General features: G+C 53.2%; 2 long non-coding RNA genes and 1 other non-coding gene across 3 annotated transcripts; 2 read left to right on the forward strand and 1 right to left on the reverse strand.

Annotated features, from left to right (window-relative positions):
• Window positions 1-1,198: 1,198 nt before the first annotated feature.
• LOC123589170 lies at window positions 1,199-5,547 on the forward strand. The gene is made up of 3 exons (XR_006708204.1): window positions 1,199-1,349; window positions 1,831-1,952; window positions 5,415-5,547. It is a non-coding gene; the product is annotated as an uncharacterized LOC123589170 (long non-coding RNA).
• Window positions 5,548-21,283: 15,736 nt separating this feature from the next.
• On the forward strand, window positions 21,284-37,120 carry LOC123589171. Its single transcript, XR_006708205.1, has 4 exons — window positions 21,284-22,231; window positions 29,049-29,339; window positions 30,189-30,251; window positions 35,399-37,120. It is a non-coding gene; the product is annotated as an uncharacterized LOC123589171 (long non-coding RNA).
• TRNAQ-UUG lies at window positions 31,255-31,339 on the reverse strand. The gene has a single exon. It is a non-coding gene; the product is annotated as a tRNA-Gln (tRNA).
• Window positions 37,121-70,825: the final 33,705 nt, after the last annotated feature.

Below are 70,825 nucleotides of genomic sequence, written 5' to 3' on the forward strand. Positions count from 1 at the left end.
TTCAGTCCGTCCGGCTGCCATCAGAGGCAACTAGAATTTGATCCAGGGGTTCCTGCTAACCCCAGGGAAGAGACCAAGTGTTAGATGCCAGTGCAGAAAGGACACCCGGGTGACTCAGTCGGTTGAGCATCCGACTCTTGATTTCGACTCAGGTCATGATCTCACTGTTGTGGGATTGAGCCCCGCGTCAGGCTCTGCGCTGAATGTGGAAACTGCCTGAGATTCTCTCTTTCTGCCCCTCCCCCACTTGCACTCCCTCCCTCCCTCCCTCCCTCTCTCTCTCAAAAAAAAGAAAAAAAAAAAAAATCCAGCGCAGAAGGGCAAATGTGAGCACCACCCCCTTGAAGGCCAGCCTGCCCCAGGCCATGGAACTCACAGAATTCACAGCTGCCCTGTTCCCTAGACCCACAGCCAGATCTGCCAAAGGCTCGGAGGCAGGGAGTACCCCTCCCCACTTATTATGCCAGGCGGGGCCTCTAGGCTCTGACGTTGACCCCAACAAAGGCTGAGGCCCCAGTGGTGTCCTGCCAGCTCCTGGGGTAACAGGTAGACCAGGGTCCACGTGGTTGTTCAGGAGTCATAATGAGAATGCTCCAAGCCCCTAACCACCAGGTTGCTGGGGATCCAGAGCCTGGAGATACCATGACTCATTAGCTATTATTTTTAGTTTTATGCCACAGAAGATGTGCAGGAACGAGATCAGCTTAAATGTCTTGCTATAAAAAGGATGATGGATGGGGGGCGGTGGGAAAAGACAGAAAGCCAGACAGACATGGACAGACAGAGACCGAGGGGAAGAAACTAAGAAATACACCAAGATGTTAGCAAGAGTTTCCCCTAAGCGGCAAGATTAGGAATAATCTTAAAATATTTCTATAAAGAATTCATATTTATTTTTATAATAAAAAAATACATGTTAGATAAATGCACAAGGCATGAGAAGTCCTGAGAAGCTATTCTAGAATCAGCATTACGCAGGCCTTCTACCTAGTTACTGGCCTTGCTGGTAGAGAAGACCACTTCTCTCCCAGGGATTTCAAAGAAAGTTCTGGAACCAACATGAGCTACACATGCACTCCTGAAACAAAAACGGCTTTCTCACCTCCTGGAGTTCACACTGTGTAGTCCTCTCTCCGTGGACAGGACTGGTCTGTGTAACTAAGAGAATGTTGCTGAAATGAGGGAGTGTGACTTCAGAGTCCAGGTCATAAAGGACATTGTAGCCTCACCTTGTACATCTTAGCTCTCTCACTGTAGCCAAAGCCAGCCGCCATGTCAGCAGAATACTCCAACAGCCCTGTGGAGAACTGAGGCCTCCCTCCAACAGCCAGCACCAACATGGCAGCCATGTGAGTGAACTTCATGGAAGGGGCTCCTCCAGCCCCAGTCAAGCCTTCAGATGACAGCAGGCTGGGCTGGTCACCTGACTGCAATGTCATGAGAGACCGGGAGCCAGAATCACCCAGCTTAGCTCCTCCGGAATCCCTGAGCTACAGAGACCGTGTAGAACCTTTGTTCTTTTAAGTTTGAGGTAATAGATAATTAACACAAATGGTGACCTTATTTTTTGTAATGTTTATTTTTGAGAAAGAGAAAGAGAGAGAGAACGTGTGAACAGGGGAGGGGCAGACAGAGAGGGAGACACAGAATCTGAAGCAGGCCCGATGTGGGGCTCAAACTCATGAACCGTGAGATCATGACCTGAGCCCAAGTCAGACGTGTAACCAGCTGAGCCACCCAGACGCCCCTATTCTTTATTTTTAATGTGGCCCATATTCTATTTCTATTTGGGTGGCACTCTTCTGGAATCTTCTCTGCTTCTTTCGCCAGGACTGTTTCCTGAGTACCCTTCAGCTGAAGAGGAACTCCTCTTAGAAACTCAGCCTCGACCATCCTAGTTCATCTTGGGGCTGTATGAACGCCCTTGACTTCCAGAAAAGAAAAGCACAGAGGTAAAAATTGTAAAATATTGTCTCATTTTTGGCTTATCTCCCCATCACTCCCTTCTGTGGGAATGGAGACGCCCATGTGCTCTAGCACTTTCTCTCCTATCTGTCTCTCTCTCCCCTCTTGCTCTGCCCTTCAGTGACATCTCTTCTCTTCCACCTCTAGCGGCCCACATGTGTGTCCTCAGACACCCGGAGGGCGTTGGGAAGGGGGGAGACCTGGAAGGTGCAGCCAGGACCCTAGGGTAGAAGCCGCAGAAGGTGGGTTTCAGCTCCAAGAGAAAGAAATGCATGGCCTGTCACGGCCACAGCATGTGAGACAGGCCCCCTTGGGAGTCTGAGCAGAGGCCAAATGATCAGCACTGGGGTTACGGTGCAGCACAGGCTCTCAAACGCTCATCTGCACCAGAATCGCACAGGAAATACATTTAAAAGGTGGATTCCCAGGGATCCACGCCCCTAGAGGTTCTGAGTCATCAGCCCTGAGGTGGAGCCCCAAAGCCTGAGTTTTTACAAGGAGATCAAAGGAACACATTCTGAGAAGAGGAAATCCCTCCGCTGGCTGGGATCAACTCTAGTAGGCTATAGGGCTGGGTGCTAAATTGGTGTTTGTTGAATGGCTATATGCAACAACAAATAATGAATGACTTTGAAGACGTATTAATACTCCTCTGGCCTCCTCCCGTCTTGGGTGAGGCAGGCAGCAGCTCTCGGAAAGGAGACTTTACTTCAGCAACAACGCTCTGGAGTCCTCAGGGGCCTGAAAAACTTGCTATCTTCAACAATGTTATATTAAAAGTCTTGGCTAACTTGACCTTGAGACAGAATCCTTCCAGCCCAAGCATCCTTGACATTCTCAGACGAGCACTGGGTCTGAGTTAGTGAGAAGAAACAGGCTACTTTATCTCCATGGGTCATGTGAGAGTTATTCTGCTCAGGCCACCATAACAGAATACCACAGACCGGGCAGCTCGAACACCCAAAATTAGTTTTCTCACAGTGCTGGAGGCTGGAAGTCTGAGGTCAAGGTGTCGGCAGGTTGGTGTCTCCTGAGGCCTCTCTCCTTGGCATGTGGATGACTCTCTTCTCCCGTGTCCTCAGTGGTCTTCTGTCCATGTGTGTCTGTGACCTAATATCTTTTTTTTTTTTTTTTTTTAATTAAAAATATTTTTAATGTTATTTATTTTTGAGAGAGAGAGAGAGAGGCAGAGCATGAGCAGGGGAGGGGCAGACAGCTAGGGAGACACAGAATCCGAAGCAGGCTCCAGGCTCTGAGCTGTCAGCACAGAGCCCGACACAGGACTCGAACTCATGAACTGAGAGATCGTGACCTGAGCCAAAGTCAGACGCTCAACCAACTGAGCCACTCAGGTGCCCCTCTTCTTTTTTTTTTTTTTTTAAGTTTATTTATTTATTTTGAGAGAGAGAGCCCGAGCAGGGGGAGGGGCAGAGAGGGAGAGAGAGAGTAAGGGAGGGGCAGAGAGAAAGAGGGAGAGAAAGAATCCCAAGCAGGCTCTGTGCTGTTAGCGCACCATCTCACAACCGTGAGATTGTGACCTGAGCTGAAATCAAGAGCCCAATGCTCAACCAACTGAGCTACCCAGGCACCCGTCCTAATCTCTTCTTATAAGGACACTGACATATTGGTGAGGGTCAACCCTACTGACCTCATTTTAACTTAATTCCGTCTTTAAAGACCTCATCACCAACTACAGCCACATTCTGGGGGCCCAGAGGTTAGGACATCAACATACGAATTGGGAAGGGGGCCCAGTTCAGCCTGTGACCATTTGCAATCAGAAATTTCTGATTTCCAAAGAGTGGTGGGTCCCCATTTATTGGAATGGAGCCTATACCCCAAAACCCATGGAGGTCAGGGCTCCTGTGGACGCCCAGATCTCACAAAAAAAAAAAGTGAAGCAGAGTCATTTCTATATGTTCTGCATATGACATGGTCACAATGTTGGTGCCACTTCTGTGGCTAAGAGGTGGCACATAGGGTGGTTTCCTTAGTCACCACACAGAGAGGGCTCTGTCCTGCCTGCCCCATGGACACCCTTCCTGACATGACCCCCTGTCTGGGCACAGCCTCCCCCTCCCTGATCTTTCTCTTTTCTCACATTTGGGCTTGGGGGAGGTTGAGTCACTGAAGGAGCTTGAAAGAATGGCTCACAAAAGTGGTTTTATTTTAATAATTATCAGCCCCAGATGCTTCTCCCGTGAGGCTCCTCACTTGAGCTGTGATAAACACAGCAACCGGAAAGTCACTTTATTAAACCATAAACGTTTGCCACAAATCACAACTAAATTAGCCCTTGGTGGAAGATGCACAGAAGCCCAGCCTGCTGCTTTCATTCCGTGAGTTGGGGAAAGGTAAAAACACACTTGGAACACTGTCTCATTAGGCTATAAAAAATCCCCAATGCCTGCGGGTTTGGACGTGCGTGACATAAATGCACACGAGTGGGCACGTGTGTGTCGAGGATGTTGAGAGTGGAAGGGACAGGAGCAGAAGTTGCCCTTGCTGCCATCCCAGGCACACTGGTCCCCACCTCAGCCCACCTGTCTGTCAGTCCTGCTGCCGAGCAGAGGGCCACCAGCACTGGACTGGTCCCGCCCTGGGGGGGCCCCAGATCTCCCTCCACCTCAGTGATGCCCACATTGGAGCAACGACCATCCAGGGAGCCAACGCTGCAAAAACTAAGCCAGGAACCCCTCTCCCAACATGTTCTTGAGAATCCCTGCTTCTCTCTTGGACTCCTTTTTTTTAGCTGTAAAATGGAGGAAATGGGGTAAATCAGTGGTTTTCAAACCATACCCCATGGAACCCCAACAGAGACACATCAGAGACCCCGGTGATGATCCAGGGGCAGTCTGAGCAGGCAGGCTCCAAGTTCCCACTTCACTTCCACCCAAACAATTCTGTCTTTACCTGCTTTGTATGTGGTCCTGGAGGGGGTTTGTTTTAAAGGGGTCTGAAACCAAAAACTGTTCACAATACACTTGACTTAACGGCCTCTAGGGAGGTTTCTGGTTCTAGGCTTCGTGAGATTGTGATTCATTCATGTGATTCTGGGACCAGAACAGCCTCTTGGTGGGGAGGGTCTCTTCCCAAGCTGCTCATCAGTGGATGGTCACCTCCACAGCTGTCTGGTGGTGGGGTCTTGTGACTCTACCTGGTATCATAATTAACCCAGTGCTTGCTGCTTGTTACTATGACTGACTGCTCCTATGTCCCCCGGAGAGCCAATCAATCACCATGCTTTCCTGCTGAGCCCAGACTGGCGCTATTCATTCCATTGTTCCAGATAGCCCCACCAATTGATATGCAAAAGCATGCAAGATACAACCTGCTTGCCATGCTTTTCTCCTTCCCTTCCTGAAAGAAAAGCCCCTGAAAACATGGGGACGGGCTTTGTTGTGGCTTGTACGTGATGTTCTTCAAAGCATTTCCTTACCCATTCACAGGGAGCTTGGGGAAGATCTTCTGTATTTGTGGTGGCTCTTATCCAAGAAGGCCCCTCGCACACTGAACACAGCTGACCTGCGTAATCCCTGGGATGTTGTGGAAATGACAGCATGACTTCAGACACTAGATTAAGTAAGACCTTGTGGCTTCTGCCTTGTTTTTTTTTTTGGGTCACTCTCCCTGGAAGAAACCAGCCACCGTGTTGTGAGGTGGTACCCTGTGGGGAGGCCCGCATGCCACCAGCAGCCAACACTTGGCTTGCCAGCCACGCAAGCGAGCAGATCTTCCAGTCCCGGTCAAGCCTTCAGATGACGACAGCACCAAAAACCATCTTGACTGAACCTTGTTAGTGAGCACCCGGCTAAGCCGCGCTCCCATTCCTGACCCACAGAAATTGTGTGAGATGATAAATGTTTACTGTTTTATGCTGCCAAGACTCTGGGGGAATTTGTTATGCAGCCATGGGTGACTGTTACAGTATCTGAATCCACACGTGCCGGAGCAGAGTGGGGCACTCCAGTACAAAGAGAGGTACTATGGTGATGTCATAACTAATCACGGATTGTCACAGAGCTCTGTAAATAGAGGATAATTTGACCCCAAACAAGGTGGGATGTTAGTAAGGAAACGGAGTGGGAGTTTCTTTGACGTGGTTCTGACTCACCCAGTGATTCCTCACTCCGGTTTCCTTTTCCTGCCATCTCTGCTTGTGTAAGCACGTCTCGGACTGTATTTACAAATCAAAATCAGAAAGCCTCAGATCTCTCTCACCCTGAGAACTTATCATCTAAAATCACAACCAGGAGGCCTAAATAAAGAGAAAAGAAGGAACAAAAGGAAGAAAAAGGAACGTTTTGGTCTCCCACTGCCCTTTCTCTTTCTATTAAAATACTTGTCCATCACGGTTATGAATCTTGAACCCTAATGAGTCGCCAAGCACTGCTGGTGTTTATTGCTGTGATATGAGACCTTTTTGTGTTATTTGTTAGGACTGGAGCTAAGTCATAGATTTACTGCTTTCCTCGTGACCGGTCTTAAAACGCGTGATTTAAGCTGTCAGAATGCAAATAACTCCAGATATCCTTGTAAATGGAGACACCAAGGAGGGTTTTATTGTTGGAAAGAGAATAGTGGATGACAAGTAATGCTGATAACAGTACAATGGACTCTATCCATAAAAGAAAATAGAAAGAGAAAAGAGACACCAAAAGAAGGAGGAAAAGAGGGGAGGGAGAAGTGTTAACAGCTAAATCTCTGGCCAAACTTAATTTGAAAATCCAGACAACCAGCCTCCCTAACTCTTACACCATCAGTGGTCTGTGAAGTTAAAGGCCCACTTTCCTGGCCTGTCTCTGGAATGTCTCCCCCCACCAGCTGACCTACAAATACTTTATATATAGAGAGAGAGGACCCCATGACCTCACAATGGGTCCAATCGATGGATTCTTGGCTGCACATCGGCCACTCTCAATGCTGAACCACCAGCCCGGTGCCCCCTAAGCCAAGGCTGCTCAGCCAATGTTTGTCAAGTGACCAAGTGAATGAAAGATGTGTCCTGTGCAGTTAACTGGCACTTGTGACTACGATCACGCTGGAGTCTTGACTGAGCCTGGCAAGGGAGATAATATTCCCATTTTACAGATGAGGTTAAAAGGCAGGGCCAAAGTTCCAGGGGGTCGTGGTGAAGGGAAGTGGGCTCCATCAACCTGCAGCCGGTTTGTACACCCTGCAATCAGCAGACATCCCATAGTGATGCCTTCTCAGCAGTAGAATGCAGGTTACGGACATCGGCTGGAACTTCAGAATATTCTGTCCCCTTCCTCTGATAGCAGCATCTTTCATGTTTGGAGGCTGGGGAGGCAGGGAGAAGGCAGCGCGGTCTCGATCGTCTTCCAGAGGGTCAGCCTCCCCTCCTTCTTGTCTCTGCTCAGTGCCCCTCAGCAGAGCTGTTCTTAACCTGACTGCACACTGGACTTACCTGGGAGCTTTAAAAAATACCACTGCCCTGGCCCTGGCCCAGAAAGTCTATAATTCAAAAGCACACCAGGACCGAGAAGAGCTGCCGCAGGGAGAGATGGTCACCTTCTGGGAAGAATGTTCCAGCTTCATAACCCCTGGGAAATACCGCCGTCTTGATGTTGGAGCTCTTGGACTTCAGTTCTGGAATCCGGGCCTCACCCCGGCCACCTGGTGATCTGTTTGAAATGACAGATGTCGTCCCCAGCGTCTGATCCAGTAGCTTGGGTGGACCCATGAAGCGGTGGCTTTGTTGAGACACACGTGGCTGGAGAGATCCAGGAACTGGGCTGGGTTCGGATGGAGAGAAGTGGCTCTCTTCAACTCTCCCTTCGGCTGTGTCCTCTTAACCACGAAGGACAGGAGTGCTAACGGCTGCTATTGGGGAGTAGGTGGTGCCAAATCACCTGCAGGCAGCCATTACTCTCTGTTAATGGGGGAAGGGCCTCCGGGGAGCCGCTGAGCCCAGGGTTGTATAGATGTATGTATGTGTGTGTGTGTGTGTGTGTGTGTGTGTGTGTATATATATATATATATATATATATATATATATAGATGTATATAGATGTCACTTCTCAGAGTTGGTCTGCCATCACTGAGGTAATGGTGGCCCCAGTGCAGGGCTGACCGCCATTCTGGATCTGCCGGGAACGCCTCCACCCCCAGTAGGTGCATTCGGATATAATTAGGCCAATGGGCACTGAACCCCACTGTGCGCCAGGCACTGCGCTGAGCCAGGGGGACAAATATGAGGGACCCTACCCCCATGAAGTGACCAACCAGGAGTAAACAAATGATGAGGCCACATGAGGAACGGACACTAAGCAGTGGGGGAGTAGGACCATGGGGGCTTCGTGGGAAATGTAGCCTTGGGGGAGTGTCTGGAGGAGGGAAGTTTTCTTAGGTAGACACTCAAATGGGGCAGAGTGACAGGGGTTGAGGAGACAGCGCTAAAGCCGCAGAGGCCTGATTACCAGGGCCCATGAAGCCAGGGTAGGGGTGTAAGCCATGATCTTAAGAACAGCAGAAAGGCTTTGAAGGGTTTAGCGGGTGGTTCAGAAATGGGGCCAGCAGGAGGGGGCTTCATCTGCCACTGGTCTGGGCTGAGACCTAGGCTTTTGAGTCCAGAGGCCAGGTGTAGACCCTGGCTGTGTCACTTCCTGTGGGGACTCCCTGGGCAAAGTCTCTACTCTCCTTGGTTCCCATTCCCGCTATTGTAAAATGGGGGTGAGGGTACCTGCCACATGAGGAGGGGGAGGGAGCGTGAAGTCTCACAATGCCTGTGAAACATTCAGCACAATGTCTGCCCCATGACAAGCTGCCAATAACTGTCAGCTCTTACAATTATTCTCCTGCAGCTCCTAACATAGTCCCAAACATATCTGATGTTTAGACTATATGAATGAATGAATGAATGAATGAATGAATGAAGTCCAGCCTCATTTTTTAAAAAATTTATTTATTTAGGGGTGCCTGGGTGGCTCAATTAGTTAAGCATCCGACTTCGGCTCAGGTCATGATCTCACAACTCGTGGGTTCAAGCCCTGCATCAGGCGCTGGGCTGACAGTTCAGACCCTGGAGCCTGCTTTGGATTCTGTGTCTCCCTCTCTCTCTCTGCCCCTCCCCCACTTGTGATCTGTCTCTCTCTCTCTCAAAAATTTTTTTAAGAGAGAGAACATGAGCAGGGGAGGGGCAGAGAGAGAAGGAGAAAATCCCAAGCAGGCTTTCTGTTAGCACAGAGCCAGACGTGGGGCTTGAACCCATGAACCATATGATCACGACCTGAGCCAAAAGCAAGAGTCAGATGCTTAACTAACTGAGCCACCCAAGTGCCCCGCTCTAGCCATATTTTATAAACATAGGACCTGAGAAGGTCAGGTCAATCAAATCTATGGCCCAGGGCAACACAGGTATCAAGGAACAATTTAAGACAGATTTGTACACTGAGCATGAAGGGCCAAAATAATAATGCAAAGCCCTCCAAAATACTGCAGTGCCTTCATCAAAGCTCTCTCAGGAGAGACACAGTAAAGCGATGGTCCGAACTGGAGTTGTCACTGAGTCTTACCATATTTCTGTTATTTTAAAGTTCTTGTATTAGTCAGTATAGGAGAAGCTTTGTGCATTAACAAAATAAGCCTAACATCTCAACAACTCAACACAACACAGATTTCATTCTAGTTCACAGTCTATATCCAGCACATGTAGGCAGGACCAGTGGAGGGACTGGATATATTTTCTCCATGCAGTCACTCAGGGATCCAGGTTGATGGGGGGCCTTCTCAACCATCCAGACAGGGGAAGGAGAGGCTGGGGGATGGTGCCTCCTTTTCGGTGCCTCGGCTTGGAAGTGATACACGCCGCTTCTCGTACATCATCAGCCAGACGGGGGCTGACAGCAAGGATGCTGCTGCCAGGAGCTGGGAAGGAAAAGGAGAACAGAAGATGGGTGCACAGGAGTAATATCCACCCCAGTTCTTAATCCCCCTTTATTTTCTAATGAGAACTTTTCCTCAAGACTCTAGAGCAGCTAGGTGGGTCAGATTCACAGAAATCTGACTTGAAACTGTCTATGCCTCCTCTTTTCTCCAAGGCAGGACCGTGATTCGCCTGTGTGACCTCTCTCTGTAGCTTGTAGAGACACAGGCAGAGAGCATTACAGATCTATGGTGGCCTTTGCTATACGTTTTATGCTTTGATTTTGTCCATGCTCGTGTTCATTATAAGGCTGCTATTCCTTTATTTAGCCAATTTGACGGCGACAAATCCAAGCCTGGATGGAGAGTAGGGGGTTAAATTAATCTTACAACAGTATCCTTGCTATTACAGGGGAGCTTGTAACATCAGTTGGGCTGATTTAACAAAATTTATAATGTATTCCACAGTTGATGGCTTGAGCCTAATTGAACACAAATTTATAATACCATCCAGTGTTGTAATTAAAATGTGGTAAAATTAGCCCATCAAATATTGTATATACACACACTCTCACAGAGCCATCAACGGCTTTGTTTTGTATACGGTCAATTACGTTTTCAAAGTGGAATCCTCAGAAGAATCCATCAGACATTTCGAGATGAAAAGAAACCAATTGAGGACTTAAGCCTGCTCTAAATTGACCAGGAAACACCCGGAAAATTGTTTTCAAACAATGAGAGAAATTAATTTTCCAATGCAGTGATTTTGGGGTGCAATTAGTCTCCCACGTTATTTGAATGACCACAGGATTAAAGAGACCCCGGTGGTGGCTCAGATGCATGAAAAGGGAGTTGTCTGTGTATCTCGGTCTAGAGTCCAGGCCATGCAGGAAAGAGAAGAAAAGACATCCGTCCCTGCCCCCCAAAAACCACGATGACCCTTAGAAGGCTGATCTGCTTCAAGGTGGATCATTGTGCGGGCTTCCTTACCTACAATGACTCTTTTTTATGTGACGACTTATTCTACCACAAGGGCATCTTCAGATCAAAAATTACATTTGAGTCTAGACATACTCTTTCCTTAAATATTTTAAGAGGAGAATAAAAGGAATGTGGGGACACAGTGCTAGTGATGGGGAAACCGTTCTCACCACCAGGGACTCGTGTTTGCATTTTTATTAGCCTTCTGCTGAGGTAGAGCGGCTGGGGCTCTGTCTTCAACTTGGAAAAAGCAGAGGAAGGGGTGGCCTAATAATGAGATGTCTTGGTTGCTCCTCTTATTTGGGGCATACACACTGATCTGCTCTGGGCAGCAGGGTGGGGTCCTCCACCTGAGCCAGTCCCATTCTCCCCTCACTGCCCCCTGGCGGTGTTGGGTTGAACTTGGCGTTAGCAGAAGGCAAGGGTAAGACCCCAACTTCAAGCTCAGGGTCTTTCAGTTTGGATCATCCGCTAGAACAACTCATGGGACTTGGGAAAGCACTGTACTTACTGGTACAGTTTTATTAGAACAAAGGGAGACAAAGGGCAAAGTCGGGCAGGAGCCCAAATTTGAAGCTTCTGCGGTCCTCTCCCCATCGGGTCCCAGACGGTGTTTCCCCCTCCCAGCTGTGATGTGTGACAATCGCTCAAAGAATATATTGCCAGTCGGGGAAGCTCTTGTGAGCATCAGTGTCCTGAGTTTTTATTGGGGTTTCACTGTATAGGGATGACTGAATCCCCTGGCCACGCGGCTGAGTCTCCAGCCCCCTCCCCTACCACAGGTCAGGCTAATAATACATGCCTGAAAGCCCCCAGGGCTCTAATCATGTGGTTGGTCTTTCCACGGTGGCCAGACTCCACCCTGAGCCATCCCCTAGACCTAAGCTATCTAGGAGTCTACCAGAGTCACCTCATTAGCATAAATGATCAGCTGTGGCCTGAGGGTCCCATGAATAACAAAGACCCTTCCATTACTTGGGAGATTCCCAGTGCTTAAAGGTTACCTGGCAGGAGCTAGGATCAAGGCCAGACCTCTTTTTGGGAGAAGTCAAATTCCTTAGACACAAGGTGACATTCCTCCCTGGGAGGAAAAACTAACTGTGCCTCGTCAGGTTTTACCTGTGGGCAGACTGAGCCAGAGATGCCCAGAGAGGCCAGGCTCTTCTCCCGGGGACGCCCGTGTTACCCAAATCACACACATATCGGATCACGTCTCTCCACCCTCACCCCTGGAGGTGCACCGGCCTCTCACTGTGCCGTCTTCTTTGTTTTTTTTTTGTTTTTTTTTTTTTTTTATTTTGAGAGAGAGAGAGTGCGAGCAGGAGAGGTGCAGAGAGAGGAGAGAGAGAATCTTAAGCAGCCACGTGGAGCTCGATCCCACAAACTGTGAGATCATGACCTGAGCCAAAACCAAGAGTCAGATGCTTAGCCAACCAAGCCACCCAGTGGCCCCTCACTGTGCCCTCTTCTTATAAGGACACCAGTCATGCTGGATTAGCATTCATCCTAATGACCTCATCTTGATTACATTGGCAAAGATCCTATTTTCAAATAAGGTCACATTCACAGGTACTGAGGTTGGCACTTAAACACATCCTTTTGGGGGGATGCAATCCAACTTGGAAGACAAAGAAGATTCTGGACATTTCTGTCTTGCTTATATCCTGTCCTGGATCCCCCTGCCCACCATCCCCAGCCCCACAAAAGTCCCTACTGGAAGGAGAGACGATGTCATTACCGGGCCCCACCGACACCGGGTGCACATGCTTACCAGATAGAACTTGCCCTGTGCCGGGAGCAAAGGGGGGCCCCGGTGCCCTCAGGGTCTCCCTGCTGGGCTGGGGGACCAGAGCCTCACGTCTGCAGTGGGGCCAGGCCGGGCATCCGGGGTCAATGCCCAAGCAGGGAGCCCACTGAAACAGCAGTGGGTGTCAGCATGGTGTGGGGCCACCCTCTCTGTTGTGGTTGGTACAGGGTTCCAGCCTCCACGGAGACGGTAAACACTCCAACCAGGGAGCCCACTAGTGACTTGTGCAAGACGCAGCAGGGTTGGCTGGGGGCTTCTCCAGGGAGGGGACATCGTGTCCAGGCTGGGCCTGAGAAGGGCCCTGCTTTCACAGGGAGAACAACTACCCTCATCTCCGGAAGCTGGTTCTTAATTACTTTAATCTTTGGGGCGCCTGGGTGGCGCAGTCGGTTAAGCGTCCGACTTCAGCCAGGTCACGATCTCGCGGTCTGTGAGTTCGAGCCCCGCGTCGGGCTCTGGGCTGATGGCTCAGAGCCTGGAGCCTGTTTCTGATTCTGTGTCTCCCTCTCTCTCTGCCCCTCCCCCGTTCATGCTCTGTCTCTCTCTGTCCCAAAAATAAATAAACGTTGAAAAAAAAAAATTTTTTTTTTAAAAATTACTTTAATCTTTCCCTCAGCTCTTTGCAGCTTTTCTTTTATCCAAGCAAGTCAGCCCCCGCCCCCCACTGCATCCTGGGAGCAGGTGGGGCAGGAAGTCTGTGCCAGGAGACTGTCCCTAACCTCCGCTGCTTGAGGGGAGGGTGGGAGGGCGTCATCCTATCCCCACAGTTAATCCTGAGGTCTGCTGTGACACGCCCGCTCCCGGAGCATCCTGGGGTCCCCCCACTCCCCGTGCACCCCGCAGCCATGCATTGGCTCGAGCTACTGTAACAACGCACCCTCACCCTGTGCAGCTTTGACAAGACAAGTTCACGGTCTCACAGTTCCGGAGGCGAAAGTCCCCACTCAAGGTGTCTTAGGGCTGTGAGGGACAGTTGTGTTCCAAGGCTTTCTCTAAGCTTCTGGAAGTTCCTGGCTTGTGGCGACATAAGTCCTAACCTCATGCGGTGTTGTGCGTGTTCAGGCATGTGTGCATGCGTGTGCCTGTGTCCACATGTCCCCCTCCCCTTTTTTTATTTTTTTATTTTTTTATTTTTTATTTTTTTTCCCCTCCCCTTTTTTTAAATGTATCTTTTTAAAAATGTTTATTTATTTTGAGGGGGGCGGGGCAGAGAGAGAGAGTGAGAGAGAGAATCCCAAGCGAGCTCTATGCTGTCAGTGAGGCTCGAACTCAGGGATGGTGAGATCGTGACCTGAGCCGAAATCAAGAGCCAGACACTTAACCGGCTGAGCCACCCGGGCACCCCCTACGTCCTCCTTTTTTTTTTTTTTTTTTTTTTAATTTTTTTTTTTCAACGTTTATTTATTTTTGGGACAGAGAGAGACAGAGCATGAACGGGGGAGGGGCAGAGAGAGAGGGAGACACAGAATCGGAAACAGGCTCCAGGCTCTGAGCCATCAGCCCAGAGCCCGACGCGGGGCTCGAACTCGTGGACCGCGAGATCGTGACCTGGCTGAAGTCGGACGCTTAACCGACTGCGCCACCCAGGCGCCCTACGTCCTCCTTTTTAAGAGGACATTGGTCATATTGGATTAGGGTCTATCCTAATGATGTCATTTTAACTCTGTAAAGACCCGATCTCCAAAACGAGGTCACATTCTGGTGTCCTGGGCGGTTTAGGATTTCAACATACGGATTTGGTGGGAGACGCGATTGAAGCCCTAACACGGCGGTATCCAGCCTGCATCGCAGCCTCACCCGGAGGCAGTCAGAGCCCTGCTGCTGTGAAGCCACTCCCACAGGGACCCTGTGTCCCTCCAGAGCGGTTCCACAGGACCCTGGGACCAGGGCTTTTATCGGGATATTGTTACAGATGGCACCTCTAAAAGCTGTGTTTTAATACCCTCTCAGCGGCCAGCCCTGCTCCCCGCGACCTCCCAGCCACAGCCTCATGTCATCACGGGCCCCACTGGCTGTTAGCACTGGGCGGGGAGGCGGGTGTCTGTAATCATCTGAGCTGCTGGGAATGGGGGGCAGTTATTTGGGGGACACATTGCAGGGGGTAGGCGCCAGGCGGCCAGCCTGCAGCCGAGCCCGGACGTGCCTGGACGCACGGCGGCAAGGCTTGAGATTCAACCAGAAATCAGGTCCCCGCCCTCAGCTGCGTGGATCTTCTCTTTCCCAGCCTTTTCTGCTGGTGATTTGGAAGCTTCCAGTGGAGATACCCTGCGGGCACTCCGTCCCAGGGGTGTGTCCCACCCTTATTCCTGCTCAAAATGCAAAATACACACGCAGCCAACCCTCACTTCTGCAGACGGCAGCTTGGATTGCACACCTGTTCCCAACACAGCCTGGAAGAGCGTTTCATTGCGTTCCTTCGACGCCCCACATTCAGTTATCTCTTGACAAACGGTGGGCTCATATCTAAATTAAAATAAACTAGACGGGAGTGCCTGGGCGGCTCAGTCAGTTAAGCAACCGACTTCAGCTCAGGTCATGATCTCGAGGTCTGTGAGTTTGAGCCCCGCACCAGGCCCTGTGCTGACAGCTTGGGGCCTGGAGCCTGCTTTGGAATCTGTGACTCCCTCTCTCTCCACCCCTCCCCTGCTCATGCTCTGTCTCTCTCTGTTTCTCAAAAAAATAAATGTTAAAAAAATTTTTTTTTTAAATAAATAAACTAGACCCCTTGTTTTTCATCAGAGGCAGATGGGCTCGTGCCTTTGAGTCGGGCTTCTTGGGCGCATCCGAAGGGCTCGTCAAGGTCACAGGGCCTGAGGACTTGCTGTGACAAGGGAACAAGTCATGTGGCATATCCCCCAATCTGACAGGTATGCGGATTGAGCCGAAAAACTCGGTCACAGAAAAAGAAACAGTAATGCCGGTGCTGGGTCAAGGGCAGCCTTGGGTCCCAGGGGACCCCGCCCAGCAGCTGTTCTGTGTTTGGGTGGGGGACGGGGCAGGGGGGGGGGGGGCCGAGGATGAACAATCAGAGTGCAAGGGACCCTGGAGTTAATGTCATAATCACCACAACTGTTATTGGTGGGGAGTTAGCTCCAGACCAAGTGCTGCGTATCCGTTCTCCTCTGATCTCACCATCTCCTTCCTCCTCCAGGACCCCCAGCGCCCAGGGCCCAAAGTCGCAGGGTGCCGTGTGGAATCCACACCCCTGACCCCGTTTGTGGGCGTGTCTGTTGGTGAGGCCGGAGCGTAGTGCTTGAAATCAGACCTGGAATCTGAGCCCGGCTGTGCCATCACTCACCGTGTGGCCGGGACTGACTCCCCTCTCAACCCCGACCTTCCCCGACCTTCGGGCTCCTGATCTGTGAGTGATCACTCCTTACCCGCTCCACTGCGTTAGAGGAGAAGACAGGCAGATGGGGCATGAGTCAGGTAGGAGGCGGGTGGAGAGGAGGCTGGACAGGTGAGTGTGGTGATTACAGTGGGGAGTGTGAACTTCATGCCACAGGTAATGGAGAGCCAGGGGAGGCCTGTGAGTTGAGGAAAGAGTGTTCTAGGATCATCACTGGGGCCAGACCGTGAAGGGGGTGGTGATGAGAAGGGATGGAGGGGAGGACCCGCTCTCCCCGGTGGGCCCGAAGGACACCTGCGGGGCCACAAGGCAGCAGCCCAGGGCTGGCTCTGAGGGCGCACGGGGAAGGGACAGCCAGGCCCCGGGCCAGGTGTGCCCCAGGTAGAGCTGAAGCTGGAAATCCATTTTCCCATCCAGACCCCTGTCGGTTATCCTGAGAGAAGCCAGATTCTGCCTGGGGTCTGGGGCTGTGTCAGGCACTCTGGGAGACACATTAGCCAGTCGGGAGGACTCTGAACCATCCCCAAACCCAGCCCTTCCCAACACTTGGCGAGACCCTGACCTGCCAGGCCGGTGTGGTGGGGAGGGCCCAGGAGTTCAGGCTCGATCTCGAGGCTGGCTCTGTTGGCCTGGAGCTGTGGCTCATCAGAAGAGAGGATGTTCCTTACAAGGCCTGGTCACAGACAGGAGTGTGGATCCAGATGCCCCCAGCGTCACCCCCCAGCCCCCGTTCACAGCTGGGTCTTGAACCTGGGTCCTCAGGCCAGCGTGGCCCGAGTGCAGCCCTCAGCTGGGTAGAGGTAGCTCGGGGCCGATTCAGTTTGATTGAACCAACACCACCTGCAGGCCTCAAAGCCCTCGGCTTCCCAGGGCTTCAAGCTGCACCCCGCCTTGCCCGTGGGTCTCCTCCACCACGAGGCCCCTTCAGCCGGGCCCGGCTCTTCTCCTTTGCAGGACCCGCCGTGACCTCGGCAGGTGGATTCTGTGAGGTCGTGGGTTTCGTGTGCGTAGATACACAGCCCCCCAGATAGAAACTGCTTCACGTGAACAGGGCCACCACTGCCACAGCCTTCAGCTGTGTCTCACACTGGAGGTGCCCCGGGATCTTGTCCCGTCTCTCTGGATCGAGTGTCCCTGCTTTGGGCCTGCCCCACGGCCCAGAGGGAGGCGGGGACACAGCAGGACGGTCCTGCCCCTCACTCCACTTCGCACTGGGAACACGACCCTGCCCCTCACCGGTGGCCCTCCGTCTGGGTGCCTCATTTCCCATCTTCACGGAGAGACCCTGTGTCAACTTGCTCAGGCCGCTGTAACAGAGTACCACAGGCCGGGGCCTTAAAAGGGAACTTACCGTCTCGCAGCTCTAGAAGCCCAACATCAAGGTGTCGGCAGGACTGGTTCCTTCTGAGGCCTCTCTACATCCCTTGAAGATGGCCGTGTCCTCCCCATGTCCTCACGTGGTTATCTGCCTGTGCACGTCTGTGTCCTGACCTCCTCTTCTTACAAGGACACCAGCCACGTTGGGTCAGGGCCACCAAATGGCCTCGTGTAACCTTACTCGCCTCTTTATTTTTTTATTGATTTTTAATGTCTATTTTTGAGAGTCAAAGAGGGACAGAGTACAAACGGGCGAGGGGCAGAGAGAGGGGGAGACACAGACTCCGAAGCAGGCTCCAGGCTCCGAGCTGTCAGCACAGAGCCCCACACGTGGCTTGAACTCACAGACCTCGAGATCATGACCTGAGCTGAAGTCAGACGCTTAACCGATTGAGCCACCGGGTACCCCAAACCTTACTCACGTCTTTAAAGGCCCTGTCTCTACTGGGGACCTCAATATATAAATTTTCAGGAGACGTGATTCAGCCCATAAAAGCCATCTCCTCAGAAGGGCCTTCTCTGACCAGCCCTGACCCCAGTCTCCCTCTCTGTCACATCCCCCAGGAGCACCCAGCGCTCCTGACAGACCCTGTGCCCCCCACTCTACCCAGCCCCCCACCAACCACGAGGACGGAGGCCTCTCAGGAGCAAGGGCTGTCTGGCAGGGGGTGGCCACTGTGCAGGGTGTCTCTGCCCCATGCAGGCTGTTGAAACAGGCCCTCCCGGTCCAGGGAAGGGCACTGGCATTCTCTAGAAGCTTCTGCATCTCGTGCCTGTGGTTTGGGAGGAGGAGGGGCTGCCCCATCATTTCTGGAAACAGAATTCGGTGGGGCGGGTGAGAAATAGCCTGTGGGCTCCAGCTCGCCTGCCTGCAGCCTGGCGGGCACGGGCAGCTCTTGCCCCCTCCGTCCCAAACCCACAAGGGGTGGGCGTCCCAGGGAGCCCGTGCTCCCCATGCCCCCTGCCTGCACCCGGGGCCCCCGCGTGCCAAGCCCTCTGCTCCAAGGGGCTACGCTTCCCAAACCCACTGCCTAATTAGTTTGCTCCCACCAACCCCTGACAGGCAGTGACGACAGGGCAGGAGACCTATTTGGTGGCAGATGTCACACGGCTCCCCAGCACGTCCCGGGCAGGAGCCCTGCACCTGCACACCTTCATTAAGCAAGTTAACTACTTGCCAACTTAAGGGCCTGATCAGGCCTTGTGCATGGAAAGCTTCGCACCCTCGCAGCCTTGGGGCATCCCTGACTCCCACATAGGACCCCGCTTGGGGCTCTTCTGAACATTCCAGAATCCCTGCTCATCATTTAGCGAAGAAACCTGGCCGCAGACTCACGGGCAGAATGAGCGAGGATATTCATAAAGCCCAAGGCACGAGGGAGGAAACAAGTATGTTATGAAAATGCTTTCAGCGACAAGCATACGTCGTTTGCCCCGGGGAAATAGTTCTTCTCATTTGCTTTGTACCTACTGTGTGCAGGTGGGGGTGGGATGCAGGGGACCCTGCGGTGTTTGCACTACGGCACAGGCACTTGCTGACCTGGCTTTGGCTCAGGACCCCAGACAACCCTCTGTCCATTCTTTAATCCCCCCTCTCCACAGCAGGCTCCTTCTATAATAAGGAAGTGTGAGGTCCCCACCCACAAAGCCACTCAATATTTCACAATTAACAAACTCTTTTGTGATGCCTGGGTGGCTCAGCCGGTAAAGTGTCTGGCTCTTGATTTCGGCTCAGATCATGATCCCATGGTTCGTGAGATCGAGCCCCACATTGGGTTCTGTGCTGACAGCATGGAGCCTGCCTGAGATTCTCTCTCTCTCTCTCTCTCTCTCTCTCTCTTTCTCTCTCTCTCTCTCTGCCCCTCCCCTGCTTGCTTGCTCTCTCTGCCTCTCAAAAAGTCAATTACAAATTCTTTTATATACTAGGTTATTGGAATCCTCTCTGAGAGATCCTGTGTCCACTTTACAGGTGAATAAACTCATGTGTAGAAGAGGTAAGTGTATTAGAACTCTTCCAGTGGCAAGTAACAGAAAGTATTCAGCTCAATTTGATTATGAAGTGCGGGGGTGGGGGGAAGAGTAATCTCTTGGGTCATACAAGTGAAGATTTAGGAATAGGGGTAATATTGGCTTCAGGTATAGTTGGATCCAGGTGTCAAAATGGGTCTTCAGTCATCTATCTATCCTCAGTTCTTGACTCCAGGCCCTCTGAGCTGGCCATATTCTCAGACAGACTCTGTCCTTACAGTGCAAAAGGACCAGCAGCTACTCCAGGCTTCTGTCCCACCAAGTGCATCACCATGCTGAGCAGGTCAAAGCGAGACAGGTACTGGGACCTACCTCCTGCCCTTGACACCTTGCTCAAGGATTCACAGAGACCATCCAAACCCCCTTCCTGGCCTGGGCTGGCTAAGCTTGCTGGCCCGGGCTCCCTTGGACCACCTTGCCCAATGGGGCAAGACATCAGACTCTGCTTCTCCAGAGTCCCTCCATCCTGCTGCCTGCTCTGTCTATACCAACACCTTTTCTCCGTGGCCCAGCCACTGTGCTCTGCTCTAAGTCATGCGCAGTTACCAGAGGGTCCCGGCCAGCTGGTGGTCTACAGGGGCCCATCTGAGGTGGAGGACCCTCCAGCTCACGGGTTATGTTCAACGGGCACCTCCATCTACAATAGCTCCCCAAACCCACCAGCTAGAAACCCTACGGTGCGTGGTGAGTGTTGGTCCACAGAACGGCCACCCAGAATGGAGCTCCATCCACGGTGGAGGGTGAACCAGCAGCCTCAGCAAGGGGCCACAGGAGTCATTAGGAGATGCTGCGGCCTGCAGTCAGGGACAGGGGACAGTCCCGCCTGCAGACCAACCACAACTTTAATGAGCTGGGCCCAGCTTCAGGGCCCCCCATTCCCAAGGCTACAAGATCTGGAAGACAGCAGCTGACACCACAGCTTCTGGAACTTCATTGCATTTTTCCGTCCCCTGAATCACCCAGAATTTGAAGACTCCAAGCTAGGCATGCACCAGAAACTCAACAGATGTTTGTGGAAGCTAAAACGTTTCTCATCCGTCTGCCTTGGCCCCATCTGTAACACTCACCCCTTCCTCCCTATTGCAATTTCCTGAGGGATCACCCCTCACCATCACGAGGCCAGTGGCTATAGCATAGGGAGGTTTGGCTGCTGTGGCTTGGGTAGAAGAATCTGCTTGGATTGCTCACCTAATTTCAGTTTTTTGTCAATAATATGGAAATATTAGTAGCCCTCTTTCCATTGCAAGTAAAAGAAACCCAAGCTCAAACATTACTTAAGCAGAAGGAAAAATGTGAGGATTCAAGTTACTAAAACATCCAGAGTGAGGACTTCAGGCACAGTCGGATCAAGGGGCACAAGCCTGGTGCTCAAGGCTCATTCTCTGGGCCACACTAGCCTCTGAGTTGGTTTTGTGTGGATGGGCTCCTTCTTCTGTGCCTGTGTTTGAATCTGCACTCCCCTAACACAGATCCCGAGACAGATATTTGAGTGAAAATCTTTTATTTGGGAGTTTTGGGAGGTAGGAAGTGAGACAGGGAAGGGAAACACTCAGCATAGTACATTGCTAAGCAAATTGCCCCTACGGGCACCTGGAGGTTAAGCCCACTGAGGAAGCCAGGGAGACTGTTCAGCACGTGCCCCAGGGTCGTTCTGCCTGAGGGGCGAGGGAGCTGGGCTGTTTGCCCACCATTGCGCATCCGGCCATCCAGTTAACTCCTGGCACCTGGTGAGCTCACTCCCCAGCCGGGGAAAGCTCTGAGGCACGGACCCGTAGGAAGCAATGCCTGGGGTTTGCTCCGTTTGGACCAACCGATTCTTGTTCCGGCCTCTGGGCCAATCACTCTGGCTAGCACTGATTGGCCGAGAGGGTCACGTGTCCCGGCCGCCGCGGAATCTGCTCAACGTCCTGTTGGGTCACGTGCTCACGCCAGAACTTGGCACACGCGGGCTGAGCCTGTATCGCGTGTTCGCCAGGCCTCCTGCTGGTCCGCCCCAAACCATACGGCCGAAGACGAGGGGAGGAAAAGGGGGTGTTATAACCAGGAAAAAAGGGACCGGTAGCTGAGTAGGGGGAGACCACAGACCTCACCCCCAGAGACCCATTGGGTCGTTTGAGAATCAAGGACAGTCAGTTGCAGAGTGTGGAGGGCAAAGCTCGGCACCTGACGCGCACCTGGGGCTCGTCTAAGCCAGCGACCCCCACGCCCCCACGGGGTCCGCGGATGTGCCGCCCTAAGCCTGCCGCTTCGGTTCCCCTTTTTCGGGGCTTTCTTTTTTCTTCCGCTAGATTTTTGCATTTTTCTGAAGTCTCGGACTTTGTTTTTTTATATATATACAGAAAATAAAATGGGGAAAAAATTTTTTTTAAGCTGCAAGTCGGAGCTCCCAGTGCCTGCTGCCTTCCCCGACCCTCGCATCAGCTTTGCGAGAGTGCTCGCTCCCCAGACGGCAGAGGCAGCCATCGGGTCGGGGGCCAGGCCTCGGCAGCGGCAGGCGACGGTGATGGGGGGGCAGCCGGCCCCATTAAGTCAGCACAACCCGCCCGGGCGTGGGCGAGCAGAGTCCTCGGACTTGGCCCTCGTCAAGGGAACCGTGCAAGCAGCCGGCTAAATTCTACGGCCTCGTGGCTCAAACACAGGCTCATCACAGGCTCTCCTAAGGTCTAGCTGGGGCTTCCTGGCATTATGTTTTCATCCGGGACACGCTTATTGAGTACCTGCTACCTGCCAGGCACCGTCCTAGGCACGGGGGACACAGCAGTGAACGGAGAAGCCCAAACCCCTGGCTTGGTGGAGCGGACATTCTAGCAGGGATAACTAATTGTAAAGGTAACGATTAGGTGAGTTGGATGGTGTGTTAGGAGATAGTAAATGCTATTTAAAACTAGATGAAGGTAATAGGGACCTGGAGAATGGGAGCGGGGTGGGGGTGGGGTCTTAAGGGGGTGGGCCAGAGTGGACCTCCTTGAAAAGGTGAAGCGCCATCAGAGATTTGAAGGAGAAGGGAAACGAGCCGCTGGATGTCCCAGAGACCAGGGTCCACCAGTGAGGACAGCCAGCGCAAAGGGCCTGGGGTCACGCATGCCTCGTGTGTTCCAGCAGCAAGGAGACTAGTCGCAGATGGGGCTTAGGCAAAGAGGACAGAGGTTGGAAGTGGGGTCCTGCCCGCCCTTGTAAGAACTTCCCTCTGTGAGGTGAGCCTTCAGAGGGTTTGGACAGAAAAGGGAGGGGAAGAGGCAGGGCCCCACCTGGTGCTTTCCCTCTGGCTGCCTGCTGAGTTTAGATTGCGGGGACAGAGGTGGACTTGGGAAATGCAAATGCAGCTGAGGAGGACGGCTGGGAACCGGGTGGGAGCAGAGCAGGGTGGATTCTGGATACATTTGGAAGGACAGATTAGGCAGGGGGTGTGAACAAGGAAAGGAAGTCAGGCAGGTCTCCAGGGATGGGGCCTGAGTGTGGAGTGGCTGGAGAGGCTGTTACCTAGGTGGAGACATCCTTCAGCAGGGCTCGGGCTGGTGCAGGGAGGTGCTGGGAACTCAGTTTGGGGCTGGAAAATTTCAGACACCCAAGTGAAAATGTCAAAAAGGCGATTGTGCGTGTGGGTCTGCAGGTGTCAGAGGGATGCGTTCGGGGGCCATTGAGGGAGTGCAGCGGAGGGAGAGGTCCAAAGCCCAAACCCTGGGGCCTGGTTAGGACTTAGGGAGTGATAGAGAAACCTGCCTGCAGGGTAGGAAGGCAGTCCAGGAAGCCAGGGGGAGAAATTCTCCCAGGGGCTTGGACTGAGCTCACAGAGCTCCAGCGGCGTCTGGAGGGGCCGAGTTTTGAGTTTTCGAGAGGAAGGGAGCCCAGGAAGGTCGTGCCGCACAGCCGAGCAGGCAGATGGGCCACTGGAGCAGGGGGTGGGGTGGGGAGAGCTTTCTCGGCCGCAGCAATGCCGGCACCTCCCTGCGTCTACACCACCGCGGGAGTAGAAAGAAAGGGCGCATTCCTGATGCAAGTCGTGCCTTCCCCGCTCACATCCCCGGGGGCTTTTACCAAATTCAGAAGGAATCCAGGCGGCCCACAAGCTACCAACGGCCACCCCCAGACAGATGTCACCACTTTCCCGCCCGTGACTCCTTCAGGCTGATGCAGGGCCTGGCAACCCGTTCCTGCCCCCTCCCTCCCCCTCCCTGGCTGAATAAGTTAGGCACTATTCTAAGTTCAAACTAAATAAAGCAGTTTAGAGTGACTAATTCTTTGTGAAATGTATGCTCCCCAACGTCTTTGCTGCTACCAATGCCGGGCACCATTTATCACCCTGATTTCAGCTGTGTGGATTCTGGAAGGAGCTCCCAGGCTGAGGTGGCCTCATTTCCAGCAGCAGGGCAACCTCACCTGAGTCCCCCACCCCTTCGTCTTCCTCCCCACCCGGGGCAGGGCTGTAGGAGCGACTCGGGTCTGCAGTAAATAGGGGCGGGTTTGTAAGAGATGCCATCACCCATGTGGCCATTCGCAAGGCCACCTCAGGACTTCACAGTTGGAGAGGATGGAAGGAAGGTGCTGGGCTAGGCTGGGCCAGAGACCGTTTCTTAGAGAAGATGTGACACAAACAGGACCCCGAGGGCCAGGGGCTTCGGAAAGGTGACCGGAAGCTCTGGGGGCGCCTGCTGAAGGGCTTGGAGTGAGCAAACACGTGGAGGAGGGTCTAGAAGAACATGAGTGGAGCATGGAGGGGAGGGAAGGCCCTTCCTCCCCCAGGCCCCATCCTTGCCTGTTCAAACCTGCCCCTGATCCTCAGGCAGAGCCCTCTCTCCCCGCTCTGGACTCCCAGCCCCTCAACCTTCCCTGACCCCAGCCCAGTGGGGTCATCTGTGTCCAGACTGGCCTTCCCCTAGACTGGACACTCCTTGCTGTGTTGAAGTCCAGGAGGAGGGGCATCCAAGAGAGAGAGAGGGAGCAGCCAGTGCAAAGGCCCCGAGGTCCAGCATGCCTCCATGTGTGCAAACAGCAAGGAGACCAGTAGCCAGAGAAGTAGCATCCCAGGTCTGGTCCATAGGCTGGTGCAGGGTAGGAGCCTTCAGGATGACAGGTGAATGAATGGAGGGAGGGGAGGATAGAGAGATACGCGCGTGTCCGGTGGACAGCCTCCATCCGGGTTTTACCGCAGTTATGTTATGGTCTGGTCCTGAAACGTGCCTGTTTCGGTGTGCCGTGAGCGTGGGGGTGGTTGCGGAGTCCCGTCTTCGTCTTGCTGGGACCATGCAAAGCCGTCGGGAGCTGGATATCAGGACCCCGATGATGAACCCAGGCTGGTGGCACCTGTCTGCCTGGAACACAGGCACGCCTCATGCCCATTGTGGGAGCCTCCCTCTTCTGTGTAAGATGCGGGGCTGGCTGAGGTGTCTGGAGTGGAGACAGGAAGAGAGGCCTCGGACAACCTAGCTCTTGTAAACAGCGCTGTGGGCTGGAGTGGGTTTCCTTCTAGATGCAACTGGGGATGACAGGAACCTCCCTGGAGACCCCAGAAAATTCTGAGTCACCTTAGGGAAGGCACTAGAAGCAGGGACAGGGGCCTGGGAGCCCTGAAATCCTCGGCATCTGGCTCCGAGTTGGAGCAAAAAGCCGAACGTGGACCCTCCTCCACCCTGTCGGAGGAGTGAGGGCTGCAGGTGTGGACCCTGGAGGCTTCCACTCAACTGATGTTTGGTGCTGCTTTTTTTTTCCTCCAGGAGTCAAGTCCAGGGGCCAACTCAGAGGGGAGGCCTTGACTCCTGAGGGATCATCTTAGTAAACAAACATGTATGTACTAGGTACACCCCACGGGTCTGATTGTTACTTCTCATAACCTTGGAGGCAGCAACCCATTTCCATCTTAAAAGTGGGAAAGAGGCCCAGAGAGGTTGTGTGACTAGCCAAAGGTCACAGAGCACATGAGTGACTGAGTTGGGATCCAAACCAAGATTATCTGGCTCCCAGGGGACTCTACCGACCCACTGCTTGATATCAGTCTGAATCCTGGTCTCAAGGAATGGAGGTTTTGAGGTTGGAGAAAGCATTCGATTTTCACCTTGAAGGAATGATTCTCCCATCCCCAGAGTTCAAAGGGGCCTCGGTTATTCTTTCTACTGTCAGATTTCCCAGAAAATCAAAGGCACTAAATTTATTGTGTTTAACACGACTTCTCAAGCATCCCAATAATGGCTCTGATTTATAGCCAACGCGTTGTTTTAACCACATTACAAATGATAAAAATCAGTCCTGCAAATACACCTCAAGAGAAACCGTATTAAAGGAAGAAAAGAAGCAGTGAGATTAGATGTTGCATTAAAAGATAGAGTGATGGATTAAGGCCCAAAGTGTAAATTTAGTGAGACTCGCCAGAAAAAGTTGGAGGGGCAGTAAATCCAAAGTGACAATCTCTGTGCGGTGTACCAATATTTGTCACTTTTATTATAGTTTGTTCAGAAGTTGTAGATGGGTCATTATTTTTTTTTAAAAAAAAAAGCACAACAAAGTTCAATAAAGCTTAGAAATGAAAGCTGCTTTTGCTTCAGATACAACCTAAAACCTCAAATCCAACCCACTGTGTCTGATCACAGAATATTACATAATGGAAGTTTCTTCCTGTGATGTCCAGAAAACATTCCAACCCCAGAAAATGTGGGGAAGGCTCTTGGAGGATCCCAGGTCATAGCCGGAAGGCAGGGAAAGACAGTGCCCACATCTAGAAAGTGGCAGAACCCCACCCCCACCCATGCCCTCATTAACGGCAATAACAATGACAATATCAGAGGGTCTGACATTTCTCCCTGTCGCTCACTCAAGGGGCTTCTGAGAGCCATCTCTTTGTCCTTTCTGGTCCAAGCTGACCCATCCATCAACCAAAGTGGGTGTGATCAGTCCTTGGAGCGCCAGGTGGCTTTGTAGGCACCTCTATTCTAGCCGCTCCCTCTGCCTGTTGTGACTTGTTTCACCTACTTCGCTTCTTTCCTTACCCCCTCCTTTTTAGAAGCCCCCACTGTCTCGGGGCACCTGGGCGGCTCGGTGGGATAAGCGTCCGACTCTTGGTTTCGGCTCAGGTCATGATCGCATGGGTGGTGGGTTCAAGCCCCACATTGGGCTCTGTGCTCATGGCGTAGAGCCTGATTGGGCTTCTGTCTCTCTGCCCCTCCCCACTTGCGCTGTCTCTGTCTCTCTCAAAGTAACATAAATAAACTTTAAAAAAAGAAACCCCACTGTCTCAACGAGGTCTACTCTGAGCACTGTCTTTTAAATGCTCTGTTTATTGAGGTGTGATCTGCAGGCAGTGAGAGGCATAGAGCTTAAGTGTGTAATTCAATGAGTTTTGACAAATACATCCAGGTAAACACCACCCAAGCCTAGATATGGAACAATGACCATCATCCTTCTTTAAAACTTCAAATTGTTTCCCCTTCTCCATCCCCCGCTGCTTGATATTTTTCTTTTCCCATGATACCCATCACCTTCTAATTCACTTACTGATTTTTATGTGTACTTATTTATTTACCCATTCTATTTTTTACCCATTTACAATATTACTGCGTATGGTCTTTTTCACCAAAATAATGTAAGCACCACAAGGGCGGAAATGGTTCTCCCTCTTGTTCACAGATCCCAAGAGCCTAGAATAGGCCTGGGACATAGTAGGTGCTCAGTAAATATATTTGGAATAAATGAATGAATCCCCACTTCATAGATGAGGACAGTGAGTAAATTGCTGAAGAGAACACCATGAGTTGGTAAAGGAGTAAGAAAGTGAACTCAGGTGGTCTGGCTCCAGGGTACCAAGGGTGGTCAGTGTCTCATGATGCCTCTCAAGAATGAGAAGATCCACCAGGTTAGGCTCACCCAATAGTCCACCCAATAGGCCCAATAGTCCTGCCTTTCCCAAGGCTTCCAGTCACCATCTTGCTTCAGCCTGCACTCATGAGTCTCCTGTTCTTTGTGACCAGCTCATCGGGCAAAACAGAACATCCACTGATGGTAGAGACTGGCCTGTGTGCACTCGTGCTCTGGACTGTGAGCTCATCAACAGTGGGGGCCATGTTTGGGTCACACTGAGGTCCATGTGCCCACATAGTGACCTCCCAAGGTATAGACCAAAAACGCCTATTGAAAATAGGTGGATAGATAAATGGATGGGTAGATGGATGGGTGGATGGATGGACAATTGAATAAGCAACAACATAAATACATAACTGTACTTCCCAGAAAATCTTCTGGAATCACAGAGTATATCACCAAGGATGGAGACATATTAAGACAGTGAAGGTTAGGTGGAGACAGACTTGAAAAGCAGCTGGCATTTGTTTTGGGGAGATCTGCTGCCCAGATTCCAAGGCCCTCATTCCACCCAAAGGCTGATTTGCTTGGATGGAGTGAAGTGAAAATACACAAGCAATTGGATAGGACAAATGCACACTACAGTGTGGACAACCTCCAGACCTCATGGCTTTCCCACTCAATTTAAAGATGAGTTTATAATCTGGAGGAATCTCAAGCATGATTAGGAAAAGGATTATTTGGGGATAAGAGACAACCTCCTAGTCCCAGCCCCAATGCCTTACTCATACATGTCATGTAGGTAGCTTCCCACTCTGCCTTCTATTTTAGGGGAACTCTGATCACCTCCAAATCCTTCCCCCGAGCCCTGTCCTCCCAGTAGACTCAGAGGAAACTGTTTCCCCTAAGGGTGTAACTTTGAGTATGTTTCTGTTCCCCAGAATTCAAGCTTCTGTCAGTTCTGTCGAAAGAGGTTCTTTGTTGTCATATTTTTAAAGAACTCTAGAATTGCTCCACCAAAGTTTCAAGAGCCCAAGACCCAGACCTGCTTATCAGATGTTATTAGGACCTAGCAGAATCCTGTGGACATGGGAGGGGAGAGGAGACAGACTTGGAGATCTAGCCAAAAAGCCATTCCTTCTCTTTCTTTCCTTCCCCTATAGATTGGCACATGGCCAGCGTGAGGACAGTCACGTGGGGGTTCCCCCATGGACCATACCTCCAGCATTCATACTTTTGTACGGTTTTCTCCCACTCTGGGCTTGGCCATGTGACCTGCTATGGCCAACGGATGTAAGGGAGCTTGACACAAGCAGATTCCTGAAAGGGCATATGCAGATTAGGGCTTGTGCTCTTGAAAGATTCCCTCTTAAAACTCTAACACCTTGCTGGGGAGACCATGCTGGGGTGAGAGGTGTGCTCAGCCAACCTTCAGCTGTTCCAGCCATCCCAGCCGAAGTGCCAGGCATATGGGTGAAGCCATCTGGAAATTCTCAACCCCAACTGAGCCCCCAAGTGACCGCAGCTACACAAGGAACACCAGATGAGACCAGCAGAAGAAACTTCCAGCTGAGCCCAGTCCAGTTAACAGAGTAAATACATGGTTGTCGTTTTAAGCCATCAGCTTGTAGAGTGGTTTGTTATACAGTGTGGTGGATTAAAATATGTCCATAAGTTTTTTGTTACTCCCCCCCCCCCCCCCGCCCCACCACCAAAAGGAGCCTAACTCTCCTCTGCTTGTGTGTGGACTGGACTTGGTGACTCACTTCTAACGAATAGCATTAGGAAGTTCTTGTGTGTGACTTCCAAAACTAAGTGATTAAAGGCATTGCTGCTTCCTTCCCCGCCCCCTTCTCCCCGTCTGTCTCTCAGACAACTGACTTTGAGGAAAGCTAGCCACCATGTCATGAAGACACTCAAGCAGCTCTAGGGAGTGGTCCACACGTGCGGAACTGAGGCCTCCTGCCAACGGCCGTGTTGAGTGCGCCATCTTGGAAGCAGATCCTCCAGTCCCAGTTGAGCTTTCAGAAGACAGCAGACCCCACCAACACCTTGACTGCAACCCACAAGAGACCCTGAGCCAAAACCATTCATCTAAGCCACTCCCAGATTCCCGGCTCTTGGAAATCGAGTGAGATAACAAATGTTCATTATGTTAAGCTGGTAAGTTTTGGGGTGATTTGTTATGCAGCAGTAGATAATTAGCACACCCAGCAAGAGATAACTGAAATAGCTGGTGTGCTCTGGTACCATGCCAGAGGTTGTCAACGTTCTAGACTGTGACATGGCATATGGCCTCTCCTCCAAGCTTCCCGAGTGTTGCTTGTCCTGGCTACTCCCCTGGAACCCCCAAACCTTCTCTTGATTTCCCAGTTATAAGGGGGTCATCTCTGGCCTGGCAGGGGTCCTACAGAACCCTGGAGCCTCCTCTGGCATATGGCCATGTCTATCCACAGACACCAAACCCCAATTCATGGTGATGTCAACTATTTTGATGCCCCCCTCACTCACTCATTCTAGGGGTTAGCAGAGAGTTGTCATGGCTGTCTTCATCATGGCTGTCTTCACGAGGGAGACCTGTGGTGTCTCCCTCCCTATCTCTCTACTGTTGCTCAGAGGGAACAGCCGACAGGGTGGTTTGGGGGAGGATGTTTTCCCAGGACGTCTCCCTAAGGAACAGGGTCTCTTGTGCAAGAACCAGAAGGCTGTTTGACTCCCACCTCTTCTGGAGCCCCTCACCCTGCCTAATACAAGCAAAAAACATCTTGCAGACAAATGCATATACATCTCTCTGCTTTCCATCCCTCCCTTTGATGGATTTTCCTATCAGTAGAGGGATGCCATCAGAGCATCACAGAATGAAGCTCTTATGTAAATCTGCCCCTTAGGACTCCCCCTCCCATAATCAGGCATTTCATACATTGCTGGTAGGAGTACACAATGGTACAACCCTCCCATGGAGGGAAATCTGATCATAGCTAACAAAACTTCATGCATTTTCCCCCAAACCAGCAATCCCAGTTTCTGGAATCGACCCTGAAGATACACTTCCAATGATACTACACAGATATACTGGTAAGTGATGACAGCATTATCTGTAATAAACACACATACATCAGAGAGTGGCTGAAAAGCCTGTGGTACATTCGCATAATGGATACTATGCACTTGTTGGAAAAAATGAAGATCTCTGTATCTTGATATGGAGTGGTTTCCAGGATACACTGCTAAGTGGAAACAGCAAAGTATAAAAAGTATTTACTGTGTGGTTGTTGTTTGTATAGGAAAGAAAGGAAATATATCTATATCGGCTAATTTAATATATATATATATATTATATTAATATATATATATATATTAATCAGCTCTATATATTGACTAATATCGGCTAATTTTTGCAAACAGAAACATCAGACAGTAACCTCAAAATTAATGAAATTGGCTACCCCAAGGGGGCTGGGGTACTTCTCTGACTATACCTTTTTTATACAGTTTTCACTTTGGTATCCAAAATGAACTCAACAAGGTTGGAGGGAAATGCCCCCAAATAATTAAGAACATAAAAACAACAACAACAACAACAACAACAACAACAAACCAACAAAAAACGAACCATACTATATATGAAACTGATGACATAACCATATAGAGAACTTTTTACAAAAAATAGTTAATCCAGGAGCACCTGGGTGACTCAGTTGGTCAAGCATCCGACCCTTGATTTTGGTTCGGGTCATGATCTCGCGGTTCTTGGGATCGAGACTTGCATTGGGCTCTGAACTGAGTGTGGAGACTGCTTGAGATTCTCTCTCTCTCTCTCTCTCTCTCTCTCTCTCTCTCTCTTTCTCTCCCTCTGCTCCTCTCCCCCATTCATGTTCTCTCTCTCTCTCTCTCAAAATTAAAAAAATTTAAAAAAATAAATAAAAATAGTTAACCCAAAGTTAAAAAAAAATTTTTTTAATGTTTATTTCTTTTTGAGAGAGGGAGAGAGAGAGACAGAGCATGAGTAGGTGAGGGACAGAGAGAGAGGAAGACCCAGAACCCGAAGCAGGCTCCAGGCTCTGAGCTGTCAGCACAGAGCCCAACGTGGGGCTCGAACCCATGAACCTCGTGATCACGACCTGAGCCAAAGTCAGATGCTTAACCAACTGAGCCACCCAGGCGCCCCTCACCCAAAGTTTTTTTTAAATCCCCTCAAGCTTTCTTAGTTGGCAAGTCTCAGCCACAATAGGTGTTCAATAAATGCTTTCTGAAGTGAGTGAGTGAATGAATGAGTGGATGGGTGGATGGATAGGTCAAGGAAAAAGGCAGGGAGCTGGGTGTTTTATTTTCCCCTTAGCCCAGATGTCTCTGGGCCGGTCACAATTTATGTAATGTAAGGTCTTCGTATTGCAAAAATGAGCCGCAGGCTGTTTCCATGGCCCTCTATGACATCTCATGCTCCCCAACACGATTCTGAAATCCCACTCTTGCTGGCTTCCTCCTGTTCCTGGTTCTGCCCACCCCCCACTTCCTTACCAATCTCCCAGGGGAGATGCTTCTTCATAAAACGATTGCTATTTCATTTGTTTGCTGGGACTGCCATAACCAAGAACCACAACTTAGGCAGCTTAACAGAAACGTATTGTCTCTAGGTCCTGGAGGCCTGGGGGGTCCAAGATCAAGGTGTTGGCAAGGTTGGCCCCTTCTTTGGGATCTCCTTGGTTTGTAGACGGCTGTCTTCTTCCTGTCTCACATTGTCCTCCCTCTGTATGCGTCTTTGTGTCCAAATTTCCCCTTTTATAAGGATGCCGGTCGTATTGGATTAGAGCCCACCCTGATGATGTCATCTTAACTTGATCATCTGCAAACAGCCTATTTCCAAATAAGGTCACAATCACAGGTACTGGAGGTTAGGACGTAAATATCTTCTGGAAGGATATAATTTAACTCACAACACTTGCAGATGACCGTGACCTGGACAAAGGCATTGCTGGTGACCAGCAGGACTACTATACGGATTAATTATTAATACATATAAAACATCAACAACAGAGGGGGGGGACATAGCAAGTACATGACTGTTTATGACGATGACAATGATGATGATTACATACTGAGACATGGCCTCCGCTCTCACGCATACTCTAAGGGCTCACCAATGAGCAGATGACACCCCAGTGAGCCACCTGCCAGTCATTTTCTGTCCTACCCTCAATGACTGGCCGCTTGACAGGTTCACCAGGCCCGTGGCCCAAAGTGACAGGTCTGGTTCTGTGTGTTCAGGCTCAGAGGAAGCCCAAACCACTTACAGAGAAATGTGAATCTGAGAAGGAAAACTAATACCGGAGGGACCAGGGCTATCTCACATTCCCAATGCCAATCGCCTTGACACTCTGTTGTAGATGTGATCAGAAAAGTTTCAACTCTCCAGAGTCTCCCCTAATGTTCATAACTGTACACAGGATTTAGCATCAAGAAGATGCCCAAGGAGCAGGCAGGTTTGTGCTGCGTTGGCAGACAGCAGGGTCTAAGGATCAGAAAGGCCGGCCGGCACTGCCCACCGGCCCACGCGGCCGGGAGGTCTGCCTAGGACAGCCTAGGAGGAGGGCTGGGGAGGAGAGGCCCCTTTCTGGCCCCGTATCACACAGACCTGCGACCACCTTTGCAGGGAACTCAGGCTGGTGTCTGTCCGGCTCTGCCCCGGGGTGTTGCCCTGGCTCCACAGTTCCCTCGGGGTTGGAGAGCCTAGACCACCCCTCCTCTTTCCCCTCGTCAAATACTAAGCAATTATGTCAAAAGGATGCTGAAACAGGAGGCCGCCCTGGCGGGGCTGGGAGGTGGGGGTTGGGGGGTGGGGGTGGGAGGCGGGGCCGCAGCTCTCGGCTTAGTTCAAGGCACAGGGTCCCATGTGCTGCCAGATGACAGAATGCATTTGTGCATGAAAAGAGAAGCCTCAGAACAAAAGACGGAGAACAACACATGCCCCGCTCTTGGCCTTGGTGATGCTTGACATTTCTGGGAAATGAATTTAGCGCAAAAACCAACAATTCAAAACCTTGTGCCAAGTAGCTGATGCGAATAGAACCAGTGGGGGAAGGAATAACGTGAAGATGAAGCAGGTCCCAAAATAGCTGTCGTTTGCTGCTGCGTCCCCATGGGCGGAGGGAGGCAGGCTGTCAAGGGAGCTGTGTATGAAAGCAGGAAAAGAGGTGGGAGTGAGGGCCCGGCTATTGAGGGAAAGAGTGTACGTGTATGGGTGGTGGGGCTTGGCGGGGGGCGGGGGGGGGTGGATATTCTGCTTTATTCAGATTCTCGGTCTATAAACTCCCATCAAACTGTCCAAACCCAAATTCCAATTCCCCCGAGGGCCTGGCCGCTTACCGAGCCGTGGCCGTCGTGTCCCAAGGCCCTTCCTACTCAACATGTCCCAGAAGGACTTATTCTCTCATTGCCTGCCCCCAACACACCCCAAACTCGCTCCTCCCCACCGCTCCCCATCTCAGGGCGAAGGGGGGTTGTTTTCCCCTCGCCTTCCCCCCATCCAAACTGCCTCTGTATCTTCCATGTAGAGACGGCCTTGGGCCGTGTGAATGGGTACAGGCTTGAGAGCCAGACTGCCAGTGTTCTGGGTTCAAATCCCACTCTCCCACTTACTAGCTACGTGACCTTGAGCAAGTTTGTTTCAGGGTCCCCTTCCATAAAATGGTAATGACAACAGTACCTGTTTTCTATGGCAGGTAGGAAATCTCAATGACTTAGAACTTGTAACAGGACAGAGCTGTCCACATTAAATACTCAAGAATGTTGGGGCGCCTGGGTGGCGCAGTTGGTTAAGCGTCCGACTTCGGCCGGGTCACGATCTCGCGGTCCCTGAGTTCGAGCCCCGCGCCGGGCTCTGGGCTGATGGCTCAGAGCCTGGAGCCTGTTTCCGATTCTGTGTCTCCCTCTCTCTCTGCCCCTCCCCCATTCATGCTCTGTCTCTGTCCCAAAAATAAATAAACGTTGAAAAAAAATTTTTTTTTAAAATAATAATAAATAAATAAATACTCAAGAATGTTGACTCTTATTATCTCTGTCATTAGTATATCCTTGCTCTCAAATATGCCCCATTTCCCTGTCCCCACCGTCCCTTCCTGAAATCTTCTCTGCCCTCTCAATCTTCTTCCCACCTCCCCCTGCCCCTGGGGCATTCAGGGTGATGGTCAGCCAGGAGGGCTGGCTCCTGGGCAGGGCCAACGCTATTCCTCATCTCAGAGGTTGAAGGGACAGCCCTGTCCCTCCCCTTAAGACCACTCCCGTCCTTCCTGGCCCCTAGCTACTCTTACCTTGGAGGCTGTAGAGTGTTGAATAGCATGTTCTCCAAAATTCACATCCACCCAGAACCTCAGATCATGTGATCTTATTTGAAAATAGGGTCTTTGCAGATGTCATTGAGCTCATTTGAGGTCATGCTAGATTAGGGTGGGTCCTGAATCCGATGGCTGGTGTCCTTATAAGAAGAGGACATGACACAGAAAAAAGTACACACAGAGAAGGTGGCCGTGCAAAGACACAGACAGAGACCAATCAGAGTGAAGCAGCCAACACAAACATGCCAAGGATGGCGGGAAACCACCAGAAGCTGGAAGAGGCAAGGGGGGAGACCCCCTAGAGACTGGAGGGAGCGTGGCCCTCCCAACACCTTGATTTTGGAACACTGACCTCCGGAAGTGTGGGAGAATACGTTTCTATTGTTTTATGCCATCTGGTTTGTGGTAACTGGTTACGGTGGCCTCAGGAAACAGCACCTACGTGTCCCGTGCTCCTCATTCAGTACCCCTGACAAGCAGCCACCTGGGAGTCAACCTGCATCCCTGCTGACCAGCAGCCAGGATGTGACATTTTGTAGGTTTATTTTATTTTATTTTATTTTATTTTATTTTATTTTATTTTATTTTATTTTATAGAAAGAGAGAGCTAGCACGAGGGAGAGGGGCAGAGGCTGGGGGAGAGAGAGAGGGGCAGAGGCGGGGGGAGAGAGAGAATCTCAAGCCGACACCGGCTCAATCCCACGACCCTGGGATTGTGACCTGAGCTGAAGTCGGACACTCAACTGACTGAGCACCAGGTGCCTCTATTTTTTTTTTTTTTTTGACATTTTGTAGATGTTTAATTAAATTGGTATTGATTTGGATTTTGCAATTTCTTTTCCATATTGCACAGCCAGCGATAGCTTTTCCCGGTTTCAAATGTTTTCTTAGTCTTTGAAAAGCCTCAGCACAAAGGCCCTGTGCTTACATGACCTGGTAGGTGGAGCACCCCCACCCTGATGCCTCCTTTCCGGACTTGGAGATGCCCCCGGGGACGATGCGAACCCTGCCCGGCCGCCACTCGCTGCCTGCCCTTGGTCAGAGAAAGCGGGCCCACTCCTGCACGGCCAGGGACCAGCCTCAACGCCTCCCCCGTCGGGGCTATGGAGGGGGCAGGCGTCCACTCTCTCCCCACTCCCTGGGGCTCCTCCAGTTGGACCCCTACAGAGCCAGGCAGAGGTTTGGCTGACGGGCAGTGGGTCACCGGTGGGCGGAGACCCTCCCTAACATTCCTGGCCTCCTCCAAGCCTCTGAACTGTCTTAGAGATCGAGAGAAAAGGTCAATGCCTGACCTTGGGGAGAGCCCCCCTCTTGCCCTGCCCTTCCTTCGTGGATTGCACCCCTGCCCTTTGCTTCCCGTGGCTCCCTCTCTGCCGGTCTCCCGTGTGCCTGTCCCCCACCTGGAAGGCGCCTTCCTACTTTTGCGCCACCCAACGCTGACTGTGTCCACAAGATTCTTGGGGGGCCTCGAGCCACATCCCGCCCTGAGCCTCGGTCTCTTCCTGTGATGAAGCAGGAGCACAGAGTGCGGGTGAGCATGAGAGAGGGTGCCTGTCTCTCGCGCGTCACTGGGCGGCCAGGCGGTGCCTCAGGACAGAGTGTGACACACGTGCAGCCAAGTTGAAGGCAGTAAGTACCACCCAGGGAAGAGACCGGTGCACGACGGAGACCACGGAGAACACACACACACACACACACACACACACACACACACACACTGAGCTCAGATGGTCAGGTGGGGCGGGGTTTACTCGCAGCGAGGTTGGAGAGGACAGATGCACAAGCACCAGCCCCTTGCGGTGCCTCAGTCCCCCATGGGCTGCCCGCACCCCACTTCCTGCTGCAGTGGAAGGGCCCCAACCCATCCCGTGTAGGGTCTGAAATACAGACGGCGGCGGGCACGCTTGAGGGCCACTGACCCGCACGCTCGAGCAGAACGAAGGAACACACACTGGGTCTGAAATAGGTAAAGGTCCCCCCATGCGAGGCGATCATCCCTTCACAGCCTGCGCGGGCTCCCTACCTCCTGAGAAAGAAGGGTTCCAGGCCAGGGTCCATCCTTATGTGACCAAGCAGGGACCAAACGGCTGCCTTTCCCAGCACAGCTCGTTAAGTGGCATCTGTTATTGTACCTCCAGGCTTTCTCCCCTTTCCCTCCGGGGGCCATACCTCCACTCACCATGATTTCACAGGCTGTGAATCCCTGACCCGCCCCATCCACCCATACGCTAAGGGGGCGGGGTATCCTGCAGAGCAGATCACCGTTCCCACCCATCTCGGGACACTGAACCCTCTGGTGTTTCAGGGTATCCACCTATAATGTGGAGCCCCACGCCACATCCGTGGGCCGTGGACCTCCTCTTCGAACAGCGGCTGCCCCTCCCCTCACAACCTGTGCCATTTTACGGGATCGTTACCTTGTGGCAACGGAGACAAGTGGCAGCTACATCCCCGGTCTCTATGGCTCCGTCCATATCATGAAGCTCCAAGATCTTAACGTCCCTGTGGTGCAACTTTTAACTTCTTCTTAACTAAGAATTAGCTCAGAGGTAATTGCTTAAATCGCACCGATGAAAATCAATACGGAGTAAATTAAACGAAAAGCAAAATTTATCCTGAACGTGTTCCTTGTCGCCTTTGAATAATGCGATGACAAAGCAACTATTTTACCTCCCAGGCTTGAAGTCTTTGTTCTTGGACATCTCGAACGGAGATGTAATTATAGGGCCCATTTATCAAAAAGATTAAGGAAATCGGGGAATGGGAATTGGTTTGCAACAGTTTTGCGGAAATTAGATCAACGTGACTCTCGGGTCTGCGTTTTTCATGCCGTGTCCGGAAAGTTTCTCCAATTGCACCGTTTTCTGGCTTCCCTCCCAGCCCCACAAATCAACAATCACACACAAGGTTGATCCAGAGGGAGTGTCGGAGCCGAGTGCAGGAGGCCAAAGAAAGGCCCTGCGTCCCGTCCTAACATGGAAGCCTGGGCCTCTCCACACTGGCGGGAGAAAGACTTGTTTTTCTCAACCCTCGTTGCCAGGGATACGGCATCCAATCCTCCGGATCTGAATGAAAGAGCCTGGTTTCCGGGGTTTTTTGTGCATTTCATAATTTAGAATGTGTTTGGCTTTCATTTGCAACCCGGCCTGCCAGCCCATCTCCCCACAGCTCTGCAAAGCTAACCCGTAATGAACATGAATAAATCAAACCTTCTCCGCTCCAGCTGCCTCCTGGGGAGGAATTTGGGGTGTTGGGAGGATCAGAGGATTCTCCTGGTTGAGGGTTCTCGAGACCCACCCTGGGAGCGGCACCCAGGGAACGTGTACAAAATGCACGCTATTGATCTCTGCTCACAGGGAGAGGCCCGGGTGGGTTTTGCAGAAGTTCCCTGATTGTGGTGCACACTTTGCTCAAGAACCTGGAGTCCACGTCCTCCCTTCTGGTGAGGCGACTGAGGCCCCGGGAGGGGAAGAAAGGTCTCCAGGAACAGCCCCGAAGGTCATTAGCAGCAGCCCCGGCAGTGCCAGGGAGATGGGAGCAGAGGCCCCTCTCCGGGCTCTGCTACTCGCCACCCATGTGACCTTGGGCAAGTTACTGGATGACTCTGTGGTCAACTTCCTTGGCTATAAAAAGGGGAGAGTAACAGACTGTCCTCTTGCTGGGTTACAGGAGATAATGCACATATACGCCGGCATGTAGTGTCCAGTATTAACTTTTACCATGTGTGTTTGTTGGTCCTGCATCATAATGAGGAAAGTGGGGCCTTGGAGATGCCTCCCTGCCTCAGCTGGCCATTCCAGATGTTTCCAGGGACGGTCATTTCCTGGTCCAACCCTGGCCCGGCCTGCCCTCTGGGGAGCACTGAGCCATGCTAGGTACCCTAAGGGCCCTGGGCACACAGGCCTCCCCACTACTGGTTTCTGGGCACATCTCCAGTCTCCGTCTTTGGCTGTGTCATCTTTGCACCCAGAGCCCCGTTCTATACCTCTCTGAAAACTCTGGGAAATTGTTCCCCATCTCGAAGCTGTATTCGTTTCCTGGAGCTTCTGTAACAAAGTGTCGCAAACTGGGGGGCGAGCGGGCTTATAAAAGCGGAACTGCATCCTCTCACAGGTCTAGAGACTAGGAGTCCAAAGTCAAGGCATCAGCAGGGTTGGTTCCTTCTGGCAGCTCTGAGGGAGAAGACATTCCAGGCCTCTGGCTTCTGGAGGTTGCTGGCAATCCTTGGTATTCCTTGAAGGAGCATTGCTTCAGGTCCTGGCTCTTTCCCCCACATGCCTGTGTCTTCTCTTATTTCTTATAAGGACACTTGTCATTGCATTTAGGGCTCACTCTGTTAATCCAGGATGCTCTCATCTCGAGATCCTTCACTTAGTTACATCTGCAAAGATCCCTTTTCTAAAGAAGGTCATATTCCCAGGTTATGGGGGGGGGGGTGTTAAAACTTAGGTATATCTTTTGGGGGCCACAATTCACTCCACAATTTCTGCATTTCCTTGATTGTAAGATTCTGTTTCCTCCCATATTTTCATGTTCCTGAAATCTGCATGTATCTCACGACCAATGATCATCTCTGATGCAGTATTTTGCCCCCTGCCCCAAGCTGTTATTAAATCAGTGGTGGTTGTATCTTCTCATCTACAATGACTTGATGAGGAGAAGGTAGGTAGTTCAAGGCTCTGGTCAAAGGAACCCACGGGACTTCCAGGCTGGTGACTCTTCTTGCTGGAGGCTAGCCCTGTCCCCTCTCCCTCTGCCACCTGCTAGCAAACATGGGGCACCCAGGTTGAGTCTCAGAGGGCTCCGGCCCAGACGTCTCCTTTGGCGAGGCCAGCCTAGCTTTCTCACCACCACTGGAGGGCTGTGGTTCTGTGACCTACACCCCACAACTGCAGCTCTCCAGGCCCAGAGGGGAGAGGATCAGCCTCTCCTTTGTTCATATCCAACCTTTCTCACCCCCCGGGGCTCATTCCCGATCCTTTGAATGTCAGCTATAAATGTTACCTCTTCAGAGAGGACCACTCCGTCCCAGGCAGTGTCCCTTCCCTCGCCCCTTTTCATCCCACCCAGCATACACACACAGCTAACCCCTCTTGATCATGACAGTGGTAATCATTTTGTTACTTTTTTGCTTTATTTTGATCAGTCTTCCCCCCTAGACTCTCTAGCTCCATGATGGCAGTGCCCAAAACCCACTCATTCACTCCAATTTCCACATTTCCAATTGGCCACCCAAAGCACCTGGCAAGCGAGTGAAGGAACAAATGAACACGTGAATGAAGAATGAATGAATGAGTGGGTGAATGACTTCAATCCACAAAACACCCCCAGGAGAGATTTTTACAGCCCAAGACACTGAGCTCAGCGAGTTACATCCGATGCAGGGAACACACAGGCAATAAGTGAGGCTCCAAAGTCCTTTATTAGCAACAGACAAGTGTCATTAGATACAGTTTGCTGTCAAGTCAGAGCTAGCCCCTGGTGCACAGAGGGTCCCCATCAGGAGCAGCTCAGGCTGGGCACCCTGACACTCAGCCCTGCTCCTCAGGGTCCAGCCTGGGGATCCTGCAAAGGGAGGGGTAAGACCCCCAGCGTGAGAGTCTCCTCGCAGACCTCCCCCTGCAGGGAGCTGGACTGACCCAAGACCCCCAGTGCTGTGCTCTGGGACATGCTGCTCCCAGCTGGTGACTGAGGACTCCGGGCCTCCCCGACAGCCTTGCCAAGACCCTACGATGCTCCACCCCACAGCCCCTCCCTCATTCTTGCCTTCCCTCAGGGTTCACCCTACATCGTGGGCTTAGGGGACCCCAGTTTTTCCCACAAGTGTTTCTCCTAATAAAATTCTAACACGGGTCTTAGCACCCAATCTCGGGGGTGCAGAGGGAGTCCTATCTGCTTGTGAGGGGACCTGTAGGGATGAAGCTTCAAAACAGTCACTGTCCTGGGCAGTGGGGGCAAAGAAGGGGGTCCCCAGCTGGAGCCCCATGAGGCTGCCAATGTGCTGGCAATTGGGTTGGGGGCACTGAAAGGGAGAAGCTTGAACTCGAGCAGTTTCGACTGCAGGCATTCCAACTCAAACGGAAGAAGCGAAAAATGAAAGGCTCACGTATTAACCAAAAGTCCGTGGAAGTCTCCCTCCCGACCAGGAGGGTGCAGGGTTCCGGCCTGCCGGGCGACTTCCCCCGCGCGCGGTGGTCCAAACGCCAACTTCGGCTCAGCCAGTCTACGGGAAAGCCCACATGGAACGCTGTTTCTAATTGGCTCAGCTTGGGTCACATGCCCAGCGTTGACCAATCACTTTGGCCAGGGAAATCAAGTGTTCTGATTGGCTAGGCCTGGACACGTGTCCGGGGCCTTGGCCCGGGGAGGAAAGAGCTGTTCCGCGTGGGAACGTGTGGAACGTTTACAGCTACTGTAAGAGGGGAGCCGAAGGGTGACCGCCAAGGGCAGCGTGCGCCCCACCTCGGGAAGCTGGGCAGAGAGGAGCCCCGGGGCCCACGGGGCATCCTTTACTCAAAGTCCAGGCTCACCCAGGAACAGGACCAGAGACATTCCCGCACATCCCAGAACTTCACGGAGCCTCGTCGGTCTTATCTCCAAGGTCAGTGGGAAAACTGAAAGTGACGAGGATTGGCGTGGGGCAGACTGCTGCGGAAACAGGCTTGGTCTTGAGGAAACGGGACAGGTGTGTGAGGTCAGCTTTAAGAAGGAAAGGAAAGAGGCTGAGCCCAGGGTCTGGGCAGCAAGGGGAGGGAGGGGGTGGCCAGGAGTTTGAGCCAAGAACTCCCAGAGTGCATGCTTTGTGCACAAATGTCCACCGAGAAGATCCTGTGAAGCAAGTAAATAAATAAACAAGGAACAGAGGTCTGGCCAGCCAGGTTAATCTTGATAAATGGGTCCGTACCCTCAGTCCCTTTTCCCCTCGGAATCCACAACCACCTTTGATGCCTTTCACAGCTGGGCCCAGATATTTCCTGGTTTGGGACAATAGGGCATTTGGATTTTTTTAATGGCAGAATCTGGAAGCTAATTAGGCCATTACTCTTCAAAGATTTAATTTGCTTTGATGGGCCCATCTATAATCATATTTCCAAACAGCTTCTATTTAATTACTGCACAAAATGAATGAGGTCCTTGAGCAATTTGTGTCTGATAAACTCACCTCCTGTTTTAGTTCCAGAGACAAAGACAAGGGGGGGGGGGAACAGATGGAGGGGGTGGGGGTAGGGGCTGACACCTCATGTGGCCATTGTCTCCCCACCTCACGCCCGCCCCCGCCCCACCAGGAGAAGTGTCATAGGGATCTTGTCTCAGAGCAGTGATACCACAGCAGGAAGGACACCGGTGGGAAAGGTGAGGCCCCACTTCCCTCTGGAAGGGGATCATCAGAGGTCCGGGGATAGAAGTCCCAAGAGGGCAGGGATTTTATCTAGCTTCTTTATATATATATAAAGTTCATTTATTTATTTTGAGAGAGACAGTGTGTGTGTGCATGTGTGCATGAGGGGGCGGGGCAGAGAAAGAGGGAGAGAGAATCTCAAGCAGGCTCCGCACTGTCAGCACAGAGCCCAACTCCGTACTCAGTCTCACAAACCGTGAGATCATAATCTGAGCTGAAGTCAGGAGTTGGACGCTCAACCAACTGAGCCACCCAGGCGCCCCATCATCTGGCTTCTTTACTGCCATAGCCCAGTGCCTGAACAGGGCTGGACAGCAAGAGGTGCTCGTAACTTAGCTCACTGCTAAGTGGGTGCATTGGGTGGACTTGACTGAAGTCTGTGTTCTTACTCCCTAAGGGGTGGGACAAAGGTGTTCACTGCCATGCTGGCCCTCTGCCATCTGATCACCTGATCAGCTAAGGAGTCTGTCATGTAGCCACCAGGACACCTGTTGTCAAACCACCCAGCCTTCATTCTCCCTTTTTCTGGGGATGGCACCCTCAGTTGGTTATGAGGGACGTCCTTTCTCCCTATCCTCTGTCTTGGTGGGTATTATAATTCGAGTGGTCTCCCCCTCCCTAAATTGGTATGTTGAAGTCCTAACCCCCAGTACTTGAGCATGTGACCTTATTTGGGAATAGAGTCATTGCAGATGTCATCAGTTAGGGTGAGGTCATACTTGAGTAGCTGGGCCCTTAATCCAATAAGGCTGGTGTCCCTGTAAAAGGGGGAAAATCAGACAGAGACACACAAACTCAGAGAGGCTGCCACATAAAGACTAGAGTGATATTACCACAAGGCAGGAAACCACCAGAAGCTGGGAGGGAGGCCGGGAACGGGCCTCCCCCAGTGCTTGCAGAGGGAAGATGGTCCTGCCGATGCCTTGTATTTCAGCCTCCAGAACTATGACACAGTACATTTCTGGTGTGTAGGTCACTCAGTTTGTGGTATTCAAAACATTTTTTTCTAAGTTTATTTAGAGAGAGAGAGAGTGAGTGGGCAGGAGAGGGGCAGAGAGAGAGAATCTCAAGCAGGTCCCACGCTGTCAGCACAGAGCCCGATGCAGGGCTTGGACTCACAGACCACGAGATCATGACCTGAGCTGAGACTGGGAGTCTGATGCTTAACCAACTGAGCCACCCAGGCTCCCCTGTGGTATTTTTTTTTTTAAGTAAGCTCTACATCCAATATGAGACTCGCGCTCTCAACCCTGAGATCAAGAGGCACGTGTTCTACTGACTGAGCCAGCCGGGTGCCCCCAGTTTGTCATATTTTTAATGGCAGCCATCGTGGACTAATACTGTGGGAGCATCAGTCACAACACCCCTACTTGCTCTGGCCCTGATGCTGATGTGATGCCGCGTCCCTGAAATTCGAATCCCATAGTTATGGTGAGGCCTGCCATACTCCACCCACCGGCTGATTTTCCTGTGGGGAACCCCCCTCCGGCTTCCCTTTCAACTCTCAGCTGCCTCAAGCCCCCTAATAGTGAGTGAGGCCTACGGTGTTCGGAACGTTTTTCTGTTGCTGGCAGTCAGATGTTCCTGACTGATGCCAGAGCTACAGAGCTGCAAGGCAGATCCCCAGGCAGGGAGGGAACATCAGGGTTGCTCAGCATGGAATCACCCGCTCCTTCCTGCCCCGACCACACATATCGTTCAGCTAATCTGTGTCATGTGTTTGGTTCAGGGATGCTGCCGTGAATAAGGCAGCAGGAAGAGAGATGATTAAATAAGCAACTACAGTTCATCTGGGTGGGTGTTCTGACGGGCTCTCTGGGTGCACAGATGAGGGGCACGTAACTCGGGGTGGGTAGGGTGGCTGGTTGCTAATGAGGAGGGAGCAGTGATGCCAGGGGAAGGAGAGAATGGAGCTAGGGTGACCAGCTGTCCTGGTTTGCTGGGACTGTCCCAGTTCAGCATTGAAAGCCCTGAGACCTGGGAAGCCCCATGGTATCAGGAAACCTGGAGTATTGGTTCCCCCCAAGATGGGGCACCCAGGGGATTGTGAGTGGCTGGAGCAGAGAATGTAGGACAAAGGACAGAAATTGAGAAGGGACAGGATCGTCAGGAGGCTTGCCGTCCATGGAGGAAGGTACGGACCTTAGCAAAAAGAAAGGGATAATCTAGGGACGCCTTATGCGCAGGACGTGCCAAGATCTGTGACTTTTCCGAGGGGCTCCTCTGGCTGCTGTGTGAAGAATGGAGTGTGGGGGTTTATGGGGGCAGACAGACCACCCTCGCACAGGTGCGCGGCGGGCAGGGCCCCGGGTGGCCATGGAGGTGATTCAGGCAGTGATTCTAAGCCTTTTTGGGGAGAGTGGTGGCAACAGACCCACTGTGAGACCCTGATGAGAGTCCTGGATGCTCTTCCCCACGGGATGCACGTGGCTATATGCACTCACGTGCTCTCTCTCTCTCTCGCTCTCTCTCTCTCTCTCTCTCTCTCTCTCACACACACACACACACACACACACACACACACACCGTTGCAAATGGTTTTGGGGATTTTACAGACGCCTAAGACCCACCATGGAGCCAAGATTCTGAACCCTCCATTAGAGCTCTGGGTGGTCACATACTGTGTTGGCATTTGCCATTTCTTTGACAATCCTGTGTCACATCTCTCCTTCCAGTACCTGCCTCCCACCCTGAGGGCCAAAGACACTGGACAACCCCCCCCCGCAACTCTCCTCCCCCGCTCAGCAGGAGCAGAGGAAGACCACTAGGCCCATCCATCTGGCTCCTGGGTCTCATCAGCCCCAGGCTGTGGGACAGTGCCTTATCTCGGGCTTCTGTCGTGACGGGCCCTCTCCCAGGCTGTCACGGTGGTCTCTGCTTCCTTGGGCCTGCTGGTATAACAAGTAGGTGGTGGGCCCAGGGTTCGAACTTGGGTAGGTCTGACTCCCAGCACATTGCACTTCTGAATATCTCAGTGCCTGCAACGTATGTGTGTGCGCTGTGTGTAAGATCGAGAGAGGGGAGGGGCATGCCCAGCACTCTCCTTTTTATTTGAAGATGATGTTACAGATGAAGGAACGGCCTGCACATGACTGAAATACAAATGGGTAAGCAATTTTGTTCCACTCCAAACTCCACGGACGAAATCGTGCCTGATGCATTATGATGGATTCTTGGGGGCAACGCAGCAGAAGTGCTCTGTCTTCTCCAAGGGGAAGTCCCAGTCTTTGACTTTACCATCCAGCATCCCAGCCCCCAGGAAAGAAAGCACATACCAGGCATACACGTGATGATGCTGTCTCCAGGAAGCAGGAACCACTAGGAAAACCAATAATAAATAACATGATTCAGGAAGGAAGAACATTTCCCTGCCTTCTCTTTAACCCATGGGGACAGTGATACTGATGGGGTTTTAAGGTCTCCGGGAAGGAGACACAATGTTTGGAGCTCCTGGGGAGGTAGGTATTGATGGGATGTTGGTATAGGCTACAGGCGCCCGTTGCTTATCACTGGGGGGGGTCTGAAAATGAATGTGAACTATAAATTCCACCAGTAGAAACTTCCTAAAGCACTTGGAATTTTCGCAGCCAGCAGCCAGAGGTCTGGCCTTGGTCGACAAAGGGCTCAGTGTGGAGCAGACGGGCCCTGTCTGTGCTGTAACATTGCCACCACCTCCGGTTCAGACCCACACACCGAGATGAGACACGGCTGTTCTGGCCTCGTCCCTTAGCCTTTAAGCCACGCCACTGGCCACCATCGAGTGCCCGAGACTTTCCAGGGACCCTCTGGCTCGTGCTTCGCTGACCTAAGCAATGCTGTTGGCTCAGACCCTGGCCCGGCTGCCCCGCTCTCGTTCTTGCCGCCTACAGTTCGTGAATCGGGAAACAAAGGCATCGATCCAGCCCACGTGGTCACCGAGGACACAGTGTTTCGGGGCGTAGTTGGAGGAGAAACAACTTCAGCCACAGGTCATGGTGGAGGGAGACCCCAGCCAAGGCGGGCACCGCCTGTCCAGCCTGGAACGATCCCAGGAAAGAAACCGACTCTGCTGGAGCCACTGGCTCGGGGGGCTCTGCCAGGCTGTCCCGGGCGGGGGTCTGACCTCACCAGACCTCTTACTCCCTGCTGTTCACGTCCCCCACCTCCCTGGGCTGTTGTGGGGGGTTAAAAGATAGATTCTTTGGGGCGCCTGGGTGGCGCAGTCGGTTAAGCGTCCAACTTCAGCCAGGTCACGATCTCGCGGTCCGTGAGTTCGAGCCCCGCGTCGGGCTCTGGGATGATGGCTCGGAGCCCGGAGCCTGTTTCTGATTCTGTGTCTCCCTCTCTCTCTCTCTCTGCCCCTCCCCCGTTCATGCTCTGTCTCTCTCTGTCCCAAAAATAAATGAACGTGGAAAAAAAAAAAAAAAAATTAAAAAAAAAAAAAAAAAAAGATAGATTCTTTGGGGGCACCTGGGGCTGCTGACAGCTTGGAACCTGGAGTCGGCTTCAGATTCTGTGTCTCCCTCTCTCTGTGCCCCTCTTGCACTTATGCTCTGTCTCCGTCTCTCAAAAATGAATAAACGTTAAAAAAATAAAAAAAAGATATATTCTTTAACTCAGGTCACCATAACAGAATACCACAGACTTGAGAGGCTTGAACAACAGAGATCTATTCTGTCACAGCCTGGAAACCGGAAGTCCAAGATCAAGGTATCAAGAGGATTGGTTCCTGCTGAGACCTCTCTCAGTGGCTTATAGACAAACGTCTTCTCCCTTTGTCCTCATATGGTCTCTGTGTGTCTGTGTCCTGATCTCATCTTACAAGGACACCAACCAGAATGGATTAGAGCCCACCTTAATGACTCTATTTTAACTTAATCACCTCTTTAAAGACCCTGTCTTGGGGCGCCTGGGTGGCGCAGTCGGTTAAGCGTCCGACTTCAGCCAGGTCACGATCTTGCGGTCCGTGAGTTCGAGCCCCGCATCAGGCTCTGGGATGATGGCTCAGAGCCTGGAGCCTGTTTCTGATTCTGTGTCTCCCTCTCTCTCTGCCCCTCCCCCGTTCATGCTCTGTCTCTCTCTGTCCCAAAAATAAATAAACGTTGAAGAAAAAAAAAAATAAAAAAAAAAATAAAGACCCTGTTTTTGGGGCACCTGGGTGGCTCAGTAGACTCAGCTTCTGACTTCCGCTCGGGTCATGATCTCACGGTTTGTGGGTTTGAGCCCCACATCAGGTTTTATGCTGATAGTACGGAGCCTGCTTGGGATTTTCTCTCTCCCTCTCTCTGCCCCTCTGGCACTTGCGTGCACATCCTCTCTCTCTCTCTCAAAATAAATAAATTTTAAAAAATAAATAAATAAAGACCCTGTCTTCAAATACAGTCACATTCTGAGGTCCTGGGGGTTAGGGCCTTGACATACAAATTTGGGGGGGGGGTGCATAATTCAGTCCATATCAAATGAAATGCTGCATAGGGACTGCTGGACACATTGAAGGTGTTTGGTAAGCAGGAGGAGGCATGATTCCCATCTTTAGGGCAGCTGAGAAGGCAGACAGAGACAGAGTATAGGAAACACTGCAGAGTTCTGGCATCTTTCCTCAGTCTGCCCTTCTGTCCACCAGGAAGCCGTCCTGGGCTTCATAGTTAATTCTTCCAGAGAGGAGGTAGTTCAGTGTGTGGCCTTGTGCAAACCTGGATCTCCCTAGAGCTTATGATGATGGACTCATGGGGCCTTGCGGCAGGAATCCGAGGCCTGCTCCCCTACGGCCAGTGCCGATTGTGGGATGTCAGCGGAACCTCCAGCCCGTGACGGGGTCATGGTGTCACGACCTGCCTCTGTGCTCCTTCCCGTGTTTGAGTCCACTGGGTCATGGGGCAGGGAGGCAACCCAATTTCTGCCCCTCTGACTTTCTTTTTCCTGACCTGAACCTGTTGGCAAGATTTCCTCACTGCATGCCCCCAGAGCACCTCAGGATTGTTTAGCCAGGAATGACCTGGCCCCAAAAGCAGCGGGCAGGTTCTCTGGGCTCCATTCAGGGCCCAGCAGCCCGAGAGAAGGGTCAGAAGAGGGAGGTTTCCTTACAAAGCAAGAAGATTTCATAGCATCTCCTGGCCGTCTCTCTGGTGGCCTCCCCCTTCTCCCCACAGATTTAAAAACCTGGCCAAGCCCAAGACAGGCTTTTCTAAGCTGGTTGTGTCAAGAGGGGGGTCCTCTTGGTCTGCACTGGCCCATCTTCCCACCACACATGGATGTCCTTTCTTCCCTGAAACTTTGACACATCATATCCATTGGAAGATAGTTTCCAAAACCGTCAGCAAATTGGTGATAATCTTCTGCACCAAAAATACAACTAAGGCTCTCGTTTTGTTTTTTTACATTTAAAAGTTGGATTGCAGTAGACTTCCCCCGGAGGCCTGTGTGTATGGAAACAATTGTTTCGAGTCCAGACGGTTTGACTTGATGCATTTTACAGGGGCGCTGTAGCCCGTGTCTGTTCATTATGCACAGAGCTGAGTTCTTGCCCCGACTAAGCCATACTTTGAATAACGGAATTTCTGCTTTTTCCTGGCCTGCCTGGTGGATCTCAAAAGCTATAAGCGGCATTTGGGGTGAAGCTTCAGGACCCGGATTGCACAGAATGGAGCAAAGGCCACCCTCCTCCTCCAAATCTCTCCTTCCCCGAATCATGAGATTTCTCCCGAGGAGCATTCGTGTCATGTTGCCTACCCATCAAAGCTCCTTTCTTCTTTCCCTTGGAAATCTGATGAGATCAAAGTGTCAGCTTTCACCAGCAACAGCCTGAAGGAAGTGAGAAGGCAGATGGGCCTCGCCCACCTCCGCGGCCCGAGCCATGCTGCCAACGCCTTTTGAAGGAAATGCTAGACTTTTCCCCCATGCACCTGGCTCCCCTGCAGATTCATAAATGGCAGTGCCTACAAGAAGTGGATGGGCTCCTCAAAGAATTCAAAATAGAGCTACCATATGATGCAGTAATTCCACTTCTGGGTATTTACCCAAAACACTTGAAAGCAGGGTCTCAAAGAGAAATTTTTTACACCCGTATGCATAGCAACATCATTCACAAGAGCCAAAAGGTGGGAGCCACCCACACATCCATCACCAGATGAGCGGATAAACAGAATGTGGTCCATCCGCGCAATGGAGTAGTATTCAGCCTTAAAAAGGAAGGAGATGCGGTCACGTGCCACAACATGGGTGAACCTTGAGGACGTTGTGCTGTGAAATAAGCCAGTTACAGAAAGGCAGATTCTGCATGATTCCACTTACCTGAGGTCCCTGGAGGAGTCGAATGTAGACGGAAAGTAGACAGAAGCCAGCAGTTTCTGCTCTGGCTCCCACTGTCATTGGCCATAGGGCTGTTCTCTTGGTGCTCAGCACATGTGGATCTGTCCCACCCAAGTGTGAACCAAGAGCAAGCCCACACAGAGCTGGAGGTACTCAGGCCCAGCTGCCTCCCACGTGACAGGCACTGTGTGGCATGAGGTTTCCAGGGGTCCCCACTGCACTGGCTCCCACCTCGGTTATGTGTGCAGTGAAGGTTCTGATGTTGCATGTGTGGGACGGCAGGATGGGTGGGGGAACCTGTGAAGGTGGCAGTTCCCCAGCCGTGGCTAAGTGGGAAAGGGAGATCGGTAGGAGTAAGTAGGAGAGCGTGGGCCTGGAAACCAGCAAGCCTGGGTTCACATCCAGCATCCACATCCACGGGATGCATCAGGACATGGCTTCGAGCCTTATCTAAAAATAAAAAATCCTACCAGATGGGGAGTATGGTGGGAAGCCCTGTGAGATTTCACAGGGGTCTGGGGAGTGTGGGCTACCCTGGTGACTCACTTCTAAAAACAAATAGAACATGGCAAAAGTTATGAACTGTCACTTCCAAGATTAGGATACAAAAGGACTGTGACTTCAACCTTGCTTGTCAACTTTTGTCTCTCCCCTCGCTCCAAGGGAATCGAGCCGCCATCTTGTAAACTAACTTCTGGAGGGACCGCATGGCAAGGAACAGGGGGCAGCTCCTGGTCAACAGCCAGGAAGGAACTGAGGCCCTCAGAGAACTGAATCCTGCCAACAGCCAAGTGACTGGATGTGGAAGTGGACCCACCCCAGTTGAGCCTTTAGATGGGACCATAGCCCCAGCCAACACCTTGATCACAGCGAGAGGTTATCAGCTGAACTCTCCCAGCTAGCTGTGCTCAGATTCCTGACCCACAGAAAAACATGAAATAAAAAATGTGTGTTGTTTTAAACCACTGCTCTTGGGGTAATTTGTTACAAAGCAGTAGACAGCTAATAGAGGGGGTGCAGGGTTTGGTATGCAGTATTCTTACAGATACTGGTTCCTTTCTTTTTTCTCTCTTCCTACCACAAATCTCTCTTTCGTAGCTCTGCCAGCCTGCCGTGCTCATGCACCCAGAGGGAGATCTGCACCAACCCCTCAGAACAATAGCTTGCCGAGTGACCCTGAGTCATCTGGAGCAGGTCACATTGTGCCAGCCTGTGTAAGACTGCGTGAGTAATGCCATTGTGAAAGTTTTCCCTGAAAAAGAAGTGAAATAATACTAAAAATAATAATCATGAAAAGTCAAGCCACTTAGTCAAAAAGAAAGAACTAGAATGCACTTCAGAGAACTTGAGTCTACCTCCTCACCTGGCAAGTAGAGAAACTGAGGCCTGGAGAGTAGGAAGGTTGTTTGAAGAGCAGAACCGGATGGTTAATCATGGAAAAGCAATGCTTAACTGGGTGTTTCTTTTTTTTTTTTTTTAATTTTTTTTTTTAACGTTTATTTATTTTTGAGACAGAGAGAGACAGAGCATGAACGGGGGAGGGGCAGAGAGAGAGGGAGACACAGAATCGGAAACAGGCTCCAGGCTCTGAGCCATCAGCCCAGAGCCCGACGCGGGGCTCGAACTCACGGACCGCGAGATCGTGACCCGGGCTGAAGTCGGACGCTTAACTGACTGAGCCACCCAGGCGCCCCTAACTGGGTGTTTCTTGGTGAACTAGAACAGATTGTCTATGATTGGGCCAAACTCAAGACGTGATTCTTGGGGAAGCAAAACCGGGCCTCAGGGCACCGCGGGCCTGCCGTACATGAGTGCCTGAGATGAATGGGTCCTTGGGAGTATAAAGGGGCACCATTTGTTTGAGCTCAAGAGGACAGCCACCCATGTATGAGTGGGCTGGAGGGGACATGAGTGAAGAAGGGGCTTCTGTGTTTGGAAAGCCAGAGGCTCCTAGACTCCTACAAACACCTGCAAAAGAGGGTGCCGCCGTGGGGAGGGAGGTGAGACGGCCATCGGAAGTGCTTCCTGGATCCTCTGGGCCTGGCTGGCCCTCAGGACACAGGTGAGCTCTTGGTCTGTCTCCATCTGGGTGCAGCCAGCCATGTGCACAGGTCACTGAGGTCCTGGCCAGCTCCGGGAGGCTTCCCCCAGGACCAGGACCCATCCTGGGGAGCATAGGTGGTCCAGGGATGGCTCCAAACTAAAGCTGCTTGGGACAAAGTGGGGATGAGGTCTGGGTACCAATAGCTCTCCAGCACCTCCAGGTGACGCCTGTGCTCCTCGCCTCTGAACCTGTTCCGCCTTCGCCTTGCCTCCCACCCCCCGCTGTAACGTAACACGCAGTGGATAAACTGGATAAACAGAACGGCACCTCCTCCCAAAGGTGAACGTGGGATCACCACACAACCCAGCGCTTCCACCCTGCATATATACCCGGAAGGGCTGAGCGAGGACTTGAAGAAATACTTGATTTTAGCGCTGTTAACTCACAGTTAGTCACACGAGCCTACAAGACAAAGCAACCAGATTTCCATCAGCGGACCAGTGGACCAACAGAAGGTGGTCTGTCACATAGAATAGAACGTTATTCAGCCTGAAAAGGGAAGGAAACTCGGACACGTGTCACAACAAGATGAACCTTGAGGACACAGCTTGGTGGAACGAGCCGATCACAGAAAGACAAAGGTTGTCTGATTGCACTTGTATGAGGTCCCTAGAGCTGTCAATACAGAGAGAAAGTAGATGGGGGGTGCTCAGGGCTGAGGGGGAGGGGAATGGAGTGTTAGAGTTTAATGGGTGCAGAGGTTCATTTTGGGGAAGATGGAGAAGTTCTGGAGATGGATAGTGGTGAGGAGAGCACAACGGTGTGAACGTGCTTAATGCCACTGAACTGTGTGCCTAAAAATGGTGAAAACGGTCTATTTTATGTGTGTTGTACCACAGGAAAAGTGAATACATTAAACAACTCGGTAGTGGTGAAGGGGTTTTGCTGTCTCCAGGGTGAGCAAGATCATCTACTGAGCACCCCCTCTGTGTCCGGGCAGACCCAGAACTGGTGGTCTCGGGTCCTCGTGCTGAGGCAGCCCACCCTGGGGTCTGGAAAAAGACCCACTTTGAATCCCAATAGACCACCAGACAGACATAGCCCTGGGCACCCATCGCATGAGATTATGTCCAGAGCTACGGGCCCTAGGGAGACATCAAGGCCGATGCCACACAGGAAGGCCAGGTTGCTGTACCCATCCTTCGTGTCCAGCTGTGTCAGAGGCCGGCGGAGGTGTGAGCCACGCAGACTAGGCACTGCACATGTAGGGACAGAGGTGGGCAGGGCAGGGGACGCTGGCTCCGGGTTGAGGGCCATGAGGGAAGGACAAGGCAGCTCTGTGTCCGTTGAGCCTTTGTAAGGCTGTGAGCTGCGGCTCAAGCCTGTCCCTCCCTGTTCCTGGTCCTCTGTCTCCCCTGTATGAGAGCTGGATGGTCCTTAAGGGCTGTCCCAGGACAGCAGCCAGCTGCAGTTCCCTTTGAGGGATGAACATGTCCTACACGAGGGATGAATGTGTCCTACACGAGGGATGAACGTGTCCTACACGTGGGATGAACGTGTCCTACGCGTGGGATGAACGTGTCCTACGCGTGGGATGAACGTGTCCTACGCGTGGGATGAACGTGTCCTACGCGTGTAGAGCATCACAGCTGGGGCAGTGTAGCAGACACCCGTGCTGTTGCCTGGCCAGTGGTTCCTAGTGACCTGGAGAGCTCATCAAATTAGAAGTGCCCCATCTTGGCCCCTGAGAGTCAGCATTGGGGGCTGTGGACTCTGATGATTCGGACCTACCACCCCAACACTTCTGAGCCTGGGAGGCCCCCACCATTCACTTCATAGAAGAGACCCAGGGAAAGATGAAAATGGCACCAAGATAGGTTTTCTCAAAACGAATAACCCAAAAGAGGCAGCTCGTATTCCTTTCATTTCTTGGGATCCAGCTGGACAAGGCCAGGCAGGAGGTGGAGGAGGGGAGCCATCTCTGTCCTCTGTATCATCTTTGTTGCCATGACAACAGCAGCCATGCTCTCTGGAGTGTTCCAGGTGCTGATGCTTTACAGGGGCTTTCTAATACCTCCAGACACTCTCTCAAGGTAGTTGCTACTCTCCCCACTTTATGGATGAGAAAATTGAGGTTCAGAGCGGTTGGCAGACTGGCTCAGGGCCCCCCAGCAGAGGTAAGGCCAGGATTTGAACCTGAACTAATCCCCTTACATCACACAGCCCCCGAGGTCCAGAACTGAAGTGACACCCTGAGCACGGGGGATGACCGGAGCTGAGGAGCACCCCTGTCCCCTCGTGATTGTGGCAGGTCCCCAGGGCCAGATTCTCAGCACTGGGCTCAGCAAGTGCTGCTGGTCGGAAAGCCCAGGAGCCGGCCCTGCCCCAGAAGCCAGCTCTGGGGGAACTCACAGGGCTGCACCGTCCAGCCGACTGGACGGCAGGCCAGCAGCGAGCGCGTCCTCTTCCCAGCGAGCGGCGGCAGCAACATTCCCGAGAGCCCGAGCAGTGGGTGCATTCCCTCAGCTGCCCCTGCACGTCTGCATTCCCTGTCCCCGCCCCCCCCAGAGGGTCAGTTGTACCCACAGTGTCGGCCAGTTTCCAACCCTGTCGGGGAGGCGCTAATAGCTCACAGCGGGCACGGGCTCAGTTTGAATCAGGTTGCTGTTGATGTTGTTATTTGGGGAGAAATGTTCATTTCCAGCCCCCACGCTGTACAAACAGACCGGGGCTCGTATCCAGGACTGAATGCCAACCAATTCCAGAGGGGTGGCGGGAATGAACTCCACTGCCATGCCGGGATCAGGGGGCAGGCTCTAGCCTGACGGGGGACTCCAGGGATGGGCTGGTGGGAGCTGTATCAGGGCCAGGGGCGGGGGGGTTAGTGGGAGAGGTGCGGACAGGCAGACTTGCCCAGGGGCAAGATTTGGAAACTGCAGCGGCCAGCCTGGGGTCCAGGCTTGCCTCCCTGTGCCACCAGGCCCAGGATGTGAGTCCCTTGGGGCCGCAGGCCAGGCAACGCCAGCCCTGGAGGGCAAGACCGGCATGCAAGTTCAGCTTGCCCTGAGCACCAGCCACAGGCTCCGGGGCCAGGGGCCAATGGTGAGACAGGACAAGGTCCTTTTGTGCCTCCTGCAAGGATGGCATTCTTTCCTCCAGTTCTGCCCTCCAGGCCTCTCCAGGACTCACGCTCAGGCCCTCCCCTCCACGTCCAGGCCGTGCCTTGGCGTGTGGCCATCTGTGTGCATCGTGGTCCTGGGAGCAGGGACTGTCTAGTGCATGCCTCCTGGACACACCGCTGGACTGTGCTTCCCAGCCCCCCACCCCCTGGGAGCCTGGCCCACCAAACCCTCCTCCCCTCCCTCCTTCCCTGGATCCCAGGGCCCCCCCGGGGAGAGTGGGGCCATTTGCTGGAAGGAGCCTGGGCCCCTGCATGACCGTGTGGAGCTGAGCAGCCACAGAGCCCACGTCAGGCTCAGGTGTGAGAGACAAGTAGATGTCTACTGTGGGAAGTCACTGAGCTGTGCTGTGGTGGTGTTTTTTTTTTTTTTAATGTTTAGTTTGAGAGAGAGTATGAGAGAGAGCGAGTGAGGAAGAGGCAGAGAGGGAGACAGAATCCAAAGCAGGCTCCAAGCTCCAAGCTGTTGACACAGAACCTGACACGGGGCTCAAACCCACAAACCGTGAGATGCTGACCTGAGCCGAAGTCGGACGCTTAACCAACTGAGCCATCCAGGCGCCCCGACGTGCTGTGGCTTGTTAGCTTGCTGGAGCTTCCAGGGCTGGGACGAGGCAGCTAGAACAAGGGCTACCCAGGGCAGTGGCAGCTTCCTGTGGCCTCACAAGCAGCAGGGGCCTCAGCCCAGGAAGGAGAGATGGTGGATGCTTCTTTAGGGGGGCCCCCGAGGACCCCCAGAACCACCAGCATCCTTAGTGGGGAGGGGGATGGGTCCCACAGTACGCATGAGGCGGGGGGGCCAGGGCTCTCTGCGAGCAAGCAGCCGCAGCCCCGCGGACCAGGAGGCTGAGAGGTAGTGTTCTCCCCTCAAGCCCAAAGCCTTCCTCTGAATGCCTCGGAGAAAACGGCCACTTGGTCCCCTGTTGTCCGCGAAGATGTGGCAGAGTCTTGCATTGGGAGCCTGAGAAATCTGGATTTGAATTCCCTGCTCCACAACCAACTCCCTCTGGACACGAACTCTTGACGTCTGCCTCCACATGGCTTTACTTGGCGTCTGTGTGCAAATGCATGCATCCGGGCCTCTCCTCTTTTAAGGACACCACTCACTGAGCCAGGAGTTAAATCACTGCCCTGTCGCACCAACCTGTGGATGGGATTGGTGGCCCGGTGAACCACGGCCTTCTGGTGTTCACGCCCTCCCGTGGTCTTCCTCCCGCTGGAGCCGACCCTGTGACTAGAATGTGCCACATCCGGGCCTGGCCTGCCAGAGGGCTGCCGGCCTCCGCTGCTCCCCTCCTGGACCCTGCACCTTGGAGAGCTCTGTGCACCCATCTACCAAGTCCAGGTCCCCTCCGGGAAGATGAGCCGGAGAGGCAGGCTGTTGTCCCGTGTGGAGCAGGGAGAAGCCCAGCGGCCTCACGGTCCCATCGAGCCCCTGGATGACACCAGCTCAGCCTCTCTCTGGAGGCTTTCAGGGGGATCAGAAGAACTGCCCTGCTGAGCCCCGCCGGCCCACAGGACTGGGAGAGAGAACAGGATGGCTGTTGGGGAGCAGTCTGTTACTTGGCAGTGGAGAAATGCAGTTACAGGAATCACACTCCACCTCCTTTGGGACTGGAATCTGCAGAAAAATCCTTTGTGAAACCTCAGCGGGAAAGGACCCCAAGAAGCACGTGTTTGTGTGTCTACTGGGATCAAGGCTCTTTGGGGAGTCTCCCTTTTCCAACCATCTCCACTCCGCTATCCTTTCTTTGATGTTGGAACTAAGAATTATGGAATTGTTGGAAGCAGTAGGGCCCAAAGAGACTCAAGCTTAGGGGCCCCGGCATGATCCCATAGGTCGCCCTTCTCATGGAGGTCTCCAGGGACACTGGCCTGTGTCAGGACAATAAGCCTTCTCCAAGGAGGGCTAGCGCCCCCTCTGAGAGCCACTGAGCCCAGTCACCCAGGTCCAGGGAGTGCAGCTAGAATGTGGAGGAGGAAGGGCCACCGGCAGGGACAGGGCTCACATCTGTGCCGAGGGGAAATGGTCCCTCCACACCCAGCAGGCACCTGCTCCCAGAGGGTCCTGCAGCTGGGTGGTCCAGCCCAGGCCTCTGTGTAGACAGGGCCCAAAGAGGGCAGGTCCTGCCAGCAAGGCAGTGGCCTGGTCTGGCCTGCTCCTTGGTCCTGTCCCCATCCAGGGCTCCTTCTAAGTACCCACGTCCCTGCTGAGGTTGTCCAGGCCAGAGCAGTGGCCCTCTGGGGCACAGCGCTCCAGGCTGAATCCTGGGTGGGCAGAGAGAGAGAGGCAGGAGAGCCGCCCCCACACAGCATCCTGTCCCCTCTGGCTGCAAGCACAGCTGGACTCGGGCTGACTGGCTGTCACGATTGTCATCTGCCCTGGCAACAAGCCAAGGCTGTTACCGAGAGTGCCATTGCCATGGAAACCATGAGTCAGGGCCGCACTTAACAGAGCCAAACCTGCCAGGGGCTCTCAGGGCCTCTCGTCTGCCAACGGGAAAGGCGACACCAGCACGTAGCATCTCCTTGGGACTCATTAACAGGGCGGAGCAGGGGTGACAGGCAGGGGGCATGTGGGGAGGAAAGGAGAGGGAGAGAGGCAGGGGAAGACAGAGGAACCAATAGTCCCGGGACAGGCTTAGGGCCTAAAAGCTCAGACCACAAAGACCAAGGGGTCTCTCCCAAGCGCCCAGATCTGCCACTTACCAAACCCAAGAGGCCAAAGTCCCAGAGACCAGAGCCCAGGGCTGGGCCCCACCATGATGACGAGTCGGGGTGCCTCTGGATCACAGGGTTGTCAGGCCCCCCAGCACAGCTGTCACTTCCAGGGGTGCGGGGGGGGGGGGTTGAGGACTTACCCAGGGCCACACAGTGGGCCCGTGTGGGGCCAGAAAGGCAAGAGGAGGAGAACCCGACCCCGTCCACATGAGCCTTTTCTAGCTCCTCATCGTCCCGTGGTCAGGTGGCCTCGAGGCTGCTGGCTCTGAAGGTGGCAGGCCCCACACAGGAGTCCCCGTGGCCTGGGCCCAGCAGAGAGCAGCCCCAGCCCCCAGATCCACCCTGGGTGCCCAAGTTGTCATGGTAAGTCACCTGCCAGGTTCCCAGGCTGGCCCACACGAGCCTCATTGCCACATCCCTCTGCCTCATGGTCCAGAGTCTGACCCTTCCTGAGAATCCAGCAGACCCCACCCCAGGGAGGCCCCAGCCGTCTCCAGACGCACAAGCCCACAGGTGAGCTGTAGGTGAGTACAGCCATTACCTGCCCACCCCGGGTGACTATTCTCTCACGTCTTCACTGATAACGGCCAGTGAGGTGACTTAACAAAGGCCACAGAACTCGCTTTGACCCAGGGACTTGGTGATGACAGAACAGCGTCGGTGGCCACTCTGCCACGGAGCACGGGCCAGGTGGCTGAGCCGTTCATGGGAAGCCCTGATGTCCACGCTCACACATCTGATGCCAGGGAGGCTGCGGGGCTGGGGGCAGCCCCTCTCTCTCTGCCAAGGCCACGTGGCTCCTGAGCTCCAGGGTGGGGGAGGGGCCGGGGCAGAGGGCTGACCACCAAGGGGATGCAACCATTCAGCTGGGAGGGAGGTGCTCTGGCCTTTTCTGCTGGTTTGCCGAGCGAGCAACAGAAAGTTAGATGAAATGTTCAAATTGCCGGGGAAGAAAATCAAGCATCGTATGCTGGCTCCCTGGGGATGGTTGTTACCACTGGTCCTTAGGCAGCAGAAAGCAGAACGAAGGGACATTGGAAAGCCAGCCAGAGGAAGAGCCATTTCTGACCTGACCACCCTTGTGGCTTTCGACAAGGGAGGAATGGATAGATCAGGGGCGTGTCTGTCAGGTCCCCTGTGGCCCTTCAGCTCAGCAGCCAGGGGACCGCTGGGGCCAGGAGGCCCTAGCATTCCAATGCGCTGGGGGGCGGGGCTGGATTCAAAGGCCCCTCCTCATCCATGGCTTGGGCCCCAGCCCCAGCTCCTGTCCCGAGTCAGGTAAGTGTGATTGGTGCAGAGCCATGAACGGGTGAGGATGTGAGCAGGAATCACACATCTCTGTCAAGGCCAGCACTTCTCACCTTTTTTCGCATTATCACCTTGCTTAAGAGACTTTTTAGACATCTTTTTAAGTAATCGTGGCATCCCCATGAAACTAAATCCCAGGGAATACGACTTCAGAGGTAGCACTGAGCTTTGGACTAGCACAAACTGTTGCAATAGCTTCGACTCGGTTGCGCCCTCCTCCCAGAGCGACTTTTAGGCCTTGGGGGTGCTGTCACCCCATGGACGATGGGTCTAGTCGGCACATGGGTGTTGCGTGTTGGGGAATGGCCACCGTTCATCTGTCCAGCTGACATCCTGTGATGGGTCCCGGGACTCAGCACCAAGGCCAGAATCTCCCTACATCCTGTCCATGGGAAGTAGACTTGTGGGAGGCAGATGGAGACACCATTTCCAGATTGTTCACCGATGTGACACGCGTGTCCACTACCCAGGACCCTTTTCCAGTGCAGGAGCAGCGGGAGCTGGACCTGGAAGGGGAGAGAGAGATGAGGACAGGACCGGACATGTGCCCCCCCCCCCCCCCCCCGCTCACATCTCTCTGAAGTCCCAGCTTTGTGACCGCACACTTGGCCTTCCTGCGAGGTTCTGTGACAGATGCCGCCAGCACTGCACCCGGATCCCCTCAGGCCACCGCGATTCCAACTGCCAGCCTCCATGTCTCGTGGCCTGAGGACTTTTGCACCTGCTCACGCAGCTGGCCAGAAGTCTCCAGGGCCCATCTTCAACCGGTGGCTGCTGGGCGCCCCGGTGCGTCCATACCCCCCAGGTGGGTAACTCCACAGTGCGTGCTCCACACTGTCTCCCACGTCTCCCCAGAAGCTTTCAGCTTTCAGCTTCCCATTGTGCAAACTGGCTGCTTCACCTTTCATTGGCCACCTTGCAACTCCTGCCTCGCAAAGGCCCCTGGGACGCCTCCCAGATAAATCACTAGCAGTCGACTCCTTGTCTCAGGGTGTGTTTCTAGAGGAGCCCAAACTGAGGCCCCCGTCCTGCCTCATTCTGCAACATTCGTTTGCTGTCCACCGTCACCTGCCGCTTTGTGGCTCACACTCTGAGAGCCACGGCTGATTCTTGGTCACTATCTGCGTATGGCTGGACACAGCTCAGAGAATGGAGTTAGGGGAGGCTTGGCAGAGGATGGGCCACTTGAATGAGGTCTTGAAGGATATATAGGAGTTTGTGGAGGAAAAAAAGCACAGGAATACCCCTACCCCCACCCCCATCGTAGCCCTGAGCTATTTGCAGAAGGTACCTGGACAACTGTGGGGTCCTGAAATGTGACCCTGTATAGGTCTGACTGGTCATTCCTCAGCTCTGGAACCTGCAGTGGCTCCCCACAGCCTGTACCAGGTCCAAGCTTTTTGGCTTATCGTTTGAAGTCCTCTGTAAACTGGCCCCACTCTGCTTCCACGCTGTTACTCATGTCACTGCTGCTGCTGACTGCCCTCCTCAGTGAGCCCAACCTGGCAGAATTCTGTCTGTCCTTCCACGCCATCCAAACACCCTGCCCTCCAGGCAGCCATCGTGGTGGCCTCAAAATAACAGCTCTCAGCTTTGTGCCCATAGAGCACGATTGCCAGGCTCTGGGGCACCTCCCGGCCCCAAACTAGGGTGAGTCACCGATCTGTGTCAAGCAGAAGCTATTCGAAGTCAGGACCCCTCACCTGGGCTCCCTCATATCCCCCCGTTCCAGCAGTAACGACCTAATGCGTCTGGACCATCTCAGAGGTCCCTTGCATCTCTGCTTTGACCTGGCATGGAGAACGCATCTCCCCCACATGGGCTGATTCTGATGGACCGTACGGGGCTCCCATGCAGCACCCCCGCCCCTGGGGTGGATTTACAGTTTGGTTTATGGTTTTTCAGGGAAAGAATGGAGCTCATCAGGAAGGCTGCCGCCATCCCAAGTGCTTTTTAATTATGTGAAAGATGAGGGCCCCACTCTCTTAAAGGAGGAACCCGTCCTTCACCTCTTCCCTCCCCCCAAATGTCACATTATCAGAGGCGGGGTCGGGGGAGGAGACCCTTGGAGCGGGCACAATCCAGGTGGCTCAGGATAGGGCTGATTCCCCTTGCCGATGAGCCTAAGGCCCGAATCAGAAGTTTTAACATATTCCTTAATTAGAGCCCGACCTTGTCCTCAGCTGCCCAGCGGAGTGGGCCCCCAATAAGACCAGGCAGTACTATTGTCTTCATGCTTATGAGGTGGGCCCACTGGAAGAGCGCATTCGAAATGAGATTACATCTTATACATGTTTAATGTACTGTTCTCGCCATTTAAAATGCGGCTCTATTAAAATAGCAGGGAGGGAAAATTGACTCTCGGAGCTGGGTGTGAGAGAATAGATCACTAGTGAAATGAATAATATATTAACAGAATAATGATGTTGCTTCTCATATTAATCGTATAAATCACAAGATTCTCAAGCTGTCAGCAGAAGTTTAAAAAAAAAAAAAAAGCTGACTTCCAGACGGAGAGTACTGAGCCCCAGAGGGTGTGGGAGCTGGGGTCACACTGGTTATGAAACGGGTTCTCCAGGCAGGGCTGCCAGGGACCGGGACTTGCCCTGGAGGCGACAGCGATGTTGTGGGGAGGCCACCACTCCATTCCAGCCGGCAGCCTTTCCTGTGCCAGCCAGATACAAGAAACATCAATGAGATGTGGCCCCCTGCCCACAGGCCAGGCCAGAGGGACAGGAATGCTTAGAGAAGGCTCCAACCTCGTCATACAAGCCAGGACAGAGACTCAGGCGGTGGAGGGGGCCAAAGCCCCGCGTGCCCCGCCCCCAGGGCCTGGCACCAGCCAGCCTCCAGTCCTGTCTGTAGGTCCAATACTACACTCATTTGCTGAATGAGCGTCTGGTGACTCCGTAGGGTCCTCCCAGGGCTCTCGAAAGAGAGAAGGAAGGTGCTGTGGGGATGGGCGGGGCGGGGGCGGGTGTGGGGTGCGGTGGGGGCCGTAAGGAGTGATTACAGTGGTCGTCGCCGTGGCAATGAATGCCACATGCGTGTAGGTATCTGCACACCCATCTGCATGTAGCTCCACCGAAGGGAGGTTGGGGGGTGGGATGCACCAGAAATTGGGGCTGGGAGCATCCTAGGAAAATTCCTCCCATCCTCTCAGGAATGTTTGCCATCAGGACTCTCTGCCCCTTGTGTCCCTGTGGACCACGAGCACTGAGCTGGCTGCGCTGACCTCTAATTGTTTGGAACATAGAGAAGAAAGCTACCTCCCCACTCCCCGCCAGCCTCACTCAACCCCAGGAGCAGAAATCCCGGGACTCACAGGCAGCCCCAGCCCTGCCAGCCTTGACACCTGCCCCAGGTAATCAGCCACAGTCACTTCGTGTGAGCACTGGGCTGGAACCCTCCAGGCCCTGTCTTGGCTCATGTCCACAGCCAGCACATGCTGTGTGTGGTCCCCTGCTTTACGGGTGAAAGAAATGAGGATCCCAGTAAGTAGGGTACGTGCCCACAGCTGCCCAGCTGCTGAGTGGCAGGATCATTTGGGCTTTTGAGGGCATTTTCTACTCCTGCACCCACTAGTTTTGGGCTTAACCAGGTGACCCAAGCAATGGGATCCAAGCAGATGCTAGAGGAGCAAAGACACACAATGTGCCAGCCCTCTCCTGCTTCTGCCATTGTGGTGAGGAGCGCTTCCCCACCCCCACCCCTGCCCCCAGGAGCTACGGCCCCTTCATCCTGAGCCCCAACATGAACGCACTCAGGACAGACCCAGGCCCCACTTGCACCCGGAGCAGAGCTGCCCTGCGGAGCCCAGCCAGGTTCCGGGGCCCGCAGCAGATTGTGGGCCCACGAGCATGAGCATAAGGGCTTACTACTGTGAGCCACGGAGCCCTGGGCTGGTTTATGACGAAGCATCTCTGTGGCCATTTCTGGCAGGGCCCCAAAGCCCAGGCTCACCGATGTGCTAAACCACCTCCCGCAGGGCTGTAGTGGGAGGGTAGAGGTTCACACAAACCCACTAACTTTCCAGCTTGCGTCCCACTGACAAGTCTGAAGAATTGTCTTTCTGCAGGAAATCCCCTGCCTGCCACGGCCATGGCCAGTGCAGGGTCCTCACCATGGACGTCTGAGTCAAGTCTCAGGTCTAAGCCGCCTTCCCCACTGGATTTATGGGGGCCTAGCAGCCATGTGTATCCATCAATGCAGGAGTATTAATAATCCTTAGAACTAACATTTCTGAGCCCTGATAGCGTCCACCCCTTTGCTGCACCATTTCTCATCATCCTCATGATCCATGGAGTGAGCTCCATCACTACCAGCCCCAGTTTTTGGAGGAGGAAAGTGAGACCCAGAGCACTTGCCCAGTGTCACACAGCTAATAAACACAGAAGCTGTTTCTCCAACAGAAAGGGGCATATCTCCCTACGAAGAGTTCCCACAGCCAATATCCCACTCAACCCGACATCTACTCCCAAATAGCCAAGACCTCCACTCCGGGCCCTGGGGGTGGACCACTGGGTCCCACCCAGTCATCAGTCTCATTTGCAGCCTCATCAGCTCTGGCTGACGGTGGAGGTGGGTGAGCATGTTGAGTCCAGCACGGCCAGCTAGGCCACGGGTGAGGCTGGACCAGGCAGAAAGGTGAGCCGATTTCAGTGGTGGTGCCCGGCCTGCTGGCTGGGGCCTCACCAGGTCTAGGGCACTGATGAACCTGTGGAAAAAGCGCCATCTCTGATCACCCTCGTGGCCCTGTGCTGCTCTCTCAAGGCTGAGGGCTCAGAGGTGGGCACAATTCACCCTATGTTTCCCCACACAGGCATTTTAGCAACCGCCAGGATCCATCTCGCCTGAGAAATCATTGGCAGGGTATCGCTACTGGTCATCGAACGTGCTCGGGGACGGTGTCCCCCGGATGTCCACAGTGCTGACGAGCCTGGGCCTAGGGGCTGCAGCCTTGCCCTCTAACGGCACCCACCTCCCTGGCTGGAACGGGGGGGCAGATGGGGAGTTCCTGGAGGTGCTTGTGGAGAGCCTGGCAGGCCTAAGCTCTCAGCATAGCTGACTCACCAATGACTGTTGTCATTGGTGCAAAGCTGGACTCCCTTCTGTGCTGGGGGGCCCACCCCGTTCCCCTGGCAGGGACCGCATCTGAGCAGGGAGCTCTGCCCAGTGGGGCCAGCCTTGTCTGGGCAGATGCCGGAGGGGCAGAACTGGGGCTCAGCTGGCTGAGAGGTAAAAGCGTCTCCATGGCAACCAAACCCACCCCCCAGAGGGGGGTCACTGGCTTCACTTTTCCAGGCTACAGGAGGGCAGCCAAAACCCACAAGCTGGAGAAACTGGGGCATAGACCAAAGGCTCTCACTGCACCAGATCACAAGCTCCCTAGGCCCCTGGGCAGCAGTGGAGCCGGGAAACTAGGCCAAAGCCCGGAAGTCCCATCTCCCCCTTGCTCCCGTGCTGGGAAGGCTCTTGAAGACGTCTCGGGCCTTGGTGGGGCGGCTGTGAGCTATGACGTGGAAGGGAAGCTAGCTAGTATCGGGCTGTGGGACTGGAGAGCAGGCAAGGGATCCCGCTGAGTTGTCGGGAGTGCCGTCTTCCTCCTCCGGAGGAAGGATAGGAACCCTTTACTCCTTGGTGGCTTTCCCTCCACGACGTCTTGAACGTCCACCTCTGCTAGCCAGGGATGACCGACCATCAGTGTCCCTGATGACATAGAACAGATCACTGTGTACGTAGTTCTGCCTCCATGTAGGGAAATAGAGGGAAACCAGAACTCAGCAAGGACACCAGTGTCACTCGGTGAGGCAGGGCCAGAGTTGGAAGCAGACCCCAGCTTCCCTGACCTCCAGTGAAATCATCTAGGGAGATTTAAAAAATCCCAATGCCCAGGCCCTACCCGGGGCCGATGAAACCAGAATCTCTTGGCGTCAGCGGCACCGAGATTTTTGTCAGAGTCCAGGTCCCGCCACCGGGCAGGGTCGACATGCCGCTGCTCGGTCACCCGCCTGCTCCCCAGCTGACTTCGTCCATAGGCTGTGAAGTCCTCTGCAGGGCTTGAAGCACTTTTAAAAGCAACGTGTGAACCTTCTCCCTGCAATCTTGTCTACATCATTCACTCCCTTGACAGACTACATCTTTATAGATGGTTACAAAGTCAAATTCAAATGATGCAAAGTTCTCAACAAGTGGAGACCATTCAACTTCCCTTCCTTCCCACAGCCTCTGCTGAGGCTCACACCTACTCACACGCAGACGCCTTCCTAGGGGGTTCATGTCTGTCCTCTGCACTGCCCCCTCCCCAGGGCTCTTACCCATCCTGGGCACTGAGCACCTGCGTCCACATCATCTGCCCCTCCCACCCTCGGTGTGGACTCCACATCTAACTCACACCGTCGGTCCCTGGCATGCTGTTCCTGGCCAGGTGGGTGAATATGGAGGTGCACCTATCATGATGGTGACTGTCAGGTGAACCTGAAAAATAAACATGAGATACGGAGATGTCCCCACTGACAGGTTTTTTTTTTAATGCTTGTTTATTTTTGAGAGAGAGAGACAGAGCATGAGCAGGGGAGGGGCAGAGAGAGAGGGAGACAGAATCTGAAGCAGGCTCCACGCTCCGAGCTGACGGCACAGAGCCCGATGCAGGACTCGAACCCGTGGACCGCGAGATCATGACCTGAGCCAAAGTCAGACGCTTAGCCAACGGAACCACCCAGGCACCCCGGGCTACCCACCTCTGCCGATAGTTGTGTTTCATTGTGACCTACCTTTCTGGAGGTCATTGTCAAAGAAGCAGCTTTGAAACCCCCTGCCTAGGAGGCAGCTCCTTCGGGAGAATTGAAGCCCATGAACGTTGTATTCTGAAAAGCGTGTAGCTACCTTTTGGTCACTTTAAGAAAAGTCTCCACTTTCCTTCATCCTAATTGACACAAAATCGTGAGGGTGGAGCCCTCCGAATGGGATTAGTGCTCTTATAAAAGAGGCCACAAGTGGGCTCCCTCTCCCTTTCAGCCTTGTGTGAGGACACAAGGAAGAGATGGCTATCCAGGAACCAGGAAGTGGGTTCTCACCAGCCACCAGATCTGATGCCTTCATTTGGATTTCCAAGCCTCGGAAGTGTAAGAAAGAAATTCCCCTTGCTTATAAGACCCCCAGTCAGTGGTAGTTTGTTAGAGCAGCCCAAACAGACTGACATAATGGGTCTACAAAGCACACAACCACGGTGCCCCCCACCCCCTGACGCCATGTCAAGCACTCGCGGAGGACTCCGGCGATCGAAGGAAACCTGCAAGGCCAGCAGCAGCGAGGTCGGGCAGGAGAGCTGACAGGTCGAGGTTCTGATTGTAACTGGGCAGCTCCCCGGCTCCGGGGTCCTGGGCACCGCCTCCGCACGCTCGCAGATGCCCACCCACATCCAGGGGCCGCCCGGGATTGGGGGGCGGGGTCTCCATGCACAGAGCCTCCGTGGAGCCTGCACGCAGACCCACGGCCCCCAAAGGCGAGCTCCGCGGTGGCTCACGAGGCTCCACGGGCCAGGACATCTGCAAGCACTGTGCACAGGCTGGAAGAGTCCAGCATCAGGGACCTGGGTTGTAACTTGGAAAGCCCAGCTGGGATCCAGGCTGCAATTGAGAGCGTTGCGGAAACAGACGGCGCCCTTCATATTCATGCACCGGGGAAGGGGGGATTCTTCCCGAACCTGCCCAGAGCTGACAGCAGCGGTGAAGTCCACAGCCTCGCTCCCGGCTCTTGGTGTCCCCCCAGGCCCGCACCTTCCTCTCTAGGACAGTTTCTCCAGGTGCCCATCAAGGAGCGTGTGGCCCAGCCGGGGCCGCGGTGGAGACTCAGAAATCGGCTCTCGCAGACACAGACTTACTTTCTCTTTGAGCTCAGCGGGCCCCGCCCCTCTCCACTCCTAGCTTGGGCATCAGCAGAGGATGCCGGGAGTGCAGGGCCAGGTGGCTGTTCAACCCAGGATGGCAGCCTGGGAGTCTATGCCCCCTTGGCCCATCTGGTCAATAAGAAATGGAAGATCAGAGGATTGGAACAGGTTAATGGAACATTCTAGGTCTCAGCTATGAGAACCTTTGCTCGAGGGGAGAATTGAAGGAATGAAGAAGGAGGGGGCAGTTTTGTCCTGGTCTCATAAAAAGGCAATGTGAACAATCCTCAGCTGCTACTGGGCCCATTAAAGGCCTAATTTCCATTCACCTATAACTTTATTAGGCTCATCCGAGCTATTCATCAGACAAGCCTGTCTTGAAAAGGGTGGATAGTGGCTTTTATTAAAATGTCTTCCCCGTGGCAGATGCATTAGGTTTTATGGCCCCGCACACACAGCTGCCTTCACAATGGGAAAGAGCTGCCTCACCATTGCTAGGGCCGACACGGTGACAGGTGAGACCTGGGAGACCAGATGTCCCAGACATCCGTTCCCCGTGCATGGGCCTCAGCGTCTGGAGTGGGTGTTAGCCTCATCTCTGCAAGTTTGGGTAAAAATTTCTGTCTCAGACTCTTGCACATCCCCGGCCCCCACCAATTCCCAGCTGCTCTGCCCTTCAGCCACGTGCTGGAGTCTGTGTGTATTTTTGGAAACTGGTCCCAGAGTAGAGCCTTTGGAATCTGGATAAGGGGTGGTCAGGCTGCTGGAAAACTGTGATAGGGGGCCCTGGGGCCCCAGGGCTTGGCAGGTTGTGGAAAACGTGGAGGGAAAGTGACACAGGAAGCTAGACAGAGAGCCGCTCAACAGTAGAGAGAGAGGGAGGAGAGCCCCCAGCAATGGAGGAAGGGAGTGTCTTCCCTGACTTCCCTGTGGGGTTGCAGGTCTCTCTGCCTTAGATAAAAACCCCTTGTGGGGACAAGTGGGGCAGGGGGCTCAGAGTGAATCCCCCAGGATCAGGGCCAGCTCTGCGGTTTTGCCACCGAGTGGCCAGGAGCGAGTTACTTCGCCTCTCTGAGCCTTGGTCTCCTCATCTGTGAAACGGAGCTCACGGGCCATGATGCTGAATCGTTGGTAGGATTAAAGCAGACAGATCTCACAAAGCATTTAGCAGCGGGCCTGACGCATAGCAAGCCCAGAACTCGCACCAGCTGTTATTATGATGGTGGCAATCGTGCCCCATGATGAGCAAGTGTTGAGGGTGACAGAGATGCCAGATGTTCTGCCCCGCGCTCAGCTGGAATGAGGAGGCTGGGATATCAACTCCTCCCAAGTTAGTTCCAAAGCCAAGTGGCTGCTGAGCCCCAGCTGACCACAGGAAGGGAGGGTTGTGCTCTAGCCCAGGTGAGTTGGGTTGCACATTTGTCTGTCTGCCCCAGGAAGAATTTCTAAATAATTCATTGTCATTGACAATCCTTGCGATGTTACTAAAGAGAACATACCGAAACCCTACCCATCTAGAGATAATAGTGCTAACCTGTCTCATGGGCCGTCGTCTGGATTACATGAGTCAAATCACAAAAAGAACTTGGAGCCAAGTGCTGTGTGTGTATTTAGAGTTTTCTTGGGGATTCTGGCTGCCATCATGACACAAAATGGCAGCCAGCATATTTCCCACAAGCAGATCGCTGGTTGTTCGTGGGGCTGTTTCCCGGATTGGTAGAGGTTGTAGAGAGAGGGGAAGATCCTGAGTGGAGTCAGCTCACCTCTCGAGCCCAGGTCCTACTCTGGTGCCTGGTCACAGGATGGGCATCTCTTCCCATACCCTTGACCCCTGCTGCCCACGACATTCCCTTGCTGCAGTACAAGGAGTCCAGAGAGAGTAAGTCGGAAACCCTGAGGGGCACTGGGAGACTTGGGGGCTTTGGGGCGGGGGTGAGGCATAATCCACCTAGGTTTTAACGGGCTGAGACCAGACCACAAGGGGATGGGACAGAAGGTATGGCAGTAATCCTGGCAAGAGATGGTGATGCCATGGACCCAGGCTAGGACATGTAGAAGTGGAAAGAAGTGGGTAGATTCTGGATAAAGTGTGAAAGCTGCCAGTGGGATTTGTTGACAAATAAATGAGCTATTTGAAGAAGAGCGAGAGCAAAATCCAGAGCAAGCCCAAGCGTGGCCTGAGACACAGGAAGAATGGAGCTGCCATCACCCGAGACGGGGAGGCTGTGAGGAGCAGGATGGAGGTGGACCGACGCTGACAGGAGATGCGGGGCTCTCCCCAAGGCCACTGGGAGCCCGTTTCAGGAGACAGGAAGAGGCGGCAAGGGCAGGAAAGTGGGAGATCAGGGACCCCACCAGCCTTCTGAGTGTTCGTCTTCGGGAGGGCTGCCCCGCGGAGCCCTCACCGGCCAGCCCGGCCTTCCACTCCTGCAAAGCCTCGTGCCTGTCTTGGGGGAGAGAGAGAGAAACACCTTCAGGGAGGAGATTGGCACTTCTCCTCGTCGTCACACAGCCCCGAACTTCTAACAGAGCAGAGGGTCCTCTAAAAGGAACAGTTGACCTGGCCCTGCTGCCTTGTCTTTGATGGGCCTCCTCGTCTCCGGGCTCGGAGCCTCTCAGGCCTGAGCCTGCTTGGACATTCTGCACAAAGGTGCGACTTGCCCGGTAAAGAACCAGAATTCCTCTCACTTCAGAAAGAAAACCTCCGCGTCTGCCAGTGGCCTCACATCTCTCCCTCTCCATTCTCAGCGTGAGGCTTGGGCTCTTTATAATTCATCAAAAAGGCCACACATAATGAGCTCAGCTCGTACTCTGCAGCGAGGGCTGTCAGCTCACCTCTTAAGAGCCCCGCATCCTGGCCGGGGACCCTTAGATCTCGTCGTCCCGAGGCTGGGGCTGAATCACCTGTGAGTCAGGCATCGGGCTGAGCCAGCCCTGCCCTCCCCCGAGGACCTTGCAACCTGTGTTCCAAGGAGGCCTGGCCAGCGGCTTTCACTGATGCCATCTCAAAATTCTCCTGGCCATGCTGGAAGGAAGGTACCTACACACCCATTGTGCAGACGTGAAAACTGAGGTGCCGTGAGGTTTAGCAGCTTACCTGAGGTCCCTTGGCAGGTGTCTAGTAAAGAATCAACCTGATCCTGGTCTTTGTCCTCACCTCCTGGGAGGTGGTCTCTTAGCCCTTGGAAATGTCCCACCTGACAAGAGGGTTTTTGTTTACCATATGGACCACGTCTGTATGCCTGAACCCGGATGAAGAACACCAAGACTCAGGTGAGCCCCCAGGTGGACAGTGCTCCATGCATGTGGTCGCGTGTTGTTGCTGGGCAATGTGAGCACTGTCCTTGACCCCATGAGGAGGGGACAACCGGAAGCTCTGCATGGGGAGCCCTCCTGGACCCTGCCCCACAGGGTCCTTCAGCTTATCTGAATCTCTGTCCTTTGCTGTAATAGACCATAGCCATGAGTACGGCAGCTGTCAGCGAGTCCTGTGAATTCTGCCAGTGAATTAATGGAACCTGAGGGTAGTCTCGGGGAACCCCAAATTTGCAACTGGTGTCAGAAACGAGAGTGGCCTTGGAAACCCCTGAATTCTGCCACTGAGGTCAGAGGTGAGGACTTGCGACCTGTCCCCTAACCTAGTCCCCTAACTTCTGGACTAGAAGAGAAGAAATTTCGGGGGCACCTGGGTGGCTCCGTCGATTAAGGATCTGACTCCAGCTCAGGTCGCGATCTCACAGTTTGTGAGTTCGAGCCCCACCTTGGGCTCGCTGCTGTCCGTGCAGAGCCCGCCTCAGATCCTCTGCCCCCACTCCCCATCTGCCCAGCCCATGCTCATGTTCTCTCTCTCAAAAAATAAAAAAAAAAGATATTTATATATATGTTTATATAATCTAATTGTATATATAATTATAATTTATATTTAAAAACAGATATCTCTGCTGTTTTTAGCCACCGTAAGCCCAGGACGAGGACCTCAGCACCTCTGTAACTCACCAGCTCTGAGTCTGTGGTAATTCTATAGCTGCCCTAGGCAAAAATACAGGCCTTCCCCTCCAGAAGCTTCTGCCAGAGCAACTCTCTGCTTTCAGCCCCTAGAGAAAGGCCCCTGCTCCGACAGCATTTCTCAGGCCACCGGCAACTTGCCTTGTCTGTTCGTTCCCTCAACCACCGTGGTGGCCCTGAGAGCAGCCTTTCCTTGCCCCTCCCCCACTTTCTCCCATTCGGGGCCCGCATCAAGCGTCCTGGGGCCGTCCTAACGAATCGCCACAAACTGGGGGGCTTGAACAACAGAAATGGATTGTCTTGCAGGTTATGGCGCCTGAGTCCAGGATCAAGTTCTCAGTCCCCTGTGGAGACTGGGAGGGAGAAACCACTCCATGCCTCCCTCCCGGCTTCTGATGGCCTCTGGCCTGCAGACACATCAATCCAACCTCTCCTCCACTGTCACTGTCACATGGCCTCCTCCCCTGTGTGTCTCTGTGTCACCTCCT

The sequence above is a fragment of the Leopardus geoffroyi genome, chromosome E3 (assembly GCF_018350155.1).
Source record: "Leopardus geoffroyi isolate Oge1 chromosome E3, O.geoffroyi_Oge1_pat1.0, whole genome shotgun sequence".
In the NCBI taxonomy this organism is placed as follows: Eukaryota; Metazoa; Chordata; class Mammalia; order Carnivora; family Felidae; genus Leopardus; species Leopardus geoffroyi.